At 41.1% G+C, this 64151-nt stretch overlaps 1 protein-coding gene across 1 annotated transcript; it reads right to left on the minus strand.

The window, feature by feature from the left end:
• Positions 1-19764: 19764 nt before the first annotated feature.
• GOLPH3 (golgi phosphoprotein 3) lies at positions 19765-60068 on the minus strand. Its single transcript, XM_039545406.1, has 4 exons — positions 59637-60068; positions 35035-35166; positions 28867-28981; positions 19765-21718 (listed from the first exon to the last, which is right to left on the minus strand). Exons 1-4 carry the CDS (start codon positions 59847-59849, stop codon positions 21294-21296), a joined length of 885 nt encoding a protein of 294 aa, XP_039401340.1. The 5' UTR covers positions 59850-60068; the 3' UTR covers positions 19765-21293.
• Positions 60069-64151: the final 4083 nt, after the last annotated feature.

Here is a 64151-nt window from a genome sequence, read left to right on the forward strand (position 1 = left end):
CTGCATGTGCCAGTGCAGTACAGTCACTCTGGACTAGTGTCCACTCCCATGCATCAGCTCTTGTCAGCCGTTTGTCAGAGGAGAGTGTTGGTGAAAGCATATTAGGCAGTCTACAAACAATTTAATTTCTAGACAAGTGGCCAGTAGAAAATAATTCAGCATTAGCCCTGAATGGTGTGGTCCTTTATGCTGGCAGTTCATCTCTTTCTTGCAAACCAGACAGACACTTGTCTGCACAAAGGGTACAGGCATGTCAATGGCGGCATTAGGAAACCTGGTAACCAGGAAACCAGTTGCTGAGCAGAACCAGGCACTACAACATTTTCCAGGTTGCTGAGAATCCTGTTATCCCTGCAAGATCAGAAGTCATTTATGATGGTGGGGGTGGATTATTTGCTACTCTACTTGTTACATTTTTCAACAAGCACCTTTGTGCTTTTTGCCATGCTGTTCTTCACACGCCCTGGAAGGAGCTCCCCATAAACGTCTCCAAAGCCACCGGTCATTGTCTGCCTTCAAACCCCTCCTGTGCTGTGGTGCCGACAGAAACTTGAAAACAGTAAGGCACCTGGTGTGCTAAGACCACTTTAGATCAATTTCATCATCTTCTTTTTCCAACATCAAGGCTAGACAGGGTTGAAATTAAGACCCGTCTGTTCTGAGCCACCTTTTGAGCCTGTTGGGCGTTTACCAGGATGATGTTATGGATTGTGTTATACCACAGTCTCCTTGGACATCCACAGCCTCCCTCTCTGTCCACTCTATCACAGAGCACAATTTACACAGTTGGTATGGGGTCATTCTAGCAATATGGCCAAACCATTGTAGATGGCACCTTTTGAAGACTGAAAGTTCAGTGTGTGACTACAATCTTTTACAGATGTCATCACTTCTTAGTCTACCAAGCCTTGTCATACCCGGGATACAGTGCAGGCACGTCATTTCAAACATTTGCAGTTTTTGCTCCAGACATTTTGTCAGTGGGTACAATAAGCACAGTATATAACCTGGTTTTAGCTGACATGGACATTGATTTAAGGTTCCAAACATTTTTATTCAGCTGCTGGCAGTAGCTATCTGCTTGTCAATGTCAACTTCATAGTGGTTGTCACAGCTTATGATAGAACCCATGTAGCAGAAACTGTCCTCTTCTTCAGTGTCCACACTATTAATGACTAGTTTAACCTGTTTCTTGATTTTTGATGTTACCATTAGTTCGGTCACTTGTTCATTCATTTTTAATCCCCATTCTCTGACTCTTGTGTACAGGTTAGTTGCTACTTCTTGGTTATATTCTTCCATAGGCATTATCATGACAATATCATCTGAAAAGTCAATCTGACTGATAATTTGCCCCAATATCCTGCAGCCTCCACCAGTGTTTCTAAGGGGGTTGGACAAGATGTCTTCTAAGTATGGAGCAAAAAGTATTGGACTGAATATGCATCCCTGTTTGACTCCAGTTTTCTCTTTAAACCACTTTGTCAGCTCCCCATTGATTCTTACTGTATTCCCATCTATACAAACTCTGCAGTATTTGAATCAACTTGCTGCTAAAGCCATACTGCCTGAATACTTTCCACCCAGCCTCTCTGTTAGTGGAATCAAATGCTTCATTAAAGTCAAAGAATGGCAAAACAGGCTTTGTTGAACTCTGTATCGCTCCAAGATTTGACCAAAAAAACCAGTATCTGATCCATAGTAGAATGCCCAGGTCTAAAGTCAGCTTGCGACTCAGAAAAGATTTCCTCTGCTCCTCTTTTCATTTGGCTGAGCATCACTCTACAGAATACCTTGCTAAGAATTACAGGCCTTATTCCTCTGTGGTTGTCACAGTCCGTGGCTCACCTTTCTTAAAGAGTGTGGTACAATGACTGAGTGTGGCCAGTCTTCAGGTACTTTACTCATCATCCAAATTAAATGTAAAACTTTGCAAGAGACCATGCCCATGCCACTTTTGCCATTTTCAACACTTCAGGAAGTATACCATCTGAACCACGTGTCTTGTAGTCTTTCAGAGACCTGATTGCAGCTTCAGTGTCTGCTTCCAATCTATATTCTTCATCGTTGCCTTCACAGTTGATAGCCTCAAGGACAGATAGATCAACTTGACTATTCACATTCAACAGCTGATAAAAATATTCTTTCCATCTTTTAAACTTTTGAACTTTAGTTACTATATAGTTCCACTGACCATTGCTGTGACCCACTGATCTCTTGATGCCAACTGGCAGCAGACATAAGGGGGGCATAGGGTTACAGTAATCCCTTGGGTCTGGTATTTACACTCTAGTTCACCAAAAAGTGTCATGTGAGGTCTCTAATGAAAGTCTATGTCACATTGGTCATCAATACCATTGTCAAATACATGTACAGATGTTGTGTAACGAGTTACGCATATACACTGAAAATTATGTTCTTAGGCCCGTATCTAGGGATTGGTCACCAACAAAGGTAAAAAGCAGGGTTGGTTTTTTTCAGACAAGAAATGTTTGCTGTTTGTTTACACATAAATTAAGTATTGTATGGTTCACATTTGCCTCCACTCACAAGTCTGAGCTGAATGCTAATGGATTGTGAAATCTTCAAAAGAAAAAAAATTCACAGGAAGAAGTAAACAGCAGGAGTTATCCTGTTTAGGGTTAAGACTGAATTATAGAAACTATATCTGGGGTGCAGAAGCACCCCTAAGTATTCCTTTACTGTGTGGGGACAAGCTGTCAGTGGGCTTGATCTTATGAGAAGAGGTCTCAACCAAACTGGTTGAAAACACTGGGCAAAAAAATGAGGAAAATTTTCTTGTAGGAGACAGGAAATGTCTTGTTAGTTAAGGTTAGTCTCTAGAAAGTGTGTCATGATTTTGTTTTATATGTAACCATTTGCCTCCAACAGTCTTACTCACTGTCACTTGAATCTTGCTTCTTTGTTAATAAACTTATTCTTGTTTTCACCACAAAAATATATAAGTGCTGGGTGTTCATCAGAGTTGTGTTCTAAGGTATAACCAGTAAGCTACGGCTGCATAATTCTGTGAGTGTTCAGTGCAACAGTGGCTGGTCACTGCAGGGGATGCTCAGAGGGCACGGGGATTGGCCTGTGTCTAGGCCTGCAGAGGCCTGGAAGGCTGTGCTTGTGTTTCATGGAGCTGATCTGCACCAGGCACAGGCAAGTCTCCCTCACACTAAGGGCAGGTGGTGGCAAGGTGCCTCACAACATTGGGTGCCCGAGGAAGCGTCGCAGTAGTTCCCAAGGATGGTGTAGCTGACTCGTTACAGATGTTAACTTCTTATGTAGTAATGTGTCTTTCTGAAAAGGCCTTCTCACGTTACTTTTGAAAGTGTTGTTCAAGCTCTTCACCTTCTTACTCAGGCCAATAAAAATGGCCTTTTTAACCATTCTTCTGAGGTCCATATTGAGCTGAATTTGTTTTTCCACTTAGGGCAATCTTCAGCTTTCAGATATTCTTGATATGCTTCCTTTTTTTCCTTCTTGATAGGTTTTTGATCTCCGGTGTCACCCAGTCTTTCCTTTTTGGATATAACCCTAAAGCCTCCTTGCTCATGTCATGAATGTCTTTCACCCTCCCAGAGTTGTTCCACTGTTGTGTCCTCTAGGTCTAAGAGAGGGACAAAGTTGCCACTGATGGTGTTCTAAAAGGTCACCACCAAGTTTCTGTATTTTTCAAAGCTTTGACACTATAGACTCTCACCTTTCCCCGCCCCCCCACAGACAAATTTTAGAATATTAAGTCTGATCTTAACTGTAATCATCACTGCCAGATGGCCTGAGCCTTCATTTAGGTTTCTGTAGACCATGAAACTAGTATGCTTGTTTTCCAATGTTGTCTTACTAAGATCAGTCATGTTTTCTGTAATACCATTGTTAGACATCCATGTTTCTTTATTGACTTGCCTGTGTTGAAATGTTGTTTGTTATAAACAATTTGTTGATAATGCAGAACTGACACAATCTATCACCTCACTCATTTCTTAATCCTGTTCTTCCTTTTTCCCCATGATGTTCTCCCAGTCCATGTTATCACTCCCAGTCTTGACATTAAAGTCCTCCATTATGAGCAAAAAATCTTTAGATGGAGTTTGGGGAATCTCTGCTTGAAGTTAACTGTGAAAATTGGTTTATGACACTCTTCTACATCTTTTGTGGGTGTATAGACTTTTATTATAGTCACAAGGTATAGGAACGAAGGAAAATATATGTGTTGTGTAGTATAAGTAAAATAAAGCAGTTTTAGCAGCCACGAAAGGGCTTTGAAAAAATAAGAAAAAATGTAGTAAGGCCTTGAAAATAATACGTTCAAAAGTTAGAAGGAATGTGGCATCTAGCAAGACAAGTTTTGGGGAAAATGCTAAGCTTGAAATATAGCTAATGAGGTAAAAAGAAAATTTATAGGAAAAGGCACTTCTAAATGATAGGAGGTGGTTATAAACAGTTCCAACAGACAAAGATAAGTTATTTTGTGATGTGATAAACTTGTTGAAACTTTAACATACCAATGTTATCTTTATGAATGAGGCCCAGTCATAAAATCTTGTCTACTCAAGGTTGGGCAATGGGTCAACCCCAAACTGCCCAAAAGTGATTCTTATCTAAAGTTAGCAATTGGCAATTACATCACCTGTTTGTTAAAGAGTATTAAAATGTGAGCACTTACAGGGTTCATTACTATAATCTGCCTGTCCAAGTTGGAGCCATCTAACATGGATTTGAGCACCCTGGGCCTAGTCCGGTTGCAAGTATCGGATTGGTATTATGTGTGTGGTGTTCGCTTAGGCATGTTTGAAGCACCTGTATAAATACCATTCAACCTTTGAATTTAATAAAGAAATTATGGTTAAATTAATGTCTGGTGATATCCTGCAAAAACAATAATAGCAAAATCATTTCCAACACAGAGCCATGTTTCCCTTGTAGTTTAATGCTCATTATATTGGATGAGACTCATCTGTAGCTTTGCAAAGAACTGGAAGCTTTTTCTGATAGTATGAAGGCAATTTCTTCTATATGGGCATTGTCTGTCCTTCCTGAGTACATTACTTTTATATCGCTTTATGGAAAGTTTGCCACTTCCAGTGCATTGTATCTCACAAATACCAAGAATGCCTATGGAAAAGGCAGTAGCGCTAGTTCTGAGTTAGTCAATGAACATTCTGGCTTTGCTGCATTCATTCAGCATTCTCACATTCCACGTTCCAACGTGCACCCTTGTTTTGGGGCTGAACAATCTGTTCTTTCCTGGCCAACTTTCTGCAGCAGCCGAAATTCTCAAACCAGTGGTGCAGGCCTTTGAGGCTGAGTGTTATCTGATCCAGTAAAGGTGTTATGATACTTGCTCATTTTGTTGGTTTCATGTATTAAGTAAGTGCCTAGCCTGTCAGCCAAATCAAGTCTAGGCTGCCATCCTGTTGGCTATCCATTAAGGGTGCTGAGGTATCCCTATGCTCATCATGCTGACCAATATTGTCTCATTGATTCCTTGTGCTTCCCTGCTTGTCTATATCCTTAGATAGATTTATACTTAGATTGTAAGCTTTTTGCGCAGGGACTATCTTTTTGTTCTGTTTTTGTACAATTCCTAAGCACAATGAGGTCCTGAACCATGATTGGGGTTCGTAGGCACTATCACAATACAAATAGTACATGTGTTAGTCGTAATTTATTATTATTTTTACAGATGAGAGTTCAGCTGAGTCTGAATGGCCGGGGATTACAGTGGAACAATCTCAGCATGTGGGATAGCAAGGTCTTGGCTGGCTGTGCCTATCCAAAGGAACCTGGACGTACCATAACAAAGACCTAACTGGCCAAAGAAAATGGAGGAGCCAGGGAAATGGGTGGTGACTGGCTGCTTATACAATTTAAGTCACAATAACAGAAACGGCAAGAAGATACTAGGGTGCTTTTGGGGTTGGAAACTTGAAGTGGAATTCACTGTTAGACACTTCAGCTCTTCTCTTGGGGTCAATCCTGTCTCCTCCCCTCCAACCACCGGGGTTCCCCTAAGCCAAAGGAACAATATCTTTTACTGAAAATGCACTCTGTGTTCCATGACATGTTATATGCAGTTAGATTTACCCTGCTTAACCTAATAGTTCAGGCCTTTGGGAACCACATGTACTTACAGTGTTTATATTCTTCTTCCTATTTACTTATTACTTTGCACTTGCACAGTATATATCTTGGACTAGCTTCCCAAATGTAACATGTAACTCCAGCAATAAAATGTTCCATTAATTCTCTTCTCTTTGTAAGGATTACACAGTCACTATTTGTTCTGTATAATCATGGATACATACACAAGACCTCAGAGCCAGAATCTGTTCCATACAGAATGGCCAAGGGACTTGTCAATTGGAATTGGGGCAAGAATTCAGGATTTTCTGCTCCTGGCAGTCAGGCCCACATCATCTGAATTAAAGAAGAGTCTCTGTTAGCTGCAGTAACACTGAAGGAGCAGTTCTGTCATCTGTAGGTCAGGACACCAGTGGGTAGCATGACTGGCGGATCACCCATTCCTGAACTGGGCTGATATTCCACCTGTGGAGTGCAGTGGTCCATATTCTAGTTGATAACTAATGTACACAGCTGTCTGATTGATTAATAATTTCCATGTGCTCGTGAGTTGCAATTGTGAAATTTGGTATGCTTGTTCCTTACAGGCCACTGAGTACAGAAAAGAAACTCAAATTTTAAATTTCTTTCTTCAGGGTCAGCAGTCATTTTAATCAGCTTTCAACCATCCAAGTACATATAGTACATATCAGGGATAACATTCTAAGTGGCTGGTGAAAATATTCTTTGTGGGGACTGAGCCTGCCCTGCGCGCACCCCACAAAGCCGGGCCCAGCTCCATGCTCTCTGCTCTGGCCCATTGGCTCGTGCTGCTTACAGGAGCCCACCACAGCATCACTTGACATGCACATCTGCATGCACCTGGGAGCAGGACTTCCTCTTTCCTGGTGCCATTGGATGCTGGGGCCTCAGGATCTCCCCACTTCTGCTGGGACTCTTATTCCCTCCCATTGCTTCAGGTTCTTCCCTGCCTCATCACCTCAGGATCTCCCCACTTTCACTTGAACTCTCATTCCCACCAATCCCCTCAGACTCCCCACAGGATCCTCCTTCTCACCGACCCCCATTCCTCTGGGACTTTTCTTCTCCCTCAACCAATCCCCTTAGGATCCCCTTTCCCCAGGACTCTCTCCTGTCCCAGCATACCTCATCCCAATCCCCAGCATTGGGACTTGACTGCTTTTTTTGTCTCAGTCTTCACAGACAAGGTCAGCTCCCAGACTGCTGCACTGGGCAGCACAGTAAGAAGAGGAGGTGAGCAGCCCTCAGTGGTGAAAGAACAGGTTAAGGACTATTTAGAAAAGCTGGACATACACAAGTCCATGAGGCCGGATGCAACGCATGCAAGGGTGCTGAGGGAGTTGGCGGATGTGATTGCAGAGCCATTGGCCATTATCTTTGAAAACTCATGGTGATCAGGGGAGGTCCCAGATGACTGGAGAAAGGCACTATATTTGCCTATCTTTAAAAAAGAGAAAAAGGAGAATCCGAGGAACTACAGACCAGTCAGCCTCACCACAGTCCCTGAAAAAAATCATGGAGCAGGTCCTCAAGGAATCCATTTTGAAGCACTTGGAGGAAAGGAAAGTGATCAGGAACAGTCAGCATGGATTCACCAATGGCAAGTCATGCCTGACCAAACTGATTGCCTTCTATGAGACAACTGGCTCTGTGGATATGGGGAAAGTGGTAGACGTGATATACCTTGACTTTAGCAAAGCTTTTGATACGGTCTCCCACAGTATTCTTGCCAGCAAGTTAAAGAAGTATGGACTGGAGGAATGGACTATAAGGTAGATAGAAAACTGGCTAGATCATCGGGCTCAACAGGTAGTGAGCAATGGCTCTCTGTCTAGCTGGCAGCTGGTATCAAGCGGAGTGCCCCAAGGGTCAGTGGGGCTGGTTTTGTTCAACATCTTCATTAATGATCTGGATGATGGGATGGATTGCACCTTTAGTAAGTTCGTGGATGACACTAAGCTGGGGGGAGAGGTAGATATGCTGGAGGGTAGGGATAGGGTCCAGAATGACCTAGACAAATTGGAGGATTGGGTCAAAAGAAGTTTGATGGGGTTCAACAAGAACAAGTGCAGAGTCCTGCACTTAGGATGGAAGAATCCCATGCACTGCTACAGGCTGGGGATTGACTGGCTAAGCGGCAGTTCTGTGGAAAAGGACCTGGGGATTACAGTGGACAAGGAGCTGGCAACAAGAAGGCTAAGGGCATATTGTGCTGCATTAGTAGGAGCACTGCCAGCAGATCGAGGGAAGAGTGTATTCCCCTCTATTCAGCACTGGTGAGCCCACATCTGGAGTGTTGTGTCCAATTTTGGGCCCCCCACCAGCTACAGAAAGGATGTGGAAAAATTGAGAGAGTCCAGAGGAGGGCAATGAAAATGATTACAGTACTGGGGCACATGACTTATGAGGAGAGGCTGAGAGAACTGGGCTTATTTAGTCTGCAGAAGAAAAGAGTGAAGGTGGATTTGATAGCAGCCTTCAACTACCTGAAGGAGGGTTCCAAAGAGAATGGACCTTGGCTGTTCGCAGTGGTGGCAAATGACAGAACAAGGAGGAGCAATGGTCTCAAGTTGCAGTGCGGGAGGTCTAGGTTGGATATTAGGAAAAACTATTTCACTATGAGGGTGGTGAAGCACTGGAATGGGTTACCTAGGGAGGTGGTGGAATCTCCATCCTTAGAGGTTTTTAAGGCCCATCTTGACAAAGCCCTGGCTGGGATGATTTAGTTGGGGTTGGTCCTGCTTTGAGCAGGGGGTTGGACTAGATGACCTCCTGAGGTCTCTTCCAACCCTACACTTCTATGGTTCTATGACTCTGCTCTGCACCAATCCCATTTCCTCGGGAATCCCCAGGATCTCCGCTTGGACAGGTCTCTCCCACTCAGCTGCTGGGGGCCCCTGGACACCATAGCTCCTCTTCCTCATGATCTCTTCCAGACGTGGTGCCTGAGCCTCTCCATCTGGCAGAGTCTCCCAAAACTGCCACTTTCCAAACTGCCACTTTCGCGGAAAGCACCGCTCAGGAGCCAGCATGCGCTGCTGGGACCAAGGACTCTAGCTCTACCTACCAGGATTCCAGCATGCAGGTAGGGCCCTGTTCCCATAATGCCCCATTCCCCCTTCGTGGCCCGTGCGCTGCCAGACATGAGGCTTCCCGTGATGAGCTGGGCATGAATGTTGCAGCAGAGCAGGTAAGAAAAGGACTAGGCAGAGAGAGATTTGAGGGAGGGGGTGAGCCCATTCTAGCCCTAGCCAGCTGCTGCCTACAGATAACATTTTTGTTCCAAAAATTAAACATGTTTCTTCCATGAGATGAGTAATGAGATAGGTATAATGTCTTCGGTTTGGAGAAGCAAACATCACTGGTTCTATCTATCAGAGTTCAGCCAACAAAACTTCCGCAGATTTGGTAGATTACGTTAATTGGCAGAGAAGGATACTCTATAAATATCGCAGATACACTGCTAGATATGCTGTTGTCTAGAACTCGGAGATTACTTCAACGTCAACTGTGGGTTGATTTGTTTGTTGTTTTTCCTTTTTCTAAACTAGATTTTCAGCTGAAAAAATGTGCTATTGAAGGATTTCAGACATATGTTTATATACAGTGAAGAAATATTTAGTGCTTTTGTCAGCAAATACAAAAAGAGCTGAGCAGTATTCCAGGGAGTCGAACCCCAACATCTTCAAGGTCATATCCTTGGTAGTTAAGGTCATTTTGTATTTTAATTCATAATTTATTTTTCGGAAGACCAATGACACAGAGTTTTATTACAAAAGTCTCAAGGTTCTTCTTGAAACATAGCTAACAAGTTATGACTGTCAAAGGAAAAAACCCTCTGTTGTTACCAAGGAATTCTTTCCAATTTCAAGCTATTCACACAGAACTTCTGACAGTGGGAAGCAATTTCCTCTTTAGCTGGCCTATGCTTTAACCCAGGGATAGGCAACCTATGGCACGCGTGCCGAAGGAGGCATGCAAGCTGATTTTCAGTGGCACTCTCACTGCCTGGGTCCTGGCCACTGGTCTGGGGGCTCTGCATTTTAATTTAATTTTAAATGAAGCATCTTAAACATTTTAAAAACCTTATTTACTTTACATACAACAATAGTTTACTTATATATTATAGACTTCTAGAAAGAGACCTTCTAAAAACATTACAATGTATTACTGGCACGCGAAACCTTAAATTAGAGTGAGTAAATGAAGTCTCGGCACAGCACTTCTGAAAGGTTGCCGACCCCTGCTTTAACCATTCATACCATCAGTTACAGGGGCAAACACTAGACTGTGTTGGTTTGAGTTTGGGGCACCGTATTTGCTCAGAGGCAGTTGTATGTTGCATCACAGCATATTTGATTTGAGGCTTGAAAAATATTAGTGGGAAAACATCCATATAACGGAAGTGGAAAAATATAAGACAATTACCCTCATCCCTCATGCTACCAGGATAGTACACACAACTCTTAGGCAAATACAAGCAATTATACATTACTGTGATATTAATATAACCTGTCTACCAATTTTATGGTGCTTTAAATGTTGGTGTTTAATAATTCACTCCCTGGCTACCATCCATGAAACAGTCAATCGATGTTATGAAGAAGCTAAGAATTAATATTTATTTGTATTACAGTAGCACCTACATGCCTAAGATCAAGAGAAAAATCAAGTCAGTTCCCCAAAGTCCCAGAGGAAGTCAGTGGCAAAATCAAATATTAAAACCTAATCGCGGTCCTAAGCCTGTGCCAAACTCTGCCGTGTTTGTGTGAATAAGGAATCCCTGGGTAACATAAAAGCAGGCTGTTCTTTTTAATTAAAATGATAAAACTAACACAGCAACATTTCAGAGCTTATCATTGGCTAGTGAGTGCACTACTGCCCTGTAAGGGTACAGACCCACCCCTGCGGCGCCTCCTGCTGGTCTCTCAGGGAATTAGCAAGATTTCCAGCCCAGAGCGCCCTCTGCAGGCTGGTGATCCATTACCGCTTGGCCCCCCGTGTCCCTCCCTGGACTCCAGTGCCCTGTTAGCTGGGGTGCTGCCCCCTGGCCATAACCCCTTTCTCTCAGGGTGTCCCCTCCCCGGGAATCCCCCACCCACTATCCCCACCTCGACTCAGCATAAGGCTACTGCCAGTCATCGTCTAGCTCCCCACGCCCTGGGGCAGACTGCAGTAGCAGCCTACTCATCACTGGCAAGGTCGGGTTTGGACCTGCTGCCTTTGCCTACCCCTGGGCTGCCCTCTGCAACCCCCAGTACCTGTTGGCCTTATGCTAGGCCATAGCCTGGGGCTTTCCAGGCTGGAGTGCCCCAGCTCCTCTGTCTTTCCCCAGCTCTGCTTCACTCAGGTACCCTGTCTCCAGCTCCCTGCAGCCAGGCCCTTCTCCCTGTACAGATAGAGGGAGACTGTTTGGGCTCCCAGCTCACAGCCTTTTTATACAGGCCAGCTGTGGCCTGATTGGGGTGTGGCCCAGCTGCGTCTGCTTCCCCAATCAGCCCTCCCAGGCAGGAGTGGGTGTCCACCCCGCTACACCCCCCGAATGCTAATAGCAAGAACCAAAGGAATGTCTGCTATTGACTAGTTTTACATATTCCTCAAAAGCTCTGTGTAGCTCAAAAACTTGCCTTTTTCACCAAAAGAAATTGGTCCAATAAAAGATACCACCTCACTCACCTTGTCTCTCTTATATCCTGGGCCCACCATGGCTACAACAACACAATGCTCCTCCAGCATCTATAATATGCAGGAGTTCAAATCTAGTGATTAGGTGACAATTATATGTGGCTGCACATATAATTCACACATGGTTATTTATTCACTTTGCCCACTTCACAGGCATAAGCAGCTATGGAACTTGAGATCTTCTGCACCAAGGAGTCCATGATCCTACCACTTGAGCTAAAGGAGCCCTTTCATTAGCTGCAGTAGCCTCCCCTCTTGGTGGACCAGTTTTTTCAAGGAAACGCCATTCCATTCAGTAATGGAAGTGGTTGTGTTCATAGTCACTAGCCCATACACTCATGTAGTGATAGTAGGCAAGACAGTACTATTTCAGTGCAATGCCATAAGTGATTAGGAGCAAAAATAAGTACTTTGTAAATACATATGTTCATGACCTGTTTAGATTACAAGTCCCATCTAATTAACAGATGCCTCCCTAACTCTATTGTAGTCAGCACAGATGCCATGTTTCAGCAACGTCAGCTGGCTGTTGTGCGGGTTTTTGTTTTACTTTGCATCTATTCTCTCTTAAAAGCCAGGTTGGGTTTTAGATACGTTTGGCAAGATTTTCTCCTAGAAGAGCAAAAGCTAGAGGCTGCCTTCTCACAGACATTTATCCTCATAATTCCCATTACTCTTAATTCTCATTACCTGAATTCTGTGTCCCTGGTGCACCATGATGAGGTGACATATCTGTTAATGTCAGTGTAATAATTTTGCACTGAAGTAAGTAGCCATTCTCTACTGCCAGTTCCCCTGCTAAGTGCCTCACTTGAATTTTTTATGGCTGAAATGTCAGAGTAAGGAACAAAGGAAAATTTTTAACATATGGGTTAGCGGTTGTCGCTTTTGATTTGCTTGGGTATTACTTCACTTACCACTTCAGCATCTTCTGACCTACTTATAGTATAAGATAGGCACTGGGGAACATTCACATCTTCATTTAAAGGATTCTTTTACTGTGTAACTAATAAAAAAAACCCTGTCAACTAACATACAGCTTTTATTTTAAATTAAAAATAACTATCAAATATAAATGTGATTGAAGACATGTCTAAGACAATTTAAAGCGACTGCTTCAAACTTTGGTGCAACTGGGGACAATGGCTGCATGGGGCCTGAATTGCTTAGCTTACAGTTTTGAAAATCTGAAAATGCCAGTAGCCAATTTCAACTCCGACTAACATCCCTGCTGTGCACCCAACAGAAACTGAGCACAGTTTCCCTTGCATTGACTCCTCCTTTACACCAGGAGCCAGTGTAACACTGAGGGCAAGGAGACTGTCTCTCCTCTGCCACTCTTAAGCTGCCAACATGAGATAATGGAGACGGGAGAGGAGAAATAAATGGGGGACAGAAATACTGGGGCAGGGACACTTCACCACCTTTGCAGCTGAGCAGGTCCTTTTTGAAGAGGGGCCAACTAGTGCTGGTTTACACCCTCCTCCCGACAACTTGTAGTAATTTTTGTACTCAGTGCAACAAAAATACGTCTACGCCTAGGACTGCAACCTGGGAATTTGCTACTTCATTTAACTGCAACACAACCGTCAGGGGGAAACACCCACTAACTAAACAGGATGTTAGGAATAATTTAAAAAGGGATAGCGAATAAGATAGAGAATATCTTATTGCCCTTATATAAATCCATGGTACGCCCACATCTTGAATACTGTGTACAGATGTGGTCTCCTCATCTCAAAAAAGATACACTGGCATTACAAAAGGTTCAGAGAAGGGCAACTAAAATGATTAGGGGGGTTGGAACAGGTCCCATATGAGGAGAGATTAAAGAGGCTAGTACTTTTCAGATTGGAAAAGAGGAGACTAAGGGGGGATATGATAGCGGTATATAAAATCGTGAGTGGTGTGGAGAAAGTGAATAAGGAAAAGTTATTTACTTGTTCCCATAACATAAGAACTAGGGGCCATCAAATGAAATTAATGGGCAGCAGGTTTAAAACAAATAAAAGGAACTTCTTCACACAGCGCACAGTCAACCTGTGGAACTCCTTGCCTGAGGAGGTTGCAAATAATAGAGTTTAAAAGAGAACTAGATAAATTCATAAAGGTTAAGTCCATTAATGGCTGTTAGCCAGGATGGGTAAGGAATGGTGTCCCTAGCCTCTGTTTGTCAGATGGTGGAGATGGATGGCAGGAGAGAGATCACTTGATCATTACCTGTTAGATTCACTCCCTTTGGGGCATCTGGCATTGGCCCCTGTCGGAAGACAGGATACTGGACTAGATGGACCTTTGGTCTGACCCAGTAAGGCCATTCTTATGTTCTTATGTTAGGAAGTAAGGCCGTGATGGAACATGGCTGCAACCCATAAGACTCTGACTAACCCTGTTAACCCCTTGATGACAACTTTATTATAGTAATTTAAAGGAATTACTGCTAATAATTTTCTCCTGCGTGTATGGCCTATAGTGTGGATCCACAAAAGGGAAGTTAAAAGCTTTGAGCTGAGAATTTTGTGGTCTGTGGCAAGAAGAAAGAACAAGTGAACCTATTAAATAGAAGACCTCCCACCTCCAAAAGTTAAAAACTCATGAGTCAAGAGATTGGCCCCAAACTCATGAGATTTTTTTTTTTTTTTTTAAAGAGAATTGTCTTGATTTTTGAAGCCTACCCATGTTTCAAAACCCCTTTCATACAGGACAGAGATGCTTATGCTAACATTTGGAGTAACTATTGAAACCAGAACAAAAAGGACTTGAGAAGGAGGAAGATTATTATAGCAAAAGTCTAAGTTCTCCAGAGAAATTATTGCACCTCCCAAAATGAACTCCTGGTAGTGGTTAAATCTATAGAAACTTTTCATAAGTAGCTGTAGGGGAGAAGTTTGTAATCAGGACAGACCATGCTATCCTTGCGATGGCTTTTTCTATTCAGGAATCCTGAGGAACAGCATGCCAGGTGTTTGGAGAAACTGCAGTGCTATTATTTCACAGTCACACACAGTTCTGGGAACAAGTACGGGAATGCTGATTCACTATTCAGACAGCCTTGTTGGGAGATTAATTGCAAACACTGTCCTAAGCAGGAGAGCAAGAAATCAGTTGTGTAAGGGAATGAGTGTGCTCAGGAAGAGACAGCTGTCTGCTCTTGTCCCATAATTTGCAGAAGTGCAAATGTTCCTTGTTCATCCATTGGGACAGTAGATATGGTGGCATTGCACAAATGGACTGCAGAGCCAGAGACAGGATTCCAATATCCGAACAATGTGTGATTGGAAAATCAATTGGCAATTGCAGCCATCCTGGACTGTAGTGGCCCCATAGCTTTTACGGAGGTATTCCTTCTGGTCATCTTGGGAAAGCTTCCCATTTAAAGATGAAACATGGAACAGAAGATAGGGAACACCAGCAGGTGATGTCTAGAGGTATCAGCTGATTGTACCAGATTCCTTGAAAAAGGAAGCTCTGAACTTACATCATTATTTTAAAACTGCTAGACTTTTGGGGATTACAAAAACCTTAGCAAAGCTGAGAGAGAATTTCTATTTCTGCAGGCAGGATGTACAAAACTGTAGGAAATGTGATGCTTGTATTGTAAAGAAGGGTCCACCTAAAACAGGGGAGCCTGTCTTGTGGGGGCACCAATGGAGCATGGTGGGGTAGACAAGATAGTGCAGGGCTTTTGACATCTGGCATTTTGTAAGGCTACAATGAGAGAGGATTCAAAGGCAGCCTTGACGAGGCTCAGTCCTGTCAGTCATCACAACTTTCCCCGCTGTAATGCCTCGGTACAGTCTCTTGAAAACTTTAAGTGGCCTATTTGCAAGTTCGGAGTGGTTCTGAGAGAGCAAGAGGTGTGTGCAGAGCATGGCTGAGTGCATGCAGTCATTTGACAGTACAACAAAGAATGCTGCACCGGAAAGGCTCAGACTCCATTTATTAGCATAAATCCAAAGGGCAAATGTTCAGCACATTTCTGACCTCTCTTCCGTGCAGATGATGAACATCACCTGAAGGAACTGCTGACTGTAGAATGGCCACTAACCTGCTCTTCTTTTCTGCTTCCATCTGGGCCACCCTCGCTTCAATTATTCACTTCAGTTATGACTGAAATCATTGGGGCCACTTATCATTCTCCTGGTTCCTTCACCCTCTCTTCACTCCTCCACTGACAAATAAGGTTGATGAAAATGTGCTGCAAGCATCTTTGCTGTTCACAGTTCACAGATCTCCCTTGCAATGCTGTCATTTTCCTGACCACCAGCCAAATGACTTCTTAACAGTAAGGCTTCTATGCTCTGAATGGTTGGAGCATTGCAGGAAAAAACCCAACATTGACAGATTGATATGATCAGAAGGGGCCCTTTCCTTCCTCCTCCAGGAAAAAAAAATGTATGAGGCTAGGAGGCTATTACAGACACACGCATGTAAGTACCATAGATAATGTGTAATCTCTCTCTCTCTCTCTCTCATAGCAGAGACCACAGAAGCAACTCCAGATTTACTTCACTGAATGCCACAGGTATGATCAGAGAAAAACATAAGTAACCCTAGGGTAGCTTGCAGAAGAGAAGATGGGAACAGCTAATTGTTTAAGTCAGGCAAACCTTGCAGCAAGCAATTCATTCAGTAAGTGAATTTAGCTCCATTTCATGTTTGCAAATGAGCCACAAACATGAGTGTTATTGCAAGTTATATCATGGCTGTTTGATTTGACCAAATGGCAGCCCGTGCGTCAAGGCCACACACTATTCATATGCTCTATTACTTTAAGTGCCCTTGATTACCCAAGTCATGTGGGATTTTCTTAGACGATTGAAATTTTTACAAGCAGTTAAATAAGTCACCTCCTGCATGAACATAGACGCAAACAAATTTGCACAAGTATTAGTTAGCAGGGATGCTCAATATCCCCTTTCCTTCCATTCATTCCTGTGCTTGAGGAAGTCCTCCTACTCCAAAGTCTCCCCTCTCCTTGGTTGATGAGAGATGGATTCACCAGGCAGATGCTAGTTAGGGTTGTTTCTTGGCTCCCAGCCTTCTCATGAGGAAGTAGAGCAGCACCAACACTAGACTGGGAAAGAACCAGTCCTTAACCCCTCTCCTGCCAACTCCCCTTTCTTAGGGGCAAAAAACAGACAAATATAATGCAAACTGCTTGATAAGTTGGCTTGGTGGCATTTTATTAATTTATTTTTGTAATTTTGATGAATATTTCTTCGGCTCTGGACTCTGCTGGGAAAGCCTCCCTTCTCTCCAGCCTCATCTAGCAGAGTACTTGGCCTGGCTGATTCCTTGGCAGTGGGACAGGTCAGGACAGGACCCAAGCACAGGGGCAGAGACTACTCTGGTTCTTATGCAGGCCTCAATGCAGGTTGGAGTCCTGATGTAGCCTTTCCCCTACATCCAAAGATTTTCCCCTCCTGTCCAGCACAGCCACCCATTATGGGCCTAGGGGAAAGAATGAAAATTTGCTTGTTTCCAAATTGCAAACACAATTGGAAAGTGTCCAATTTCCTGATGAATCAAACTCCTGTACTGAACCATAGTGATACAGCAGAGATGGACTCATTTTTTGGAGCCACGCTGGGTCTGCACATTTCAGATAGGGACTTAGGCTACAACACGAGAGCTGTAATTCGATCTAGCTGGCCAAACTGTTGGAAAGGAATTCAGCTGGAAGTGAGTTCTAACATTGCTCTTTAAATCCTGTTCCCCGCCCAGTGTAGTCAGGGACACCTTAACAGAAATACTTGGAATTCAGTGAACTGCTGAAAGTTCATGTAGAAAAATCAATCCATGTAATACACACTAAGAAGGTTTCCAGCTTGTAAAAGGCAAAGGGTGCTGTATTTATTTAGAGTCCCAAATTCAGTCCTGGTCACAGAAAACACATTGGGTTATAAACCCTTTTTGCAGAAATAGGTGTGAAAACATGAGCACTCAGCCGCCATTCGCTTTTGGGGGACTGAATTTGTGCTGCCTTCACGTGGAGGCAGTCCAGTCTAGTATACATGACATGCTGCCTTTGCTAACAAATGAGGGGAATTCTATAGTTTGAGCTACATACATAGATGTGGGGAAAAAGAAAAACTCTAAACATGGTGCATGACCATCAACATCAAGACCTTTAATTTCAAAAGCTGATGAGAAGATATCAGGTCTGAATTTATCACCTAGATTTATTTTTCACATAAGTAACCAGAAAGTTTGTTGTAGAGAATGAACACTCAATGCTATTTAGCATCTCTGAAGTTATCAGTGTTAGTGATGTGAAACACTACAGCCCTCAAAGTCCTAGCCAGTCTGGGGCCATGCAGCAGCCAGAGCTGTTTCAAAACAGGTCTCCAGTCTGGCATTAAGTGAGCTGCAATTCTTGCTAGTTTAAGATGAGAGCAGTGTAAGAAGCTATCTAGAATAGCTAAATGATCTCTTTTTGCATGGTGAGTATTTTAAATTTCCTCAACTAGAAATCTTTCTGAAACCGTGGTGAAGGCAAGAATGTTTGAAAAGCCTGTCCTGTAATGCAGCCCCTTATCTTCATTAAAGCTCAGATTTGGGGAAATCCCTGGGACTTGATTGTATCAGACATATCACAGAGATATTCCTATAGAATTTGGATGAGACACAAAGATAAAATGCAGCTGACCAATTTTTCATCACCACCTTGCCGGTTGCCTTGTGTATGGATACATCATTACACTTCTTTCTATGAGAGAAAAATGGGTTTTACTTCCGTATTAGGGCAGGAGAGCAAAACAGCCACAGAATGAAGATGTGATGCCAGAAAAGATATTTAAAGGGACATTGTCAACCTGAAACTTTCCTTATTTTTTGGAAACTGATTAAAAAATAGTTTTAGGCATTACACTTGTTCCGGAATACACCTGCAATTTTTGTAGTTTTGCAATCACATTTTTCCTATAAGAAATACAGAGGAAATTGACTGAATGTTTTGGGTGTGGGAGGGCATGGGGAGAACAGGACAAAACAGAGTGAAACTGAGTATGGACATAGTGCTGTCAATTAAATGCAAAAAAATGGAAAGAGTAACTTTTGTTTCTCACTTACAGTGCTCTTAAAAGTTGACAGAAGTGTGATTTTTAAATGCATGCTCTCTCCCAACCTTGCCCACTGTGTATAAATCTCCTTACAGCATCTTTAAAAGAATGTATTTCCATCCGTTTTGTTTTTGTTACAGGCCTGTGTAAGACATTTTGAGTTTGAAACATCTTACAGTATGCTTTAAATCAGGAGTTCTCAAACTGGGGGTCTGGACCCCTCAGGGGGTCACAAGGTTATTACATGGGGGGTCACAAGCTGTCAGCCTCCACTCCAAACCCCGCTTTGCCTCCAGCATTTATAATGGTGTTAAATGTATTAAAAAGTGTTTTTAATTTATAAGGAGGGGGTCGAAACTCAGAGGCTTGCTCTGTGAAAGGGGTCACCAGTACAAAAGTTTGAGAACCACTGCTTTAAATACTATAGAATTCTCTAAACAACAGCACTTCCGAGCTGCAAGTGCTATTAAACGTTTAGGGCTGTATTTTGAAACACCAGGCTCAATTAGTTTCCTACAAATTATAAATGCAGTGAATTGAGGTCATTTAGATTTAATTACCTTATTGTATCTGAAAATAAGCTACAATATCAGTGATCAAAAGTAAACGGCGGGTGTGAAACTGGGGGCCCAGTTAAGGCTAGGCTGAAAAGCAGTGCTCTTCCACTTTGAGAGGTCTACCAGTGACACATACGACTGCATTCTTTTACCCAGCTTTAGATTGTCTTATACCAGTCACCCAAATCTACAGGACACAAGAGACACTAACACTGTCAATAACAATTCAGTATTTCATTCACAATGTGAAAACAAACAATCTCCTTCCAATAAAAGGGATATCAACTAAAACTTCCAACTCAAAATAAGATTTTTCTAGTTAACACAAAACACAAATGACATGCTTGCTCTGTTTCAGGCACTTTCAAGATCATAGTTTATTTACTGTAGGTAAAAAGCTAGTATACAGATTAGGGATCCCTTAAACTTCAACTCTACAGTTATACACCACTTAGTATTTTTGCTCTGAATGTTAACCAAAAAGTTTCTAAACACCTGTAAGCCCCACTATTAGTATGCACGTTATGAGAAAAAAAAATGTTTAATTTGCTCAATGCGTAATATTTACACTGTGAAACCAGTGGCAGATAACAAGCAGTGGTAAAGAGGTAATAAACTTTAAAAAGCCAAAGTTTGTATTTTTTACATTGTGCTAATGAACATAATTGTACATAAAATAATGAACATAGTAGAGCTTCCCATTACAGAAATCTTAGTCATCTGAACTGTAGTCATTACTTGCTAACAATTTACATGCAAAGACCTCCTAGTTTGACATTTGATTTTTTTAAGTGTAAGTAGATTATGACATTTAAGAGACAAACATTAACTTGTGTACAAACAAAATGAAAAACTGCACTCAAGAACTGTACTGGTCACAAGCCTCTTCCACACAGAAATAATATAAACAATGATGGCAACTGGTCTCCTTTCCATACAACAAATATTATCAAAGGCGATGCGTAGGCTGAGTTGTACCCGGATGGTACAATTCCATAGACACTGGGAACACACAGAGTTCACACACATGCTCTTTATAAGAGGCCCATCTGTCCATCCAATGGCAATGGCTGAAAGCAAGTAAGGGGCACAGGTGTACAACTAATTAAATCTTGCAAAATACAAAGATGGGGGGCTGTTAATATACAATTCAAACTATATACAGAATATAATGGAATGTATCCCATCCCAAAACTGCTTTGTGAAACAACTGGACCTGTCTACACTAGCCTCGTAATTCAGAGTTGTAATATAACAAAATGTTAAGTACACAAGAGATTTACATGAGAGGTAAAACTTAGGGGGCATTTTGCATTAACTATTTACGGAGATGTTTAATGGATATTCTAATTTTAAAATAATTTTGTTAAGCACATTTGAACCAATGTCTATATATAAAATGTCCTGATAGACACTTCAATATTTAACTTTGGTGATTTAAAAGGCCTTTTTGTGACTTTTGTATGAACGGCATGGCAGAATGCTACTGACACGTGTACACATCTGCATCAACCCGAGACTTGGTGATCCAACAGTGCATGCACATTTCTTCCTTGAGGTGCTTTCCAAGTTAAACCATTCCAGCAACCAAAGAGTGAAAAATGGATTAAACTAAGATTTTCAGGTAACTGTAATTTAATAGGGAATGGAATGCCAATATGGCAGCAAAACGTTTTTTAAACAGGAAAGTCTCTTGTACCAGCAGAATCCGTATACAGATACACAAAGGGAGAGGGAATACACCACCTATCATTCCTGTGAAACAAGAGCTGATTCATCATGTGAGAAGGTACAAATTACAGAAAACATGAATAGTCAATAGAAGAGAAACAACTGCGTTACATGAAGAAAGAAGAACACTTCAATATGATCGCAGTTATTTTGTGAAGGCAGCTACAACAGCCCAGAGGACCTCATTTGTGTTGGCCTTCAGACATTCAACTTCAGGGTCTAAATCCAGGAGCTGCCGCACTCTCTTTGTGGCTAAATCATACTGCTCATCCAGTAGGGGGGCAAAAGCGTTCTCAAGGACATCTGAAGCATGGGCTAAGTAAATGAGAGCCAGCAAGCGCTTGTCCATGCGGTGAGGGTCATTCACCCATTTGTCAAGAACTGCTTCTTGAACTTTCTTGATGAGGCGCTGTTTTATATTGTTGTTGGTGAGAGGGTGGGTAGTCATGTCAAAAAGAAGGAAGTTCTGTTTCTCTGTCGTCAATACACCTTTTTCCACTAGGTTTTTAGCTAATCGTTCACGCACATTTCGTAACTGGTAGTGCAATTTTAATGGGTTCCATGTCTCACCTAAAAAAGAAACAAAATATCAGTTAATCAAGGTTTAGCTCCTACCTTGACTATTAACAAGGATAAGTGTTTACTTTTTTTCTGTAGTGCAGAAATAAAGGCTTCAATTAATATGGTGACTTAGTGCAGAAAGATGCCATACTACTGGCAGCTCTCTTCTAACCTCTGGCCAGCAGATATAGGCTTAGACCAGTGGAACGTAAGAGTGCCTCCCTGAACAACAGGGCACTCAAACTTACATAAAACATGTAGCTGGTTTGTTTTCACTCTGTTGAAGGTGAAATGCAAGCTAAGTGATGACTTTGTTATCTATATATAAAACTAAACTAAACTAAAACAAAACTATATATTTGTCATCACTTATGTATGTAAGAAAACCATGGAAAGTGGAGAAGAAAGAGGAAAACAATGAATAAAAATAATTCTTAGTGAAGAAAATGTCTCTCCAATCTTTCCCAGTTGTCCATTTCCAGCACTGCCACTTGAAAAGGCTGGGAAACTGTCATTTTCAGCCATTGCCATTCTTTTTGCCACAAAGTTGTGCTAATGCTGATTCTTATCCCAGATATCCTTCTAATTGCTTTATCCAGTTAGTTTTATACTCATTTCCTTTTTGTAGACAAATCTGAGATAAAAGTGACCATCTACCCTCTACTATACGTCTTCTTATAATGCCTGAAGAAAGCTATGATGTTTACATGAAATAAGGAAAGGCATTTCCAAACACATTGTTAAAGAAGAACAAAATTTTAAAAAGTATTTTAACTTAACCTTAAATATTTTGGGTAAAACCATGTAAATAAGTGCAGAGTATTACAGCAATGGCTACTGCTTAGCTAAGATTGACAAACATTTCAATTTAACTCTTGTTTTTAGTCACTCATAATCTGCTTAAGCTTTCATCTTGTGGGCTGAAATTTTAGATGTCTAGTCTGTTGAAGGTGAAATTGTTGAGAAAGAAAGAAAGAAAGAAAGAAAGACCCAAAAACAAACCAAAAAAAAAAAGTTTCCCTCATATAAAAAAATCTCTCTCTTTTGGAAAAGCCAGCAAGGAGATGAAAGTTAAAAATTTGGCATGGAGGTGGCTCTTCTTCATAAGGGCTTTCGTACATTTCTATGACAAATGTTCCGATTTGGCAAGTTACAGGCCTTTGAAAATGCCATTTTGCATATATATGCACACAATAAAAATATGTTTAAATTGTAGTAGGTGTAATTCCTTCAGAACATTTCAAGGAAACACAGCGTGTGCTGCACATGTATATACAGTAAGTTACAAATGTAATCAAAAACTGACTGTGAAGTTCTATATGTGACTCAAAGATCCTGTGAACGTATGACTCCTTCAGCATGCACATTATTGCCTAGTGAATGACACAGGGCTCTCTACCAGCCCTGCCTGATTCAACGTGGTTTCCTCCGGTGGGTCCTGAAACTGTGTCTAAATAATGGATCACAGTTAAGAGAAAGTAAGTAGGGAATATTAGCTAATTGTTTCCTTGCTTTTTTAGGTGTTTGTACTATTCAGATGTAGATTGTTGGTGCTAATAAAATGAGTAGTTTGGTGACACCTTGTGTCCAACTACACGGAACTGCACTACTAGAGATTTAGACGTGGTTGTATTTTCAGAAACAGTGGATGTTCTGACAGAAGTTTGCTTGTTCTGTAGGCTGCTTTCCCTAGGGATCACCTTAGGAACCACGCCTGCTTGAAAAACATTGCCTTAAAATGGCCTAATTTGCACTTCCATGATGGCTCTGGAAGATGTCACAAACCAAGGATTCCCAAATCCTACCCCAAAACCAGCCACCAAATAACAGAGTATAAATAAAGGATTGATCTAGCTTTCACCCATATCCACCTTAGGCTGTGAGCTCAAAGCTCAGAAGGGTCAAACCAGGTCAAAATATGGATGAGACCTTAAAGGAAAACCTAGAGTGTTGGTGACACATTACATGACCTTTGAATCAGGACTGGCCTAGTACGCTCAGCATGGGGAAACGGGCAGTGTGCTAATATGATAAGAAAAGCAAGCTCTAGAAATATTTGCAAGATTAGGGGGCTGTTAACCAGAATTCCTACTAAACCACAAAACTGTTCTTTCCCCTCTTCTCCTTTCTTTCCGTCTCCCATTAATTCATGCACAGTGAAAGAGAGGAGAGAGAAGTGATAGTGATAATGAATGTCAAGTATGAAATGAAGTGGGAGAAAAGGTGAATCAGTGAAGAGGGAAGGAAGGAAGGAAGGGAATGAGACTCCACTCTAATTTAAATATTGATCCGATTTATTTGTGCTATACAGAAGGGGGGGGGGGAGTGCGGAGAGGGGGCAATCTAAAGGGAACACTGATTTTAGCCCTCTAACTTCATTCTGCCTGTCCGTAAGTCATGTTGTAGTTTCCATTGAACACAGTCGTTTTCTTCACTTTCTTTTCTAAACTACATAGTGTTGCTCTGCATTGTTCTACAACAGCTACAATCCATGTAAGAGTAGCTGCATTTCATTTCCATTCTGGGTGAAGTAACAGAGACAAACAGGGCGGATAAAAAGAGATGATTTTAAAAAATCAGATACATTTAATTTAAATACATTTTTCTTTGTTTAACAAACTTGTTTAAAATTAAATTGAAATTATGACAATTTATATTAAGGCATAATTTTACTATATTCTAGTCAAATAATTTAAATAAAATATGTTGCATCAATGAACCTGCCTCAAATTTTAATGAGTTGGAGGGTGCTGATTTTTTAATTTATATATAGAATCAGGGGGAACATCATATTTGAGGTTAACTCAAGTTTTATAAATACGTCACAACGTTCCATACTGCATTAAGTATCTATATTATTTTCAGTCTTTATAATAGAGCAAATGCTGGCATTTACATTTTTACAAATATAAGTACTTTTCGTTTCTACAGTGCAGAGAACCTTTTGCCTTCATTACTTTTGGTTTCAGTTTGCTAGCAGCTGGTGCAAAGAGAATATTATTTTCTTCATGTGGACTATTTCATTCAAAATTGAGAAACCAGTTTGGAGTTGAAAAAGCAAGAAAACTTTTTTAGTCCTAAGTGGCACACAGGATCTGGTTCAAGAGGTGAATAGAGCTGACCTGCTTAGTAAAAGCAGCCACAATGTAATTCAATTTAACATCTTTCTGGGGGGAGGAGGGAGGAAAGAAATCCACCACAGTAGCATTTAACCTCAAAAAGGGGAACTACTATATGAGGAATCTAGTTAAATGGAAATTAAAAGGAACAGTCACAAGAGTAAAATGTCTGCAAGCTGCATGGAAATAATTTTAAAACAACACAACAGAGGCTGCCATTGTGACTGAACAGAGTAAAAGAGGCAGTTAGAGGCAAAAAGATATCCTTTAAAAATCAGAAATCAAATCTTACAGAGGAAAATAGAAAGAAGCATAAACTCTGGAAAGTCAAGTGTAAAAGTATAATTAGGCAGGCCAAAAACAAATTTGAAAAGCAACTAGCAAAAGATGAAAAAAAACCCTAACATAAAAAAAAATGTAAATATACCCGAAGCAGAAAGCCTGCCAAACAATCAATATGACCACTGGATGATCCACATGCTAAAGGAGCACTCAAGGAAGACAAGGCCCTTGCAGAGAAGCTAAACGAATTCTTTGCATGGGTCTTCACTGCAGAGGATGAGAGGGAGATTTTCACACATAAGCCATTCTTTTTAGGTAACAAATCTGAGGAACTGTTCCAGAATGAAGTGTCAATAGAGGAGATTTTGGAGCAAACTGTAAGTTAAACAGTAATAAATACCCAGAACCAAATGGTATTCACTTGAGTTCCAAAGGAACTCAGATATGAAATTGCAGAACAATTAACTGTAGTATGTAACCTATCATTTAAATCACCCTCTGTAGCAGATGACTGGAGGATAGCTAATGTAATGCCAACTTTTTAAATAGGCTCCAGGGGCAAGTCTGGCAATTATAGGCCAGTAAGCCTAACTTCAGTACAATGCAAATTGGGTGAAACTATAGTAAAGAACAGAATTATCAGACACAGATGAATACAATATGTTTGGGGAGAGTCAACATGGCTTTTGTAAAGGGAAATCATGCCTCACCAACCTATCAGAAATCTTTGATGGTGTCAATAAGCATGTGGACAAGGGTGATCCACTGGATATACTGTACTTGGCTGGACTTTCAGAAAGTCTTTGACAAGGTCCCTCACCAAAGGCTCTTACGCAAAGTAAGCAGTCATGGGATAAGAGGGAAATTCCACTCATGGATCAGTAACTGGTTAAAAAGACAAGAAACAAAGGGTAGGAATAAATGATCAGTTTTCACATTGGAGAGAGGAAAGCAGTGGGATTCCCTGAGGATCTGTACTGGGACCAGTGCTGTTCAACATATTCATAAATGATTTGGAAAATGGGGTAAATAGTAAGGTGGCGAAGTCTGCAGAGGCTATAAAATCACTCAAGATAGGTAAGTCCAAAACTGACTATGAAGTGTTACAAAGGGACCTCTCAAAACTGGGTGACAAAACAGCAGATTAAATTCAAAGTTAGTAAGTGCAAAGTAACGCACATTGGAAAACATAATCTCAACTATACATACAAAATGGTGCTGGGTCTAAATTAGCTGTTACCATTCAGGAAAAAGATCTTGGAGTCACTGTGCAGAGTTCTCTGAAAACATCTGCTCAATGTGCAACGGCAGTCAAAAACGTGAACAGAATGTTAGAAACCATTAGGAATGGGACAGATAATAAAACAAGAAATATCATAATGGCACTATATAAATCCAATGTACACCCACACCTTGAATACTGAGTGCAGTTCTGGTTGCTTCATTTCTAAAAAGATATATTAGAATTGGAAAAAGTACAGAGAAGGGCAACAAAAATTATTAGAAGTATGAAATAATTTCCATATGAGGAGAGATTAAAAACACTGGGACCATTCAAGCTTGGAAGAGAGACCACTAAGGGGGGAATCTGATACAGGTTTATAAAATCATGAATAGAGTAAAGAAAGTGAATAGGGAAGTGTTATTTACCCCTTCACATAACACGAGAACGAGGAGTTACCAAATGAAGTTGATAGGCAGTAGGTTTAAAACAAACATAAGGAAGTAATTCTTCACACAACGCACAGTCAACCTGTAGAATTCATTGCCAGGGGATGCTGTGAGGGCCAAAAGTATAATTGGGTTCAAAAAAGAATTAGGTAAGTTCATAGAGGATAAGTCCACCAACGGCTATTAGCCAAGATAATCAGGGATGCAACCACATGCTCTGGGAGTCCCTAAAACTCTGACTAACAGAAACTGGGGCTGGATGACAGGGAATGGATCGGATCACTTGATAATTGCCCTGTTCTGTTCATTCCCTCTGAAGCATCTTGCACCAGCCATTGTCACAAGACAGAATACTGGGTGAGATGGACCATTGGCCTGATCCTCTATAGTCATGTTCCTTTTTTAGTCAATGAATAAAATCAAGGAGGTGGGAGGTGAGATCCACCAATTCTAAAAACTTAAAGGTTATGGGGCCAGATTTTTAAAGACAGACCACTAATAATGCAAACAGATGCCAGTGGGATTTTTAAACAATGTCTAAGCAGGTTTCATGTTGATTTCATCTTCATTTGATGTGAGTTAGACACCTTGTTACTTTTGAAAATCCCATTAGGCATCCATCTGCATTTTTAGGCACAAATATTTTTGAAAATCTGGCACTTGGTGACCAGAAAACAGTCAATTCACTAACTACAGTTAATACTTCCTTTGTTTAATAAATTAGTTTAAAATGCAAAACATGTTCTTGTAAACTTATTTTTTCCCTTGTGTATACAAAGTAGTTTTATTTTACTAATATAAAACAATTTTAAAACAGGTTTTTGCATATTTTTAATTGAATTCTAATTTCCATCCAAATACAGCTTGACAAATCCTGAGTAAAATATCATCTAGCAATTATGAAATGTATCATTCATTGCTTAAATAAACGAGTATTGAAAGAGTATCCCCTGGTTAGCAAAAATTAGTACCATATTTAGAATAAAGGCTATTTAATGTTTGCAAATCAACAAATTTCAATGGTTATACCAACCAATGAGAATGAACCATTTTTTAGGAAAATTCCTAAAAAATACAAAAGTGAAACAAGATTAAAAACAAATTATTAAAATCAAGGTTCCCTGCTTGCTGATTTAAATCATGACTGAAACTGGAAATTTAAATCATTTTGATTTAAATTCATCCATCCTGCAGACAAACAACTTTGTAATGAGTCTTGCTACACTGAGATGGAAAGGCACTGCATAAAACAAGATGATCATCATTCAGTGGTAGAATTCCCTTTTCATTTCAGTGCAGCTGATGCACTATGTGGAGAACAACTGTCATGGATTTAAGTGTACTTGCAATTAACATTTTCTTCAGTAATGGTATAATCTAACTTGCATTCCATCTCTTAAAACCTGTTTGTGGAACTGTATCAAAGCAATTGTGCCCAAATACGTCGTCTTGCATCCTTCATTCTGAAGAGATTAATCAGAGTAGTCAGTTCTAGTCAAATTTCAAAATATTTTATAAAGTTTCTCTGAACGGTGAATTCTGAAACAAAAAGTAAAGAAAGTCGTGGGCTTGTTTTGATTTATAAAATCTTCAATTTAATTATGTCCTTGTTTTAAATTTGAAATATCAATTCCTCACTTCCATTTTTTCACTGGAGGATGTGGGCAAGATCTTTGGAGGACGTGAACAGTAAACTATAAGGATGTAACCTGAACTGAAGCGATCCCTGCTTCCAGATAAGAGGGAAAAGGCTCTTATAACTTGGAGAGGAAGGCTTCTGTTATTGTGGATTCAGCTGTTATTTCTCAACAGAGGAGATGTGGTAGTCCCAAATATTTTGGCTTACTATTCCTCAAAATCTTATGTGCCAGGCAATTAGTATCCCCAAATTTTACATCTTCTATCTAGTTAAGCCAATACCAGCAGTTACTTGTATTATCCAACTGGCCTCATTTGATAAGTGCTGCAACACACCAAGGATCAGTCACTTCCCCAAGAAGCTTACAATATTTCCTCTAATCCAGTGATGACAGTTAACGAGAATTATTTTTTTAAACATTTAAAAATCCTATGTTGACATCTTACCACTAAGCAGTTCAATCCAGTTTTGTACTGTTTCAGGAGGCTGGGTTTCCTTAATGTGCTTCAGAGCTTCATCAAGTAGAACATCCCCTGTGGGAGCATCTGACTTGCAGATCACCTGATGGCAAGTAAAAGAATGCATTACACATCATCCTTCTGTATTTTCATCTCCTTTTATACACCTTAAACATCTAGGATAAAAACTGGGAACATACGCCTTAATACCACACAACACTATTACATTTGATCTGCAATTTTCAACAGTGCACATTACATCTTGATCAGGAACATCCTCTTTGAAACAATTTAAACCCAATTTATAAACCACCAACAATTTTCTCTCTCTCTGAAGAACCTGCAAGGGAGCTTTAGTTAAAACCTAATTTTACCATACCTGGTGACTCCCAGTTTGTACTTCTGCTGTACAAAAAATTAAGGCCGCCAAGAATTTAACTGTGAAAAGTAAGTACTGTGTAATTATCAAGTATAATCATTTATAGACAGACTTTACAAATACTGTTCCCAACTTTGAAACTTAATTATGTAAAGAGAATCTCTGATTAAGTTTAATTAGTCAGACTTACTGAACCATCCAAAGTAAGCTTTATTGCTTAACTTAGACAATGTTTTCACCCCTCAGCACTTCAATTTTTAGAATTGATATTTCAGCAGGTAACTATCCATCAAAGTTTCGTTGTGGTCTCCCACCAGTTGCAATTCACTCTCTTCCATAACAACCTGATACAGCAGCACCAGCCTGAATTAGCAGCTCTATGAAATGTAAATTGCTCCATTCATCTCTATCAAAGCTCCATGGACTCTGTTATTCTGTGGCCATGGAATCAGGTATTTTTCCATTATGTCTCAAAATGGAGTATTTTATCATAATTTGCCATTTACCAGCAAGTTTCCCATCATTATTTTCCTTTGTCTCCCTGCTATACTGGGACCTGCTTGTAACTGTTTCTTACTCTCCAGTTTTCCGCTCAAGGGGAAGTTAATTGGATTACACAGTGCACTGTTACATGGAAGCAAGCAGCTGGGCAATCCCAATCACCCTCTCTTTCTTCTCTCTTCTGGAGATCTCCTTAATGTGTTTCTGCCCTTGCAGCACACTTCACAGACCATCACTGGCCTGCTCTAAATGTCTCTTTTTAGGGACTGAATTTGACTTAGGTTTTCAACCTGGAGGTCAGGACCACCCTGCACTTTCCACACTGCTAAATGGGGAAATGATCTCGGGAAGTCAATCATAGCACCAAGTGCCCACAAGGGAGAAATCTATTTTAGTCTGGTGAACTAAGGCAGAGAGAGATTAAGGCCTGATTTTCAAAGCTAATGGCCACTAACTTTCTTGCCAAATGTGTCTTTCTGTAATTTTGATAGCCAATATTATTTGGACTAGGTTCCTATCTATTGGTTACATCTCATATCCTGAAGCTGAGTATGCATACTTCTGTTTTATTGAAGTTCGACTGCTGATTTTCTATAACGCAGCAGTGCTGCTTTGGAGTTGAGTGGTACTAAATATGAAACTTCTCCTCTTTAAGCAAGTTCCTCACTGTATGGACCTCTCAGTCTGGTAATCCACTTGCTTATGGGTGTCTGACTCAATGCTGCCAATCCTAAATATTCAAAAATTATGGAGTTGTCTTCCCCTCCTCCCCCATTTTTTTTTTTAATTATAACATATTGGGTTCTTTTTACTTGCCTTTTGGTTTCTGACCTTTCAGGGTGCAGCTGGGTCACGTTTTCAACTTTTTCTCCACAATTGGGATAAGAAACCTATTTTTTTTTTAAATGAAAGCTGATTCTTACACAAACAGTTGTCTCCAAGATTTGAGGCTTTAGATGAAACACCAACATATCAAAAGACTCGCAATAAAATCATGAGACTTGCCAATAATGATAACTATCATTCTGATGCTGACATCCTTAAGGTTAGCAGAGTCCATGAATTTGCAAGTTAGATTTTGCAGTATTTAACTCCAAATTTAGCATTTAAGTCTGCTTTATGCTCTTGCTTAACATTTGACAGTTGCATTTTCCTATCAAATCATTTTTGTTTTGGGACATTATGTAGAAGAATAAATGGAAGTGGCTTGTGATAAAAAGTACCACACTTTTTGGGAGCACAGCAAACCATGATTACTAAAGACAGAGAACATGAAGTTTACAGTTTCTGTAACAACCAGTTATGTATGCTCCCCACCTACAGATCAGTAATTTTTAATGTAAATATAAATTATTTAAAGCAGTGGTCCCCAAAGTTTTCAGGGTCACATCCCTCCCGCTGTACTTGTCTGCCCCCCACCCCACCCCCAGCCGGGGCCAGGAGCAGGGCCGCGTGGGAGAAGCCACAGACAGAGCCCCAGCCATGGGCCAAGGTTGGGAGCTGGGAGCCGGGGCCCCGGGCCAGCAGCCGCAGGGCCAGAAGATGGGAGGGTCCTGGGCACAGGGCTGGCAGCTGCAGCCAGCAGCCAGAGCTCTGGCCAGGAGCGGAGCTGTGTGGCACTCCCTCCTTGTCTCCTCCGGGGAAGGGGGGCTGCCTGGGCCCCAGCCATACCTCCTGCAACATTCCTCCGTGCCCCTCTAGGGGGGCATGTCCCCCAGTTTGGGAACCTCTGATTTAAAGTGTATATTACAATCTACCTCCCCTTGCCCTGCACTGAGCAGCACACACTTATGATTTATTTTGCTCAGCTCATTCTCCTTTCCTAATTCCAAAGGACTGCCTGACCTGAACAAGTGTGTGCTTTCCTCAAACCTACTCCAATGCCCAAGGAAGTCACTTGAAAGTCTCCCACTAGTGGATTATGGATTGGTCTCTGTTGATCAAGTGTAGGAATGGGATGCCTTAAAACCTACTTGAACATCCAGTTACTCTCAGCTCAGACCCATCACCTCCATATTTACTTGTATGCAACAATATGAGAAATATTGAGGGGGCCAAGAGAGAGACTGCTGCCATATATAATTCCTGATTCAACAAACTGTCTTGGGAGCAGTAAGTAACATGAATATCCGAAACGAGGCTGGCAGCAGATATTTGATTCCTGACATGCAAGGTTAAGCAGTTCTGTGGCCACATGATTCTAGGAGAACCACAAGTACATTGATGCAGAATGACAACAATCTGGGGATTTGATTGGACTGAAGTGGCCTGGGCTGAGAGCACCACCTAAATTTAAAAACCTGCCTAAATAGAACACCATTTTGAACCCCCATCACATGGAGTGAATGCGGCCTTTGTTAGGAGAATGGAAAGATAAGACCTTTGACATTTATAATGAAAAAGATTATAAACATATTAGAGGGTCTCAATATGTCCATAAAGAAAATTACTTTTGCTCAGAAGAAGGGTAATGAAGTCAACCGATATTTAACTTGTGTGGCTGACAATCAGAGTTCAGGCACCCCCAGGGAAGAACAGGCGGTCTGAACCCCAAAGAGTAAGCAACTGAATCAACTGCTTGTATACAATGTTATTGTACATAAAAATATGTTGAGTAATGTCTTTTATGAAAGCTTGTAATGTTCTGAACTTGATGGTCATTATGAGATACGTATACAGACTAGTATCAGAGGGGTAGCCGTGTTAGTCTGGATCTGTAAAAGCAGCAAAGAGTCCTGTGGCACCTTATAGACTAACAGACGTTTTGGAGCATGAGCTTTCGTGGGTGAATACCCACTTCGCTGGATGCAAGACTGTGGTTGTGAATCTATACATGTATATACATAATATTCTATGCTCATAATCTGTACTACAATTTCAAATACACCTGAAAGAAGGGAGGTACTCCTCCCCAGCCAGATGTTTACCCAAAGTCAGACACAAATAATGATCCATGGTACAACCCAGGAAAGGACAAGTGATGGACCATTACAGTCAAGAGGGAATTCCCCCCCACCCCACCATGAACCACCATAGTCTGAGAGGAAAAAAACCTGCAAACACTTAAAAAAGAAAAAGGGTTGAAGAGAAGGCTATCCAGAACTCACAGACAGTCTTGAAGGTGGGGCACTGTCTGTGAATGATGGATCCTCCCTTAGGACTCGAGGGCATGTTGAGAAACTGTTCAGAGGTAATAGATAACTGGTATTAGAAAAGTGAATTTATCTAACATAGAAGTATAAAGCCTGAAGTTGCAGCTTTATGTTTATTCTGTGTAATTTATATGCATTTGCTTTCCCTTATTATTTCATCTTTGAATCTGTGATTTTTCTATTAAACGTTTTTGTTTATTTTTTAACCCAAGCAGGTCTCTTGTGCAAACTGTGTGGAGTGCATGTGTCAAAGTAAACTGATAACATGGAGCTGTTTTCACACCTTTGGGAATGATGAACCAGAGGGGGAAAGTCCAAATGACTGGTAGTTCAGAACTGTGGGCAGACGTGTTTGGAGAGACTCAGGACTGGAACGCTGTTGGGGTTACCCCGCAAAGAGTCACTAGGCTGGTGGAAGCCAGGGTGAAATTTTTAGGCTTGTGGATTGGCTACTGGAGTCACAGCAGTGAGCCATTGCAGCACAGCATTAAGGCACCCAAAATTACAAGGCAGGCGGTGACAGAATCCCTTACTGGTCTGGGGGATCCTCAAAACTTCACAGATTTTAATCTGTTACATTTCAAAATCAGATTTATAAACTGAATCCACTAGCCCCTCCATTTCAATAGGCCTCATGATTTAAATATTGTTGCCACAGTATTTAAGTCTCTCTTTAAAGCTCAAAATAAATTACTTTCTTCAAGATGTTCTAGTGTGCTTTTTATTATGCGGTTGCTGATATTTTAGCATTTGTTTTGGTAAAAAGCATGCACACTCCACTCTGATGGAATAAAGAATTGATGGCTTTCAAACAAAAAGTAGGTCAAATTCTAAGCAAATGAACCTTGAAAGTGCCCCTGTAAGTATGAGATGTGAAAGAATGAACATTTTAAATATGAGCATTTAGGGCTTTTAGCTATACTATTCCTAAAACTCCGCATAACCTTTTCATCCATTTTAAGTTAAGTCTTTCATATATGGAAAAATGGAAATATAGAGACTAAAAAAGTATTCTTTCAACGGCAACGAACACCAGAAAAACAAATCACCTAAGACTGAAACATCTTTTAACTCCAAGTTCTTTTATTTTATTTTTTTTTAAATACACCAACAACAAAATAAAATGCAAAATGGCTATTTGATTTTTATTCCTGATTGCACATGTGCACATATTCATATCATTTCACATAATACATCTTTTAGATTCTCATTAAAAGCAGTTAACAAAATTCTAGGAAGAAAAACAGTATTGGTATGAGGATCCAGAATAAATATAGCCTTTAAGAAACATTCTTGAATGTCTGACAAACCAAAGAAACTCTATGAGGCTTTGAGGGGGGGGGGAAGATTCTGTGCAAACAAATTAAGGCTGAATACTGCTGGACTAGACGTAACAGTAGTTAGGTCTGTCTGCCTGAACAGAGGTCCAATTCTTCAGAAGTAGAGGAGGTTGGGAGGAGGCTTGGAAAGTTTTCAAACTCTGCTTTAAGAAAAGTTGACCAAAAGATAATGCTGACAGGGCAGTCTGCCCACAAAAGTAAATTTATTTTATGGTAAAAAAGCAACATTTAACCATTTTTCAATAACTTGATTTTATAAATATCCATTAGCGCCGCTCTGATTAATAATCCCTAAGTATTGTAGGAATCTCCACAAAGAGTTACTTTAATTTAAAACCTGCAAAATCCAGGTGCAAAAGTGATGGATTAAAGACTGACTCAGATTTTTAGCTTAATTAGGGCCCTGATTCAATAAGGTACATAAGCACGTGCCCAGCTCAGAGTATCTGAGTAGTCCCATTGGCTTCCGTGAGACTGATCATGTGCTACATTAGGCACATACTTAAGTATTTTACAAAATTGGGGCCCAGATGTTTCAATTTTTTTCAAATTATGCACATCAATTCATTAACTCCTTTTAAAAGTTCTTCACAGTAGTGATGGTGCTGAAGCATATACACACAGCATAATCAGCCCTTAGCACATTTGGGCCCTGACCATGATTGGGTAACATCTCTCAGTACAGAAAAAGATTTTTTTTTCAGTATTTAAATTGTATTTTACACTTAGCCAATTACTTAGAACAATACAGAAAAAAATAAGATTGTTTGCCTCTTCCTCTTACCTTTCTTGTTAATAGACTTTTGCGCCTCATTCCACATGCCTCCAGTTGAAGACGTCCTCTCAATGCCAATTCAATTAACATGCAGCCACGCAACCCAGAGGAGATACAATCATTCCAAAAAGATGTGTAACCCTGCAGAAGGAAAGACAACTTTAAACAAAAGTTTTTCATCTGACATGAACACAGAAAGGCTTGCTGTCTTCTCTAGTCAAATCTTAGAATTTCAGACAAAGGTCAATTTTCGTCTCCCTACTATTGCAAACCTAGAAAAATTAGCTTTTCACCCGCCACTTGATACAGAAAATCTGGAAGAAAATCTACCCCCCGATTTATTTAATTGGTTTCTCAAAGTCTATCTTTGAAAAGTGGTGAAACATTAGAAAATTAACACAAATATTGCAGTAAATGACACTTTTTAGTTATCTTTAGTGTGCTGTGTTAAACATATGCACAAGCAGTATATATAAATTACTTTTGTAATTAATTTTTTCAGACCTTGAAGTTTAAGTTGTAGTCTAATTTAGACACTCTACTGGTTGAATAGTATAATTTCTGTTTCCTGAGCAATGCTAACATTACATTTACATTCGTAAGTAGAAAGGCCCTGATGAAATGCTTAATACCGGCTTTCAGACTGCTATTAATGTAAATAGCATGATTATGCATAATAATCAATAAGCAATCCCAGATCATATGAAGGGATCTACTTAAAAACACAGAAAAATCACATTTTTTGCAAGTTGGTCACAGCATAAATAGCCATGTAATACATCTGCGAAATTTGCTATTTATGCCGTGACCAACCCGCAAAAAATATGTGATTTCTCTGCAGTGCTTCTCAAACTGGGGGTCCCGACCCAAAAGGAGGTTGCAAGCCTATTGTAGGGGGATTGCTACATTGCCACCCTTACCTCTGCGCTGCCTTCAGAGCTAGGAAGCTGGAAAGTAGCGGCTGCTGGTCAGGTGCCCAGCTCTGTAGGCAGTGCCACCATGAGCAGCAACGCAGAAGGTAGCACGGTATGATACTGCCACCCTTATTTCTCTGCTGCTGCTAGCAATGGTGCTGCCTTCAGAGCTGGGCACGTAGCCAGCAGCTCAGAGAATGGCAGCTGCTGGCCAAGCGCCCAGCTCTGAAGGCAGCGCAGAAGTAAGGGGGCAATACTGCAACCCCCCATCCTCCACAGTAGACTTGTGATGCCCTTTTGGGTTGGGACCCCCAGTTTGAGAAACGCTGTGTACCTTTTCTATACTTTTACCCTAGGGTAAAAAGTATATAAACACCAGATTTCACGGTCCATGCCACAATTTTCATAGCTATCAATCTGGTAGACCCCTAATTATATGCAACACTTTATTCTGCGTACACTGAATAAAGTTGTTTTCCAAACCAATTCTATCATAATTAGCTATTTTTCTAGTCATTAGTTTCCTGTTTGAATACAACTGGCTAAGTATTTTTGAAGCCTATTGTAAAATAGTATTTATACATGCCACAAGATAGCAATTTAAGGATGTTTCATGAACTAAAGCAAGTCTAAAGTACTATCTTAGGTTTCTGTGATCTTTATGCTATCTGCTTAGGAAAAAGTCCTGCACAGATAGGAGAAATGGAAGAGATGACTCAAAAAATCTTCCTAACTGTGCATCTCATTGCTTAAGTTTTTGTCATGACTTTAAAGGAATAGTGTCAATTTGAAAACCACATGTCTAAAGTGTTTTGACTTACAGTAGTTCAAGATAATACCAAATGTAGGCCATTTTCAAACCAAACTAATTTTTTAAGTGGTATTTATTTTGAAGGCAAAGAAGAATGCATTTCCAAAGTTTGAGAGGGGAGTTGAAATTCTAGCTTATGATGGGAAGCCAACTTCGATTTTAACTATAGAGCAGTCAACATGGCCATAATACTATTTTTCATAAGTAAACTTAAAATATAGGACAAAACCAAACCCTTTAGAAGAAAAACAAAATCAAAGGAATACAGGAAAAGTCATATTGGATCACACTCATGGTCCATCTGGTCCAGCATCCTGTCTTCAGCATTGGCAAGCACCAGATGTTTTAAAGGAAGGTGCAAGTAGGCAGATATGAGATAATCTGATAATCATGAAAGTCTCATGCTAACCCCCAAAAAAGACTTGATTAAACCACGAAGCATGAGATTTTATATCGCTCTCAAATCATATGTCAATGTGTACAGTTATACCAAGCTAAAATGAGTGCATGCGTGCATTCACGATTTTGCTATACATTAATGTCGAATATGTAGTTTTTAATTAAATTAAATATACGTTATTCTCACAGTAATTATAAACAGTAACAAAAATTCTGTCAACTGATCAAAATATTAAAAATGACAAAATAAAGTGTTTTTATACATAAACAGAGCATTAAGCACCTGTGGAACTCATTGCAGCAAAGGTTCAATAAGATTCAAAAAGGAATATTTATATTATATAAATATTGACAAAATCCACAGCTGTTAGATCAGCGGTGGGCAACCTGCAGCCCATCAGGGTAAGCCACTGGCGGGCTGCCAGACCGTTTGTTTACATTTGCATGGCCGCATGCAGCTCCCAGTGGCTGCAGTTTGCTGTTCCCAGCCAATGGGAGCTGCAGGAATGGTGAACTGTGGCTGCTGGGAGCTGCAGGCGACTGTGCAAATGTAAACCATCGGTCTGGTGGCCCACCAGAGGCTTACCCTGATGGGCCATGTGTGGCCCGCAGGCTGCAGGTTGCCCACCACTGTAGTAGATGAAACAAACATCTTTATAGTTTATTTAAAAAAAAAAAACCAAAAAAACCCCACCCACCTAATGCTGAAGAGCATATGCCAACCACTAACTAATGGGAGCTAGAAAGAAGCTTTTTTTATGGATAGGTTATGCCTTAACTTGTCCACTATGGGCTTTGAAACATCTGGTCCTGGTCACTGTCAGAAGCAGGATACTAGACTAGATGGATTACTGGCCTGATCAGTATGGCACTGTAGTAGGAAGACAGCCTGAGACAAAAGCCCTGTTCTGTGAGCGGGACCTGTTTCATACCAGGCCTCTGATACAAGGGCTTATGTCTCAGGCTCTCTGCTGGCACTTCCTACTAGTATTTCCCATTGAACAGCATCCTTTGAAAGAAAAAATAGATATTGAAATGAAACAAAAACCCACTGACCGGAGTTAATGTTGTGCCACAATGAAATATGCTTTTCCTTATATTTGATAAAAATGTGTTTATGATGTGGGTAGTTTAAGACTCATGAGGTTCATAACTATTTATTTCCTTGCTTTTAAGTCCTAGTGTTTTATAGAGAGTTGTCATTTAGGAACCTTGATTTTTTTTTTTTAATTAATTGTTTGGATCAGTTGAAGTTAGTTTCACTATTACCACAGTAATCCCTACAGATATAAACTTCCCCACTTCAGCAATAATCCAAAACCATACATGACTACACTTCTGCACAGGAGTTAAGCAATTAACCATGTAACAGTTTTCAATTAAGTGATCTTGGGGTGACCAGACAGCAAGTGTGAAAAATCGGGACGGAGGTGAGGGTAATAGGAGCCTATATAAGAAAAAGCCCCAAATATCAGGACAGTCCCTATAAAATCGGGACATCTGGTCACCCTAAGTGATCTTGAAAGACTGATCAAAAGATAATTATTGTTTGTTACGATTACAATGCTCCCTCTAGAGGGTTAGAAGACATTAAAATGGTAGACCGCCTAAGTTCTCTTTTTTTTTTTTTAATTAGTCCTTGATGAAAGATTCAGACAGAATGTAGTTGACCCACATGTGAAGTAGCACCATGTTTCAAGGAGCACAGATTGCAGTGCTATGAACACAGTCACCAAGGAGAGTATTTAAAACAAATAAATAAAAAAACATTCTGTACATTTTAAACCTGGCATATTAATTGGGCTTTTGATGGCATTCAGACAGAAGCACTGATCATATTTGAGTTCACAGCAATGACCACACATGATAATAGAAACATTCACATAAAAGGCTGATTTAGCAGGAAGCAGTTAACTCAAACCTCCTGGTATAGTAGAAGAGGAAGAGAAGAAGTGTTTGTCACCATTATAACAATATTTTTTTTCAAATCAGATCACATTGAACAACTCAGAGCAGTATTACATGGTACTATTCTTGCCACTCACACAACCCTCACCAGAAACACTGCTAACTATCCTTGATTTACTCATCTTATAGAATCATAGAAGTGTAGGGCTATAAGGAACCTTGACAAGTCATGAAGCCCATCCCCCTGCGCTGAGGCAGGATCAAGTAAACCTAGAAAATCCCTGACAGTTGTTTGCTTAACCTGTTCTTAAAAACCTCCATTGATGGGGATTCCACAACCTACCTTGGAAGCCTTGTTTCACCACCTTCTGAGACTTTTTGTAGAGGTCTGCTAACCAGTTTTAAAACCCTTATTTTAAAATTACTCGGCAGAAGGTAAAAGAATTTTAACTGTCTCAATGGGCAAAATATTGAAGGGCTAATTTTCTCTGCTGAAAGACTGTATTAGAACAAATGTCTCTGAGTTCAATATTATATGGCAAGTCAACATTTCAAATCAAGGTATTATTTTAATGACCTGTAAATGAACTGTTACACTGATTTCTTCAAATCACATAGAAAAATTCAGCTTTGACTTCAAAGTGAACCTGGCAATTTTCATGTCAAACAAAATTTTGCTAGCCAAAGTTATAGGAAGCTAAAAATAAGGCTAATACAGGAATCTGGTTGTGATCTTAACTATGGAAAGATCACTCTCTCAATGTATTTTATTTTACATCACATTTTAATATGACACCAGAACATATACGAGTTCCTCCTATGGTTCTGCAGTGAGCGGTTAACTAAAACATTACTCTTCAATTGTGCAGATTTATGTTCTCTTCCACAACGGCACATAGACAGATAAGTAAATGTGCTGGTTTCTGCTTCACTTAAATGAGAGAAAAATTGTGCTAGATGAAGACAAAGTTGGCAGGAAAATAACTTTAATTTTTCAAGCCTTTGAAGTCCTTATCTGCACTAGTCAAAAAGCATTTCAACCAACCATTTGAAGCACTGTAAATTTGTATTCCCTGTACATCTTCAAACCACACAAACACAAAGAAGCTATGCCAGGTATTTTGAAAGCATTCTTTGTACCAAGTGGTTGTAAACCTGAGAAAGTGTTTCATTCAGGTCCAGTTGAACCAGTGCAATCTACAGTGGTTTCTCCCCATTGTGGGCAGGAAGCCACAACTGTTGTAGCTGTATCAGATCAGCTAGTTCTAATTCCATCTTGCTGTTTATTGGCACGAGTACTTTTATCTGCTGAGATTGATTTCCAACTGTCCCTATACCTTGCTAGTCCATAAACTTGGCTGGCAGTACCAATGTCTCAAAAAAATCAAAATAAACAAGTACAATAAGACCCTTTTTATCTGAGCCTCCATTATCTGGCTCTCTGTATTAGCCACCCCGGGGCTGACAGTCTGAACCCTGCTGCCCCGGGGGCTGAAGCTCTTTGCCCATTCTCTGGATTATCCAGATTTTTGATTATCTGATGGTGCCCCGGTCCCAATTAGATCAGATAAATAGGGTTCCACTGTATTTGATAGCAATGCATGCCATCTTCCACTCTGCTGGATACCACAATGTAATCTACAAATACAACATTTCTGTAACACTCATCTGACCCAGTTTTAATACACTGTTGAGTAGTGCCCATACAACACAACCAGGGGGTCAATTAAGTTTTTGCATACCTACCAATTACACTGATTAATCATGTCTGTAATGTGCATTTAGGGAAAATTAGACAACCATCGAATAGGCAACAGTGTGTCAAGAGGCTATATGAATGTAGAATTATGTACAAAAAAAACTGTATTCAAAAATTAAAATATAAAATTTTAGAGCCTACAAGTCCACTCAGTCCTACTTCTTGCTCAGCCAATTGCTCAGCCAAACAAATTTGTTTACATTTGAAGGAGACAATGCTGCCCGCTTCTTGTTCACAATGTCACCTGAAAGTGAGAACAGGCGTTCAAAAAGCACCATTGTAGCCGGTGTTGCAAGATAGTTATGTGCCAGATGCACTAAAGATTCTTGTCCCTTCATGCCTCAACAACCATTCCAGAGGACATGCATCCATGCTGATGATGGGTTCTGCTTGATAACGATCCAAACCAGTGCAGACCAACGCATGTTCATTTTCATCATCTGAGTCAGGTGTCACCAGCAGAAGGCTGATTTTCTTTTTTGGTGGTTTGGGTTCTGTAGTTTCCGCAACGGAGTGCTGATCTTTTAAGACTTCTGAAAGCATGCTCCACACCCCATCCCTCCAGATTCTGGAAGGCACTTCAGATTCTTGAAGCTTGGGTCGAGTGCTGTAGCTATCTTTAGAAATCTCACACTAGTACCTTCTTTGCATTTGTCAAATATGCAGTGAAAGTCTTCTTAAAACAAACAACATGTGCTGGGTCACCATTTGAGACTGTTATAACATGAAATATATGGCAGAATGTGGGTATAATACAGAATCAGAGACATACAATTCTCTTCCAAATTTGTGAGTTCAGTCACAAATTTAATTAACATTTTAATGAGTGTCATCAGCATGGAAGCACGTCCTCTGGAATGGTGGCCAAAGCATGAGGGGACATCCGAATGCTTAGCAGATCTGGCACAAACAATGGCACCTTGCAATGCTGACTACAAAAGTACCATGCCAATCAATGTCTGTTCTCCCAATTATCTCCCATAAATGTAAACAAACTTGTTTCTCTTAGCTGCACAAAAAGTATGTCTGTGTGAACTTGTAGGCTCTAAAGTTTTACATTGTTCTATTTTTGAAAGCAGTTTTGTAACCCAAAAAAAATAAATCTACATTTGTAAGTTGCGCTTTCACGATAAAGAGACTGCACTACGGCACATGTATGAGGTAAATTGAAAAATACTATTTCTTTTATCTTTATTATGAATATTTGCACTGTAAAAATGATAATAAAAAGTGAGCATTGTACACTTTGTATTCTGTGTTGTAACTGAAATCAATATATTTGAAAATGTAGAAAAACATCCAAAATATTTAATAAATTTCAATTGGCATTCTATTGTTTAACAGTGCCATTAAAACTGCGATTAACTAAAAAAAAATCAACCACGATTAATCGCAACCGGCAGCCCTAGTTTAAATATGAATATATAGTACTATAGTAAATGAAATGATGAATTCACACTACCATGCCTCTTTTGCATAATGTTGATTGCTAATTTGGCTCCTGGACCAATGAGGTCTGAGTATCACTGATTTAGATGGTTCATCAATATGGATCAGCTGTTCAAATGATGTGCATGGCAAGTTCAGGCAAAATATTCCTCAAGGTGTTGTGCACTAGATACACCACTACCTCGGGCTTACTATTTTGGGATGATTATCCCTATCTTAGTAAATCTGAATTAATTTCCAAGTTGTACTATTCAAATTCCATAAGACAAAGGCAACTGCAATCTCTTGCTGATGCCTTTGAAGCAATAGTGAAAATTCTTTTGGAAGTATATACTGTATACGCAGAGTTACTATGCAGATCAAAGCACTATGCGCAATAATAAAAAATCATCATCTGTCATCCATTTGAAGCATACTGCAGAGGTTCGTCAGCTGACATACCGTGAATTCTTAAAAAGATCAAGACAGCCAACTTTCTGGGCAAGGTGTATTTCATAATGCACTTAATCATCATTATGAATAGAAGTCTCTAACTTTTCAAGTTGAGGATTTCTTGTTTGAAGTTTTGCAAAAAGTTAGGCAAAAACTCACAACAAAGATAGACAATTTTGGTCTTCATATTAAAAAAACATTTCTTAGGAATGTAAAATTTGAAGAAGCGAGCATTTCTGGATCTGTAGAAATAAAGCTGAAGAAAAATTCACTTCTACTGGTGCCTGCACTTTAGCTAGTCTAAGAATAATAAGGACTTAAATCTTCAAAACTAACTAGCATCAAGGGTCTTACGTTAGGATTAATAGTTTTAAAGGTATTGAAGAAATTTCATTTACACTTAGCTAAGGGGAAAATGATTGGTCAGGGGACGGAAACAAAGTGTCAGATTAGTTTAATTAAAGGAGCTTCTTACTTGTAGATGTACTATCAGATAAAAATACATTCCTATAGTTTGTGACAATTAACTATCCTTATGCACTATAGCACTGGCTGCATGATCACAGTCCATTATCTCTCCAGGAAGCCCTTCAGCAGAAATTGGAAATCCCAGTGTTTTCTGTGAGAATAGATTTCCTGTTATCGCTTTTGTTCTCAGAGCAGAAAATCCCTTCTGCACAATCAATTGTGCTGAGGACAAACACTATTTCTACAGTAATGAGGTTATTTTGTTTTAGTGGTTTTTTGCAAAGGGCAGAGGGGGTTAGGGAACAAGGATCTCCCCACTACCAATGACAGGAACCTGGCAGCATTGTTTTAACAATAAATTGTGTTTCCTTTAAATAATCTGCCTCTTTTGATAATGGAATTTGAATTTTTGAAAGCAAAAAAAAAAAAGTAGTAGTAAAAACACATCACTTCACGTCTCCATAAAATTGTGCTCAAATACCACAGTGATGGGCATATTAAACATTTAACTAGATAAATAGGACTTTTTCCATAGAGGTTTCTGCCTGACTCCTCACCCAAAAAAGTAAATGTTTTTTAGTCTGAACGTTCTCTTTACCACTAACTTCCCTTTGATCCAACAGCTCACTATGATTTTATAAAATTAAATCTAACCTATTCCTGCCAGCTATAACACAGAAGTGAATTAAATGGTTTGGGTTATTTACAGGCCAAAGTATATTTGTAAAGGGACGGTGCCAGCAGAAGGGGGTTTAGATGCAAAATCAGGATAACAGCATACACAAACTTTAACCATTACTATAATTTAGGTAGAGGTATTTTTCCATGTAACTGTAACTAAACTCAATATTACAGATCAAGAAGGGAAGAGACAAACTGCCACAAGAGCATAGAACATCATCATATTTCTTGCTTTTTTTGCAAATTTAAATACACTATCTAGGATACTGCACTTTGAATGATTTGACTGCAAAATTACTTACAGTCAAATCCATACATTTCCTGAAATAAGTTTTCTAGTTTTTTGAGATAAGGAACGCTTTGGCAGGTATCCCACTTAGGAACACCACAATACATGTCATCCTAGAGTGGAGAACTTTTACATTAAAAGCCTTGATGTAATAACTGCCTCCTTCAATGCTGATAAGAGGTTCTCTCTTTATGGAAAGCAATGAAAAACTTGTGTAGACTTTTTTCTTTTCTAAAGATTTATTCACATAATTTGTTAACTGGTGTTTCAAGATAATCCTTCAGCCTTTTCAAGCAAGTCCTTCCATTTGTTTTTAAGTGTACTTTATTTTATTCTTCCAGAGAGTAACTGTTTAAAAAGCTCTCAACATATGAATAAGGAAACATAAACATTACAAAAATAAGCACTCAGTCAATATGCTCTTGCTTTGTTTACAATCTTTCCAGTGGTAAACCTTTTATTATTAAAAACAACTAACATATGTGCCCATTTTTGTTTTGTAATGACTTGTACTACTTTAATTTAACAGTGAGGGCAATTTTACACATATTGTGCAACACCAATTAAATGGTATGGAAGTCACAGGGCTAAATACAGGCTTAGCAGAAGAGTGTATTTCTTGAAGCTCTGCAGAACTAAAGGCATTACAGAGTAACAAGCTACCTTTTAATACCATAGTTAACTAAAACACTTATCTGTATCTGGTACAATCAAACCGCTATTCTCTGATTTGCCAGGATACTAAAAAGACATAGCAATATTTATAAATATTGGTTTATAGCTGCCAATTTTTCATGTCTAATTATTGTATTAAAGTCATGATGTGTTCTAATCTACCTTTGGTATTGGATTCTTGATTCAATCTTTACCAAGAGAAACTCTCCTTGTACATATTTAACTTACATGAAACATAAAACAATGTAGCCGTCCATTTCTACAATTGGAAAAATGGCTTATTTTCAACATGTTATCTATCATTCCAGGTAGACAAGGCAAGTTTTAACACGTTAGTTGATTGAGGTAAACTTTAGGCAGGGGATGGGTTTACCTCAATGAAATACCACATGTTAAAACAACAACTGCCTTGTCTATACTACAGTGTTACCATGTATTGGGTGGAGTGTTAAATACACCTGTTTCTCCTATTGAAGACAAGGCATTAGTTACATACAAGTTGCCCCTTGTAAACTTTTGATTATTAAACCAGTATCTCAGCAGGATGCATTTTTGATTTTATAATCTTATGTCAGGTTTACATACTGACATGACAAACTTATTTTCTAGTGAAATATCTGCTGCAGGAGACTGAAACGTCAGTTTTAATTAAAAAAAATTACTTCCAAATGTAATTCATGTTTTATACACAGTGACAAGAGTTGGTGCCGAGATGTTAATCTCCAGGCTACTGACCAACTTGGCTAGAGCTTAAGTAGAGCACCAAGTTTTAAGAAGAGCACAAAATATAAAAGTTGGGCCTGGAGACATGATGTCTGGAAACTATTTTGCAAAAACCACGCATGCCTTTGAACTAACTATAGGTCCAGTATTTTTTTTTTTAAATCATGCTATTAAATTCATAGGTAGGTATCTAAATTGGTAGGACTTTCTTAAAGGTACAGAATGTTCAAAGGTTCCTGACTTCAGTGGGAGCTTGTAGGTGTTGAGCAGTTTTGAAAATTAGGTGACTTACACAGGGCTTGTCTACACAGTGCTGCAGCAGCACTGCTACAGCGCTTAGTGAAGACACTACCTATGCCAGTGTAGGTACTCCACCTCCCTTTGAGGCAGTAGCTATGTTGATGGGAGAAGCCTGTATGTAACCAGGGGTTAGGCTGCTACAACTGCATTGCTTAGGGGTGTAGATTTTCCACAGCTGAGTGACATAGTTATATCGACATAAGTCTGTAGTGTAGACTAAGCTACGGGCACCTAAATAAGAATTTTAGGCACCCGTTTTTAAATAATCTTGGCCATAGTATTTAGCTAAAATGCTATCAGTGAGTTGAGCTGTTGCTTGATGTTTGAGATGCCCTAGTGCAATGGTTCCCAAACTTTTGAGGGTTGCGCGCCCCCCCCCCTTACTTCTATCTGTGCCCTTTCCCCGCCGCCCGGGAAGGGAGCGCTTCCTCCAGGGGAGGAGGATGCGAACAGGAGTGAGGGGGCCGAGGCTGGAGCTGGGGCTGAGAGTGGGGCCGCAGCCAGGGGTCGAGACTGGGGGCAGGGGTGGAGCCACATCTGGAATGTGGTGAGGGCCAGCAGCTGCGCCCGCGGCCAGGGGCGGCCACACACTTTGGGGACCTCTGCACTAGTGGCTAACCAAATTCCTTGGTGCTGGCAGGTCCACTGTCAACAATGCAGTATTTGTCAAGATATCTAAACATTCTTAAAAAGTAGCTATAGAATATGGAAATCACAGGAGCAACCTGGTTAATTCTAATCACAAGCTGAATTTACAAGAGTTGGAACTTAGGGAAAATATCTTGTTTAAAAAAATTGATCTGGAAGTCACACAGAGATAACTATTGCACTTCACAATACCATTTTTAACAGTTATGCATAACAACAGGAAAAGTCTAATCAATTGAGATGAGCTATCATCAGCAGGAGGAAAAAAAACTTTTTGAAGTGATAGTGGGCCATCTTAATATACTATAAAAAGTGGGGTCTTTTTCCCCCTATGATTTTCTCATACAAATGCTGTCTGGTTTCCAAGAAGTATCTGTTAGATTCTGCTTTTACTCATCTTCCTAGATGGAGCTATTTCTGAACATGTTGCTAGGAAAAGCTTGATTTTTTTTCTTTTGCATCAAACAGCAGTTCAGACAGTCCATTCCAAAACCTAGACCTTTTGTGTATTAATTCATTGCACTGCAAATGGAAGGAGAGACCAGTTAAATGGATGCACAATACTCTCACCACATAACAGAAAAACAGCACCACCGATGGATATGTTTAGAAAAGCTTTAATGAGAAACCGTTCAAAAACAAGAACTCAAAATTCATTATGTTGCAACCTGCTATGAATAAATACTGTAACCTGAGAAAGCAAGAAGCATATTAAGATGGCCCACTATCACTTCAAAAAGTTTTTTTTCCTCCTGCTGATGATAGCCCATCTCAATTGATTAGACTTTTCCTGTTGTTATGCATACTTCCACCTTTTCATGTTCTCTGTATGTATAAATATCTCCTGTCTGGTAATGGTAATAATTGGAGATATACCAATCTCCTAGAACTGGAAGGGACCTTGAAAGGTCATCTAGTCCAGCCCCCTGCCTTCACTAGCAGGACCAATTTTTGCCCCAGATCCCTAAGTGGCCTCCTCAAGGATTGAACTCACAACCCTGGGTTTAGCAGGCCAATGCTCAAACCACTGAGCTATCCCTCTCCGCTAAGGGGGAGTCTGTGTGTTCCATTCTATGCATCCGAAGAAGTGAGCTGTAGCTCACGAAAGCTCATACTAAAATCAATTTGTTAGTCTTTAAGGTGCGACAAGTACTCCTGTTATTTTTACGGATACAGACTAACACGGCTGTTACTCTGAAATTTGTGAAAGAGGTCACTAGTAAAAAAAAGTTTGAGAATCACTGTGCTAGAGAGACTATTCTGCCCCAGCTCCGAGAGTCTTGTCTTGAGTAACTTAAACTGTACTGGCACTGTGCAATGCAGTTGTCTCAGTGGGTCACAGAAATTGTCTCAGAGGTAATTAAGTACCAACCCATTAACAGACCTGCAGATTGGGACCAGGACATCAAACTTGTATTGGAAATTAATGGAGAGTCTTGAAATCCTTGGATCGCATGTGCAATCCTTCATGTCACCCTTTGTTGCTTAGGAGACTTGCCACTCAGCTGCATCAGCTGCAGCTTCTATCTTGTGGTTATGCTCATCCCCAGGTAGTCAGTTTCAACAGTCTAACCTGCTGGTGACAAAAACTAGCATTACAATGTGTTACGTCCTCATCTAACATGAAACAGCATGTTCTGGTCAGCTAAAGGTGGAAAACATACATTATTTGCTATAAACAGCTGTCTGTAGCAAAAGAAGTCCAGTTTTACCCTGAGGCTTCAAACCATTTTGATGTTCATAGTCTGCATTCTATCAGTGTATTGATGAAGGTTTATTAAAAGTGTGTTCCCATTTCTTCCATCATTTCTGGTTTTTCCTCACTCATTTTTTCCACCCATTAGACACACAGAATCATAGGACTTGAAGGGACCTCGAGAGGTCATCTAGTCCAGTCCCCTGCACTTAAAGCAGGACTAAGTATTGTCTATACCATCTCTGACAGGTGTTTGTCCAACCTGCTCTTAAAAATCCCTTATGATGGAGATTCCAGAACCTCCCTAGGCAATTTATTCCAGTGCTTAACCACTCTGACAGTTAAGAAGTTTTTCCTAATGTCCAACCTAAACCGCCCTTGCTGCAATTTAAGCCCGTTGCTTCTTGTCCTATCCTCAGAGGCTGAGAAGAACAAGTTTTCTCCCTCATCCTTGTAACAACCTTTTATGTACTTGAAAAATGTTATGTCCCCTCTCATTCTTCTCTTCTCCAGACTAAACAAACCCATTTTTTTTTCAATCTTCCCTCATAGGTCATGTTTTCTAGACCTTTAATCATTTTTGTTGCTCTTCTCTGGATTTTCTCCAATTTGTCCACATCTTTCTTGAAATGTGGCACCCAGAACTGGACACAATACTCCAGTTGAAGCCTAATCAGCGCGGAGTAGAGCGGAAAAATTACTTCTCATGTCTTGCTTACAATACTCCTGCTAATACATCCCAGAATTAGGTTTGCTTTTTTTTGCAACATTACACTGTTGACTCATATTTAGCTTGTGATCCACTATGACCCCCAGATCTCTTTCCACAAAACATCCCACCTCTTTGTTTCCCCCTCTTTCCTAGATGGGCAGATGAGAACTTTTGTCCTTACTAGGAGGTAAGGGAACATCCTCCTCCAATCTTTCCCAGAACAATAGCTTCTAGTGCTGGAAGGTATTACTTTCTTATTAATGCAAATATTTAGCTGTGCTATAAACTAAACAATTTTCATTTGTAACAGATCCTTCAATTAAAGGCAACAGGTCTGCAGAAACAACTTAATTCTGCAGCTTCTCAGAAATAATCCTCAGGGCCAGACTGCAGGACATGAATGGCTCAAACACGAAATTTGCGTGTCAGAGTAAGTTTTTGTCCATCTCTCCACCCCTCCCCAAATACCCCACTATCTTAACTGTGGGATGTTCACAGCAGAAAAATCCATTTCTTGGAAGAAGGAAGGATTAAAACAGTAACTGTTTACAATAAGCAGTGTCACAATAAACAACAAATTACTGAGGCACCAGCTTCTAACAAGCTCTCTTTGTGATTCAATGGAAATTTATTTCCAACATGTCACAAGCCAATATTTCCGTTAAGAAAAACATTAAGAGTGCAAAAGTAAAGGGAAACAGACTTCTGAGAAGTTCTACTAGTGATTACTTTCTTTTTTAAGGAAACAAACAACCTCCTTCTTCATCCAAGCCAGGACAGATCTTAATAAGGATGATGGATTTGAGACAATCTGGTGAATCTGTTTGTACAACTTACATATAAAGAGACCCCAGCATAAAACAGAATTTGTATTGGTTTCAGACTGCAGACTCTATTTTGGATATTGGGCTTTCTTATCTTCTCTGCTGTCATGTTACCTCCACATTAAACTGGAATTCCAAAGGCTGGGGGCAAAGGTCTAATCTTAGAAGGTCACTGACTTAACTGCTCTCCCAACGAACTGGAATCACCCTAAAATAGGCTGGCTCCCACCTAAATGAACTGGTTTATTCCGAGAGAGGTTGACTAGCAATAAAGTCACTTGGTAAGGGTCTAGGATTATCTGATGACGTTGATCCAGTAACCTCAGTAACCTGACTGAGGGACCGAGTGGTTATAAAAGGACTTGGAGAGGGGAGGATGGAGAGCACCACATAGGAAGTTTTGGGCAAGAGGCGGGAAGAAAATGGCCAACGTCAGAAAAGGTGAGCTGGATGGAGAAGACTCCATGTTTCAGAACACAAGCCATGCATTGCAGGTGGAGGACTCTCAACAGACCCAAAGGATCCTGACCCCAGCCCTAAGAATGCTCAGGAATGGTCAGGAAACTGAGGCAGGGAAACGTATGTCAGGTTTATTATTTTTGTATAGACCTGTGTATTTCTCATGCAATTAAGCGCAATGGTTTTAGAATCTTGTGCAAAGTGTCTCTGCATTTTATGTATTACACCTACAACATATCCCTTGAAATAAACTGTGGAACCAGATCACCACATGGCTGGAGTTCTGAGAGAGAATGTGTTTAGGCTACAGGGGGAATTTAAGGAGTCAACACTAATTCTAGGGTCTAACAGTTGGACCGCATACATGGGTGCGACTCAGAGGAGACCCCAAGACAGGCTCTGTTCAGACTCTGGAGGCTTAAAACACATGGGATTCAGCACCTGTATGCTCTCACAACAATCTGATGAGTTACCAGAAGGGAATGCTAAACTGGAACCATGATAGCATTGCTGGTATAAAAGGATATTTAAAGCTGCATTGTAACTGCACCTTCCAATAGGCTATCTTCATATTCATGGGTTCTGAAGGTAAAAACTTGCCTACCAATTGAATGGCTGTCTTAGACTCAGGAAGTGGCTGCTACCTTACATAACCCTTGTGCTTTGGCAGCAAGTACAATCTGTGGGAGTCCTCAGCCTCAAAATTCATCACATCTTCAAATGCTACATGGAGGAAGATGCACTACTCAGACTTAAGGAGAAAGCATTCAGTTTTAGGCGGTTCTCTCTGTCAGCTCCCACTTGTTCAGTCTGGATCCCCAGGGTAACAATCACCTTCTTTAACAAGAGGTGAGGAGGGGTAAAAATGAGTCTCATCTTCCCCGATCCCACTGGGAAAATTCCATTTCTTCTAGTTGAACTAGACAAAAACAATTTGTTTGGCCTTTTCTTGCTTTTGAATGTCTTTGATTTGTGTTTCTTATTACAAAAAAGTCAGTTTTTTCTTTGACCTTTTTCTGGCTTGTAAAGGTTCATCTCGAAGTCAAAACCAAGCACAGGGTTATCGTCTCTTCAAGTCCTGAATTCTCTAGTGAGTTTTGGAGAGAAGGAGTAAGACTCACACAGTATGTGTCGTTTTAGTTCTATTTCTCTGAGAACATTTGAGGACTACAAAATTGGATCCTTCAAGCATCCATTTGCTGAGAATCAGGTCTGAACCCACCAGACAGGGATAGGAGGAGCACGTAGGGATGTAAATATCAGTTAAAAATGTTAAAATTATATCAGTTAACTGAAGTCGCTCCGGCAGCGGGGTGGCACGGGGCAGCAGGGGCTGGGGTCACGCCGCCCGGCATGGCCACTCCAGCCCGCTTGGCCCAGGGTGTCCGGCACAATCGGGGTCCCCTGTGGCCTGGCAGGGGCTGGAGTACCTGCTGGCCCAGCCCGGTGTGGCAGGGGCTGGGGTACCCGCTGCCCCAGCACAGCCGGGGTGGGGTGCTCCAGCCAGCCTGGCATGCCAACAGTGGGGATTACCAGTTAAGGGCCGTTTAACCTTTTACATCCCTACAAGCAGGGTTTCCCCATGGGGAAGGATGGGTCCCCAAGTTAGGGGGGGAGGGGGGACACGCACAGGTGGAGAAGGAAAGGCATGTGGATAACATAGGTTACTGGTTTCTCCAGAGAGACAATGCTTTGCCGGAATCCACTCAGACATCTTGGTGCTGTCACCGTGCACACACTAACTGGGAACTGAGGTGATAAGATCTTCCCCAGAGTCTGGACTCTTTTGCAGCTGCGGATCCTTTGTGACAGGCTGAGCAACCATTTCTGAGTCTTCTCCTTCTTTGCCACATTGGTCCAGGTGGAAGACAAAAGATAGGAAAATGCTTCAGTAAAACCTTGAGCTCAAAGCTCAAGAAGAATAGATTTGCTGGTTCCCTTAAAAAATTAAATTAGCTTTGTCACCAGAGGTCTGTAGCCCATAGTTTGTGCTGCTCTGAAGACAAAGAAATCTGGGAGAGGCTTAAAGGGGCAGCCTCATAACTCTGCCAAGTCAAAGAGATCCAGTCTGCCTTCAGATGCCTTTGAAAAAAAAGAGTAGAAATATTCACAGTTAAGATGGTGGGATATGGAGGGGACAGAGTACAACTGAGTCCACTGAACTCATGTTTAAAATACACAGTAAAATAATTCTTACTCACCCCAGCACTAAGTGCGTAACATAGAATCACGAACACTGGCTGGTATATAAAGACCACCTCAGTTCACAGCTAAGTTGTCTACATAGCTAACTATCGTAGCTCCTGAATTGCACCTAAGGAGGTTGTGACATTGGTTGAAAAGCAAGTGTATAGTACATGGCCGATGACAAAGGTACTAAAAGAAATACCCGAGAGAGAGAAGAAACATGCAAAAAGCCTACCAGCCTGATTTGCAAAAGTGGTGAGTACCCACAAATGCCACTAAAGCCCATGGAAGCAGCAGATGTTTAACACCTCGGGGGCTGGGGGAGAAACAGATTACCAGATACTCATTTTATAATGTTAATTGTTCATTTTAAGTACTGAAAAAGATTCTAGATGCTACATATGTGAACATACGTTTGTAGGGAAAAACTGATATGATATTATCCAAGATATTTTACATATTAATAAAATAAAAGCATTTATTAATCAATATGCATAAGAGGCATAGGAGAAGGAAAAATGAATTAAGGTTGAAAAAGTATACCCAATACCTATTTCCCCAAGGACTAGGCCTATTAATATGGGTGAAAAATACCTACATCCAGGATCATGCTTTCTGCAATTTCAAGGAACAGAATCCCTGTACATATAGTACACAATAAAGGGTGCACATGAAGCACTGCCAGTTTTTGTTTTCGAATACCTGACTGTGCTACCTTTAAAAAAAACGTTAAGATTTTTGTATGGAATTGGGGAAAAAAAAGGGGGGGGCGACTTGTGAGGTTAGCCATTAAATGCCTAGTTAAAAGACAATGTTAAATGATTAACTGTCAAGAGTCAAAATGAATGTAGAATTTTAGTACCAGACTGTGATCAAGTTTCTCTTTGTAGACCTCTGTCCAACGCAGGTGAGTTACTAGAGAGCAGATGCATCTCAGCTAGCCTGTGTGTGTCAGCACTGTGAAACCCACTTACAGGCTGAAGCCCTACACAGCTAAAATTTGGGTAAGAGTTAAAATATAATGCAAAAGCTATGTTCTACTTTCTGTAGGACAATTTTCTGTTTTGAAGTTTTCAAAAGCATGCTCTCCTCTACAGAAGTTTTCCCAGCCAGCATCTGTAATGATCTGTGAGATTTCAGTACCTGGTAAAATGACGTAACATTACTTTTCTTCTGTAAGTTAACAGTCCAGTCTCCAGCTCACAAAGAGTCAAGAAAACTAAAAATATCTACTGATGCCCAAGCTACACAAACTCCTGATTAAACTTCTGTGTGTGTGTGTGTGTGCGCGCGCGCGCCAAGAAAAGTTCACAGTTATAGCCTACAGCAAAATTATTATATTGGTCTAAATTGCAATAGATAATAGCATGTTGTGAGCATACTATACAATTTATACGAGTTTTATTTTACCACAGAATCAGTTAAAATATTTGATCTGTATTTAGTGTAGCAATTAGCTACACTATGGAAATAAAACAGAAGACCCACTGAGGCTTGTTTCATGATTCATCATGCTTCTCCAAATAGATTAGTTGTGGCACATCTGTAAAGAGTGTGAGAGCAGCTGTCTATATTGCTATGATTGAAAAGGTTTTCATTTCTTACAAAGAGGACTCAAAGAACACAAGTAGATGTTACAAAAAGCAGCCAACTCCCAACCTTGCAGTTGTCAAGGGGACTGATGCCAGAGCTAGACACTGTATAAAAGATGAACAAGGGCTGTTAAGAGCAGTTTGTACCGCTCTTTTAAATTACACTTAAAAAAAAAACAAAAAAACATTCCTATCCTCCCAATATTTATTGCTCCATCTTCCTTAAGCACTTCAGTAAGTCCATCAAAGAGTAACCCTCTTTCACTGTTCCTTTTATAAGTACCATCTTATAACATAATACAGTAAAACAATAGGCCATTCGTCATCCTCCTACTTCAAAAAAATAAGTACCCTTGCGTCACAGAAGTTTGTACCGTATTAGAATGCCAAAAACTCTCTAAGTGAATTCCAGTAGATCCTGTATTTAAAGATTAGGCCCAAAAATTGAAAGAAAAGCCAGAGAACAAGAATTAATAGGACATAAGTAGGAAATTGGACTGTCAAGAATTGTGCAATATTCCTAAGGTTGTTACAGTTAATTTGGTCCACCACCGTTTATCAGTTTGTACATTCATGCCAAACACATAGCTACTTTTAAAACAATAATGCTGTTAATTAAAAATGTATCACTGCTTTCAATCACAGCAAAGAAAACCTTGGACTTATAAAATTAGACACAAATCATTCATTAAGCACTTACGAAGCAAAAAACAGTAAAAATGTAAAACAGTAAAAATGGACCATCAAATTGAAGCACTCTGGAATATGTTTCTCCTTTAGTCAACAGCTTTAAAAGGTTTGCATGAACTGGACTTCATTTTTAGTGCTTAACTTCTGAAGGGTTTCCAGAGGAATTGCAGAACTTCCTGAAGATGTGATGATCCCTGAAGAATCCTAGTTATGCACTGTGTTCCAATATGTTACCTATTCCCCCAAGGACACCACATCTGCCAGTTAACATTAGTCTCTGTTGTCCCAGTAGCATGTCAAGCTGCTATTAATTGAAATATCTGATTGAGCTTTAGAACATTTCAGCCTCCAAGATTGTTCAAGCTACCCAACAACTCCAGATATCTTTAGATACATCACTGTTTCATAATATACACTTTAAAGAGATTGTGTTTACTGAACACACACCATTCCTGGAAGCTTAAATGTACCAATAATGGAAAAACTACTCAGCAGCAATGTAGCATTACTGTAGTAATTTAAAAATATGATCCTGAACATTCTGTGTATGCTACAGACCCACAAACACACAAAAATGATCATAAACATACGTAACTCCTTTGGCCATCATTTTGCCAATTCTTTTGTCTTTTATACAAAAGGCACATTACCCGTCTCTCTGTCTCTCCAAAATCCATCGTTCTTTTTGTATACTATTCCAATTATTTGTTACATGGTGTAATAGTTGGATTTTTACCTAAAACGTCACACTTAAGTGCGTCACTCAAAGAGTACACTTCTATAGAAAATTGCTTGCACGCAGGAAGTTAATAAATTTAAACCTTTGTAAGTCAGCATTTTGCCTATAGGCTCAAGATGTATTTACATCAGGGTCCTCAGTATCTATATTATTTATAATACAGTATGCATCAGAATGTTTAACATGAAACATGTATGTGTGCATATATACTTTTTTTTTAACACTAAATTATTTCTTTTGTATTTTACCTTACTATTAAAATACAGGAACGGTTATGTGCATTTTGGAAAAAAAATAAAGAGGAATAATCAACGGGAAAAAAATAATATGAACTCAAAATGTACAAACAATATCATAAAAGCAGCAAAGAATCCTGTGGCACCTTATAGACTAACAGACGTTTTGCAGCATGAGCTTTCGTGGGTGAATACCCACTTCTTCGGATGCAAAAATTTATTTGAGCATAAGCTTTCGTGGATGCATGGAATGGAACATATAGTGAGGAGATATATATACACACATACAGAGAGCATGAAAAGGTGGGAGTTGTCTTACCAACTCTGAGAGGCCAATTAAGTAAGAGAAAAAAAAATACTTTTGAAGTGATAATCAAGATAGCCCAGTACAGACAGTTTGATAAGAAGTGTGAGAATACTTACATGGGGAGATAGATTCAATGTTTGTAATGGCTCAGACTGGGAATGGTTGGTAAGACAACTCCCAACTTTTCATGCTCTCTGTATTTGTGTATATATCTCCTCACTATATGTTCCATTCCATGCATCCGAAGAAGTGGGCTGTAGCCCACGAAAGCTTATGCTCAAATAAATGTGTTAGTCTCTAAGGTGCCACAAGTACTCCTGTTCTTTTTGCAGATACAGACTAACATAGCTGCTACTCTGAAACAAGTACAGAGTGATTACGCTCAGCAGGCATACTCTGCGAGTTTTGCTATGTTTTAATTAAAATAGTGCACCTCTTGTGATCCACATAAAAACCTACAATACATTGAACATATTTAGCTATATAAAATTCCTAGAGCTACATTGCTGTTTGAATCTTTTCCAAAAAGGTTGTTAAAAAGGAAAGTCTCACCACACACTTCAATTACAAATTGCATCCATTTCAACAGGGCTCCTTCTGTACACAGTTTAGGTGATGTTAGATTATATTAAATTATATTGATAGAATATTAATACATCTGTCTAGACTCTTTCCACCACTCCCTCAAGTTTTCCAAGAAACTCTGAGAAAGACCCACACAAACAACAGGGGAAACAAACCATACAGTAAGAAACAGTTAAACTGACTATACATAAAGTGCTGTCAAATACACGAAGTAGACTTGTTGGAAAAAAGTGAGAAAACTATTTTTGTTTACTAATGTTAAGTATTACTTGTAGCAATGGAAGATAAAATATTTTCAAAGATACGTGATTTTAAATTGACAGATTTTAAGTTGAAGACACAAAGCTCTACAGAAGAGCTAAGTAGATAGGACAGACATACACAAAGCATATAACCCCATGATACATTTATCACAAACCTCAATAACTGCATAATACTGTAGCCCTTGTCCACATGTCCTCTACCTAACCCCAGTGGATGACCTCATGTCTTTATATTTTCTCTCAACCATAAGCTCTCTGGGACAGGTATATTTCTTTTGTCTGTAAAGTACCATGTATTTAATGTTTCTCCATAGACACAGATATTCAAGTATAATCTACAGAAGATTCCTTACTGCAGAAAGAACCCTTAGATTCTTTTGCGGCATGTGCAGTTATTAAAGAGACAGAACAAATCATCCAACTATAACAATCTGATACATAACTTGTACAAAGAGAATTTTGAGGCCCAATATCAAGAATTTGAAATCTGGAAGCACCCAGAATGTGTTAAGTGCTATATATACATACATACATACATACACACACACACACACTCTCTCTCTCGTAAAAAGAGCTTACGGTCTAAGGCCCTGATCCCGCAAAGACTTTAAGCACATGCTTAACCTTACTTCCATGTGTCAGTGTGGAGGCCTCATGACTTTATTGGGACTCAACACAAATGCAAAGGTCCACCCAAGCAGATCCAATTACAAGAACATGGCCTAAAACAGTGGTTCTTAACCTTTACGCAGCCTGCACCCCTTTGGTTCTCAAAATATATTCCCACACCCCTTATTAAAAATCATTGAAGTAGGTCAGTTCTTTAAACCTAGATATATTTTTGTTTGTATATTACAGTAATCGTTAAAAATGTATAATGTTAATAAATACATAGGTTTGATGAAACAAAGTAGTTGTACTTACATACCTGCGCTTAATTTGTGTTCTCGATGATTTACTTTCTAAAAAAAAAATCTGGCATGTCTCACCCCCCCCCAGAAAGGCCATCTCGCACCCCCAGGAGGTGCGTGCACCCCCGGCTAAGAACCACTGGCCTGAGATAACAAGTATCACACAAGAGATCTGAAATAGGGATGTAATAAAAGGTATACAATTTTAATATACATGTTTAATAAAAAAAAGTGTCAGTTATACCAGCTGCTTCTCAACCTAGCCATTATTAGTTGGCTAATTAATTTTAGGTATCATGCAATAAAAGTCATCCAAAACAGAATGCTAGCAGTCCCATCTCACATCAGACCTTACTAATGAACATACACAATCTGAAGGTACCTCCTTCCTCCCACTGCCTGCATTTGCTAGTTGGCCTGAAAAGCAGAGCAGATCTCTAAGTTTACAGGTGACATCAAAACTGAATGGAAGACCAGTTAGTATATAACACATACCAAACTAATCAGTCCCCTTCTGTTGGATTGTTCCTACAGGATTAGTTTTCTTTATCCCTATTAAACCCTCTTCCCCCTCACCCAAAAAAAGAGATGTTGATAGAGATGAACCAGCCCCTTCTATAATCATGTCACAAAGACAACTAAAAATACAATAAATTTCAAATGATAAATTCAAGAAAAAATATGAAATTGTTTACCATCACGATTTAACCCACTTCTAGTGTCTGAAACCCATTTTTGTCAGAAACAAACTTATCTCCCAGCATTTTAAAGAGGTACAAATAAAATACTGACATACACTAGACTAGAACTGCTTATTGCAAATAATTTTTTTTAAAGCAAAATATTTTACACACACAGACATCTGCACCTCCAATTTGGCAATCCAATTAGTTTAGCAACCCCCAAAGCCCAGTATTATTGTGTACAACCAAATACATGGAACTGAGCCAGTCTCCCATATACCAAAGCCCCAAATGAACTGTGGAAAAGTGGGTAAAATATTACAGCTCTGGGCTGGTACCCCAATTTCACCCCCAATAGTCTCTGGAGTTCCTGACACTCACCTTCAAGGTCACTGCCTTTATCCCCAAACCCAGAGTCACTATCCTGCCTAAAATGCCGCTACATGCACCCAAACCTCCTCCTCTCCAGAATCATTACTTCTCTCAAATTCACTGCACCAAAGCTATCCTCCAAAGGCACCCCAGCCCAATACCACCACCAGGCCCTGAGCTACTGTGCCAGATCCCAGTCCTCCCTCCCCCGACAAGGTCCTGGGCTCCCCACCCCAGCCAAGCCATGGGCTCCACCCTCAATTCCCAGGCTCCTACCCCACCTCCAGTCCCTTGTGCCCCCCCACCAGCTCCTCCTCCCCCAAGTCCCAGCCCCCCTCACCAAGTGCTTACCTCCTCAGAGATCCCAGCCCCCTCCCCCCCCGCCAGGTCCTTATCTCACCCTCCCATCAGTTCCTTGGCCCCCCACCTCAGCACACCCATCCGTCAAGTCCTTGGCCCACCCCATATCTCAGCCCCCCCAAGTCCTTGTCCCCCAGCCCTGATGGCCCCCCCCGGGTCCTTGGCTTCCCCTAGATCCCACCCCACCCCTCAGGTCCTTGGCCCACCCCATATCTCAGCCCCCACCCCTCAGGTCCTTGGCCCACCCCATATCTCAGCCCCCAAGTCCTTGTCCCCAACCCTGATGCCCCCGGGTCCTTGGCTTCCCCTAGATCCCAGCCCCCACCCCTCAGGTCCTTGGCCCACCCCATATCTCAGCCCCCAAAGTCCTTGTCCCCATCCCCGATGTCGCCCCGCCAGGTCCTTCGCTTCCCCTAGATCCCAGCCTCCCCGCGCCGCTATCCCTCAGGTCCTTGCCCCATCCTCAGCTCGGCCTCCCCGATGTCCCTGCCCCACGCCCTCACCAGACCCCGCCGCCCCCGGGCCTTGCCCTCCCGCACCTCTCGGTCCTTGAGGCCCAGCAGCAGCACCTCCTCCATCAGGGTGAGGCGGGTTTCCTTGGAGTCGCCCTTCTCGTCGTCGCCCTGCTCGTCCCGGCGGCCCTCCTCCTCCGGGCCGCCCCCGGCCACCCGCTCCTTGTCGGCGGCGGCGCTGCGGGAGGCCTCGGTGCGGCGCTGCACCAGGCCCGAGCTGCGCTGGGTCAGGGAAGTCATGGCTCCGGCCGGCGGCGCGGGGAGGGGGCGAGCGCGCGGGACGGGGCCGCGCCGGGGACACGGGCTCTCGCTAGCCGCGCCGGGGCTGCGGCCGGCCGGGGACGCATGGGGAGGGCTCGGCCGCGGGGCGGAGGGGCCGGCTCCCCTACGGCAGGAGCAGCCGAGGAGGCGGCGGACTGGACGCGGCTTCTCCTCCAATATGGCGGCGCTGGCTGATGTCAGCGGAGGATGTGGCAGTCCGGGCAGGGGAGGGCACCGGAAAGAGCCGCGGCCGGGGAGGGACCCTGCGAGGCGGCTCGGGGCGCGGGATTCCCAGGGAGAGACGGGGGCGGGGTCCTCACAGGGAAAGGAGAGGGGGCAGTTGGGGGGGGGGCAGGGATCCCTCACAGGGAGAGGAGAAGGGCGCAGTTGGGGGATCCCCAGGGAGAGAAATGGTGGGGGGGGGGCTGAGTGATGGGGTGGGCCAAGGACCTGAGGAGTGGGGTGGGATCTAGGGGGTAGCCAAGGACCCGGGGGGGGGGCTAAGATCTGGTGGGGGGCGTGGGGCAGGGTAATCGGGGATGGGGGACAAGGAACTTGAGGGGGAGGCTGGTGGAGGGCAGGGTCATCGGGGATAGGGGACAAGGACCTTGGGGGGGCATATGGGGGGCAGGGAGGAGAGGAGAAGGGGTAGTTGCAGCGTGGGGGGCTCCTCTCAGGGAGAGAAAAGAGAGCACTTGGAGTTTGGGGTCCCCTCAGGGAGAGAAAGGGGGCCCGTGGTTGCAGGGATCCCCCTCACAGAGGGAAAAGGGGCCCCCTCGGGGTGCAGGAATCCCTTTCACAGAGGAAGAAGGAGGAGCTTGAGAAGGGGTGAGGATTCCTGTCTGGGAAATTATTGGGCAAATAGGTGGGTTTTAATTTGCTGAACAAATTAAGCTTGAGGGTTTGGTTTTACTAAACCAGAACTGGAAGTGGTTTGGATCTGGGATTCCTTTTATCCCGATTAATAAAGTCTGCATGCTGCTGAGGATAACTGGCTTCAACTTTGAATCATCTCTGATTGTTATTGATAATGTGAGTGAAAGTTGGCAGGTGTTGGGTTAGTGCAGAGGGAAGATAGGAACAGCGTGTGCTGGGAACTAGTAAATCATGTTGTCTGTGAATCTAAAACCAAACCAATATTCAACCACTGTGTTAAAATAATAAATGTAATGTTATGGTGCAATCCAGCTCTCCCCAGAAAATCCAGACATTCTGACGATCGCTTGCTAATCTAGACTGTATATTCTCCAGGGCAGGGACTGTAATTCTTTATTTGTTAGATGAGGAGCCCAGCATATATCTGGAATGGTATCTCAGACTAGGGCATTGTGAACAGGAATTTTAAAAACAATTTGAAGGATTTCTGAAGTATCTTTTTGAAAACCCAAAGCAAAATTCTTCAATTGAGGGAGAGAGAATGAGAAATACCCTTAAAATTCATCCTTGATGAGAGTCTTTGTCTTCACAAAAGAGTGAGACTTGGCAGGTCTCGAATTGTGAACTAGATGCCACAAACAGTAACACTTGTGCTTAAATTTAATCAAATGAGTAGTACCATTGACTTCAGCAGGACTATTCATGGGAGTAAGAATACTCATATGCATCATAGTTTCCAGCCTAAGGACCAGATCATTCAAATTATAATTTTCTAAAAACAAGTTTATTCTCAGTTTAATCTCATATGTATCCTGTGCCTACATTTTCAGGGGAATGAGTTAATGTAATTTCTAACATGAATGATTCTATAATTTCTTAAAAGCATAAAGAAACATATATCCAGTCCTCTATGCTAAAGTATTATCGCTAGCATTTTGGTGCAGCTTTCCACACAAAAAAAGGTGGGTGGAGGTATATGTGTTTCAGAATCTTCCTCTGTATTGTTCTAGCAGAGAGATTGTCAAACAAGGAGAAGGGCTCATCAAACTTTCTAAGGGGCACAGTGAGCATGGAAAGTCTTAGCTGGGTTTATCATGTCTCTGCCAGGCCACCTACCTTCTCTCTCATATCCTGGGACCAACACAGCTACAACACTATCCAAAGTAAAACACCTTGGGACAATAAGTTTGCTCTACCTGGGAGAGGACACTTTCTCCTCTTAGTCTGAAGGTTGTGAGGGTTGGGAAGTAATGGAAAATTACCAAGAGACAGAACAAAAGAAGCAGGTGACCTCAGCAGGAGTGTATAAAGCAAGGGTCTCAAACTCAATTTACCTTAGAGCCACTACCAGTCCTCAAATCCTCCCAGTGGGCCAATAATGGCACTGAAGATGGTGTTCATGCCACCTCCCAGTCCATTTCCCACCCTTTTCCCTCGCTCCCTTGGCCTCATGCCACCCCAGCTGACTCTGCCCGGTGACTAGTGACGCTGCCTCCATGGCTGACTCTGCCTGTCAACTAATGATGCTGCCTCCATGGCTGATTCTGCCCTGAGACTAGAGATGGTATCTATGTCCTTCTCCCCCAGCCAATGGGAGCTGTGGGGAGCGGTGCCTGCAGCAGACAGCTGGGAGCGTGGCTGCATGGGCATAGGCGCTGACTTCCCCGCTTTCCCTTGGGTGCTCGACCCATGCTCTGCCCCTGGCCCCACCCCCACTCCACCCCTTCCATGCAACCCTGCCCTGCCTCTTCCCACCCCTGCCCTGCCCCCATTCCAACCCCTTCCCCAAAGTCGCCGCCCCAACTCTGCCCCTCCAACTCTGCCCCTCCCTGCCCTATTCCAACCCCTTCCCCAAATCCCTGCCCCAGTCCCACCTCCTCCGCTGGGCGAGCCACGTTCCCGCTCCTCCTCCTCCCTCCCAGCATGCCACCAAACAGCTGTTTGGCGACAGCCAGGGGGAAGCACTGGGAGGTAGGCGGAGGAGTGGGGATGCGGTGCACTCGGGGCGGGGGAGGAGGTGAGGTAAGGTGTGCGGGGGGTGAGGGGAGCTTGGCTGCCAGTGGGTGCAGCGCACCCAGTAATTTTTCCCTATGGGTGCTCCAGCCCCAGAGCACCCACAGAGTCGATGCCTATGTGCATGGGTCTCTCCTCCACAGCTCCACTGGCAACAGCAGGGATAGGGAGCCAAGCTGCCCGAGGTGAATGACATGTTGCCAAATGCAACCCCTGGGAGCATCCCAGCAGCAGGATGGAGCAAGATTGGAAGGGGGGGGGATGTGACTCTCTCCTGCCTGCTGCCCTCCCGCCCCCACCCCCACTTCGCTGGCAGCCATAAGGTCCAGATGCAAGAACTTTGCAAGACCCCTGGTACAAAGGGACTCACAGGAGAGAACTGGGGGAAAGAGCCATCTTGCACCAGTGTAAGATGGAGGCTGTTGAAGAGGCAGGATGGAACACAGATCTCTCGGGGAAGGGGTAAACTAGTGAGGAATATTATGTTTAGGGTGAGTTATTATTTTGTATGATCTGTACTCTCCTGTGAAATACATGATTAAAAATAAAGAGTATAAAGTTGATAGATTGAACAAATTGTGTGTCTGTTGACTGCTTCACAAATACTGCATGTTCCTGAGCAAGTTACACTGTAAACCAGAAGCTTCACACCTGTTGGGTGAAGTTCTGGGTGAGGGATGTGTTTATGTATGGGGGAGCCAGAGGGAGTTAAGGCTGAGCCCAGAGGGGCTAGGGGGTTGCACAGTAGGTTCCTACACTCAGAAAAGGGGGGCGGTGCCTCAGAAAAGGTTTGCAGCCTGAGTGTGCACCTAGGGATCCCAAGATTGGGGCAATGGCTAGGCTCCATTCAGCTACCAGAAGCTTAATCCAAACCCATGGATCCAGAGCACACGGACTTGGATTCTCCTCACAGCAGTCCTAGTGGGTGGCCAGGAAGGGGACCTTGCTAGTTTCTGAGACACTTCATATGTTTTCTTTTGACTTTTATCTTCTCTGACCTTTAATCCTCATTTCTATCTTATTCTATAATGGGCAAAGAATAAAGAAAAACATGCAGTATTTGGTTTAATACTTTATCTTTATTGTGAAGTGGTTCAAGTCCTCCACCTTCTGTTGGTTTGTAAATATTGTACAATTTTTTTTCTTTTTATTACTACAAATTTATACATTTATTATTTCCTCCATCAATCTGCATTCCAAAGTGAATGATACATTATGTACAGCTAAGAGGAGCAAGAACAGTTATCTGAAAAGAAGAAATGTTCCTTGTAGCCTACAATAAAAGAGAGCTTGGGTCTCAGTGATAAGAGATAGTCAATAGTCATTGTATAGTCTCCTAAGACCTCCTCTGCTGGTTAGCCAGTTCAGGAATGGCTGAATGATGGAACTGTC

This window comes from Mauremys reevesii, linkage group 6, assembly GCF_016161935.1.
Source record: "Mauremys reevesii isolate NIE-2019 linkage group 6, ASM1616193v1, whole genome shotgun sequence".
Classification (NCBI taxonomy): Eukaryota; Metazoa; Chordata; order Testudines; family Geoemydidae; genus Mauremys; species Mauremys reevesii.

What these genes read in the sequence shown, in the direction of transcription:
- GOLPH3 (XM_039545406.1), bottom strand. Translation starts at nt 59,849, where the DNA reads ATGACTTCCCTGACCCAGCGCAGCTCGGGCCTGGTGCAGCGCCGCACC. An exon ending in AAAGTCTATTAACAAGAAAG is followed by an intron (nt 28,982 to 35,034) that starts GTAAGAGGAAGA and finishes ACTTGCCATCAG; the next exon opens with GTGATCTGCAAGTCAGATGC. An exon ending in CTGGATTGAACTGCTTAGTG is followed by an intron (nt 21,719 to 28,866) that starts GTAAGATGTCAA and finishes TTTCTTTTTTAG; the next exon opens with GTGAGACATGGAACCCATTA.